Source organism: Trachemys scripta, chromosome 1, assembly GCF_013100865.1.
Source record: "Trachemys scripta elegans isolate TJP31775 chromosome 1, CAS_Tse_1.0, whole genome shotgun sequence".
NCBI lineage: Eukaryota > Metazoa > Chordata > Testudines > Emydidae > Trachemys > Trachemys scripta.
The window spans coordinates 224,403,183-224,475,271 of NC_048298.1; the positions used below are offsets into that span (position 1 = coordinate 224,403,183).

The 72,089-nt window shown below is 44.2% G+C and overlaps 1 protein-coding gene across 4 annotated transcripts; it reads left to right on the plus strand.

Moving 5' to 3' along the window:
• The first annotated feature begins 6,774 nt into the window (after positions 1-6,774).
• Positions 6,775-56,330, plus strand: LOC117870421 (P2Y purinoceptor 8-like). Of its 4 annotated transcripts, none has more exons than XM_034757581.1 (2): positions 6,775-6,850; positions 54,767-56,330. In XM_034757581.1, exon 2 carries the CDS (start codon positions 54,871-54,873, stop codon positions 55,870-55,872), a length of 1,002 nt encoding a protein of 333 aa, XP_034613472.1. In that variant the 5' UTR covers positions 6,775-6,850; positions 54,767-54,870; the 3' UTR covers positions 55,873-56,330. The 4 variants fall into 4 exon arrangements, with proteins under 4 accessions (XP_034613472.1, XP_034613463.1, XP_034613455.1 ...); XM_034757572.1 differs by lacking the exon at positions 6,775-6,850 and adding an exon at positions 6,865-7,012; XM_034757564.1 differs by lacking the exon at positions 6,775-6,850 and adding an exon at positions 36,598-36,937.
• The last annotated feature ends 15,759 nt before the right edge of the window (positions 56,331-72,089 follow it).

The following is a 72,089-nucleotide window of genomic DNA, read 5'->3' on the forward strand; positions in this document are numbered from 1 at the left end:
TATTCACACCTTATACACTATTGTAATAATCTTTGTACAAAATATGTCTTCTGAAGTATCATTTGAAAACTAATAACTTACTGGTCAGTAGTGTATGGTAGAATGTATGTAGTAACATTATATATAAAGTTATGAATTCCTTTAAATGACGTTGGTAGCGCATGTTTGAACCCATGTAGCCCCTATTAGGGAGGACTTGTCAAGCAGGCCTTACACAACAGGAGTGTGTTTACATCAGTTTACAGATAAATTGTAAACAGTGTCTTCAGACAGTGAGAGGGGGGAAATAGAAGACAAGGAAAATCAGCAAACTTCATCATGCAACTCTTCACCACTAGACACCATGTCACCGCCTTTACTTTTTGAATAAACATTGCTCTGAGGCAGAGATGGGCAAACTACAGCCCACAGGCCACATCCGGCCCGCGGGACCATCCTGCCCAGCCCTTGAGCTCCCAGCCAGGCAGGCTAGCTCCCGGCCCCTCCCCTGCTGTCCCCCCTTCCCCACAGCCTCAGCTCGCTGTGCCACCAGCGCTATGGGTGGCGGGGCTGCAAGCGCCTGCCTGGCAGTGTGGTGGCATGGCTGGCTCCGGAAAAGCGGCATGGTAAGGGGGTGGGGGAGCTGGATAAGGGGCAGAGGGTCCCAGGTGGCTGTCAGGAGACAGGGAGCAGAGGGCGGTTGGATGGGGCAGAGGTTCTGGGGGAGGGCGGTCAGGGAACAGTGGGGTTGGATAGGCATGGGAGTCCCGGGGGGCCTGTCAAGGGGCAAGGATGTGGATAGGTGTCGGGGCAGTCAGGAGACAAGGAGCAGGGGGCGTTGGATAGGGGGTGGGATCCCGGCGGGGCAGTTAGGGGTGGGGGGGTCCCAGGAGGGGATGGTCAATGGACAAGGAGGGGGGTTGGAGGGGTTAGTGGTTCTGAGGGAGGCAGTCAGGGGGCGGGAAGTGGGAGGGGCAGAGGCCAGGCTGTTTGGGGAGGCACAGCCTTCCCTACCCAGCCCTCCATACAGTTTTGGAACCCCGATGTGGCCCTCAGGCCAAAAAGTTTGCCCACCCCTCCTCTGAGGGGTAACCTTCAGGAAAATGCAGCTCCAAGGGGGACTGGACTATAAAAGTGAGGGGCAAAACCAGCCCACGTTATCTGTCCCTATCCATCTCTCCCTTTTTCACCTAAGAAGAAAAAGAAACAGCCTATGGACTTTGGGAGCAAATCCTGATGTGAAAAAACCTGGTCAGTAATATTACTGGAAACCTGTCGAAAGACCTTCACGTTAAACCAAGTCTATCTTGTTAAGTTTAGAAAGTGATTTATTTTTATTTATTTATTTTTGTAACCATTTTTGACTTTCATGCCTCATACTTGTAACCACTTAACATCTCTCTCTTTGTAAGTAACTAAACTTGTTTTATTCTTTAATTAAAACTAATCCAATTGGATTAGGAATTGTTTGGCTAATTCCATTTAAAGTAGCAGACTGTTGTATATTGAACTCCTGAGAGGAGCAATGGGCCTAATATATCTGGACTGTTCAGGAGAGGGCTGGACAATACAGAACACACATTTTGGGGGGGAAATCCAGGACTGGAGTGTGTTGGGGTCACCCTGCAAGTAATAACCAAGACTTCTAGAAGCCATAGGATGGCTGGTGTTTGCTGACAGGCTGCTGGGGTCAAAGCTGTTGGACCAGGGCTGTGGCTATACCCACAGACACTCAGGGCATTACCTGCATGCTGTTTGGGAGAATCCCAGGTTGGGAGCTACAGCAGCAAAGCATTGTGAGGAACCTCAGGGTGCATGGCTAGTGTTGACACAACTCCTCACTGGCTTGAATTACACCCTGGAATGTCCCATCACATGATCATATTCAGTCTGAGAACGGTAAAGCTGACTTCAAGCAATTACATGGCAAACAGTAGAATTTTCTCATGTGATTTTTATTCCTTTTTATATAGGACATGAGTTATAAACAGCAGGTGTGAAGGTTGTGTTAATACTTGAACACATGTGTAGCACAGATAATTCTGCATTTTGTGTGATATTTGTGACATGTGGCCCAGCCACTAGGAATCTTGCATAGAGAGAGGTCTTCTTACAACTCTCAGCCCCTGCTCAGAACCCTGACAGGTCACATGGCTTAGTACTGGAAGTCACCATGACTGGTAGATGGGAAGGGGGAAATGAGATATTTTGTCCTCTTTTATAGAGGATGTGGAATTAGTTGCAGAGCAGCACAATATGCATTAAACATTTTCATAGAATTGGGCAGCCTTGGACTCCTTACATTACTTTTCCAAAGACTATTCCTTTTCCAAAGAACCAGAGCATGCAAGGGGCTTGATAAGGCAAGGTACAAAATCCCTTAACCCCCATTGAAGTTTTGGTCTGATTTAGGTAGGTCTGAGATTAGAATTAGGCCTGTTATCTCTTTTCTCTTCCTTTCCCAAAGTCCAAGAGCAGCCAGTAGAACTAGGCAATAGAGCATGACTAGGGATGTAGGAACTGCCATGTCAGATCAGACGAGTGCTGTTCTAGTCCATTATCCTGTCTGTAATGGGGGCATACTCACCTCTCACAAGTGCCTGCCCTTGGCCGAGTGCCTGGGCCTGCATTCTCTCTCTCTCTGTTTGTCCCTGCTCCAGAATAGAGCACTGCCACAGAGCTCCCTCCCTGGAGACAATGTCTCCTTGAGCCCTTTCTGGTCACAGCTCTCCAGCTGGGCTGCCACAGTTCAGTTCCCTCTCTGAGGTGCCTCAATGTCCAGGCCACTTCTCCCAGTGACTAATAGGGAGAGAGGGGGGAAAAGAGAGGCAAGGGGGATCCAGGCCCACCCCTACTCCAGGTCCTAACCTAGGGACCCTGTAGAAAACAGCCATCCACTGTGGTCCTTTTTTATATGTCACACAGCTTCTCTAATTCCCTGGTCTGCTTCCCCAAGGCTCTGTACCATCTTCATCCTTACCTCAGGGCCTTGTCCTAATGGAGTCCCAGCAACCAACTCAGGACACCTTCTCACCCTCCCCGACTTCTAGCAGCACCACCCTTTCAGAGATTCTGCAGCTCTGCCTGCCTGCCACACAATATCCATGCTCCCCCAGCTCCAGCAAGGAACTACAACTTACTCTGGCCCTGCTGCAGCTCTTATAAAGACCCGCTGGACCCTGATTGGCTGTGTCCCACACAGCCACTCGAGGCAGCTTGGAGGACCCTCGCCACTGCCCTTTTCTGGGGTGGGGTGTGGCAGGGCCACAAGGCCTCCAGCAAGGGGTCTCAGAGGATTTGATATACCCCATCACAATAATAGTGGTGGTATTCTTCAGAGAAAGGTGCAATAAGCCCTGTAGTGGACAATCATGGGAACATCTGCCAGCATATTTCTTCCTAACCCCCATTAGCTATTGATTAGCTTCTGCCTGAAATATGAGGATGTGTTTTATTTAAATTTTGCAAATATCTATATAGCTATAGTTGCAGAGCAGCACAATATGCATTAACATTTTCATAGAATTGGGCAGCATTGGACTCCTTACATTACTCAATTTTATAACTGACTTAATTTCACCCCTCTCTCATGTCCCTGCCTCAGATAGCAGGTGCACCAGACACATTGTACCAGATGGTGCCTGTTGAGTCAGTAACTCACTTCCTGCCCCAGGAGGTGGGGTTGGGGCAGAAACTAACTTCAGTCAGTTTCTGTCCAGTCCTTTCTTTTGACTATTTCTTTTCCAAAGAACCAGAGCATGCAAGCTATACATAGCTATAGCTAGCTAGCTAGCTAAATGGGCAGAGACTAATTTGTATGTATACATGTTTTTTCTGAATCCTACTAAGCTCTTGATCTTAAAGGTGTCTTTTGGCAATAAATTAAATATGTACTATATTAAAAAAACCCTATGCTTGTTTTTATCATCTATCTACATCTACCTTTAATTATTGTTTCACCCAGTTTACCAAGAAGTAAGGCTACTATCTTGTAGACAATAGAATCATAGAAATGTAGGACTGGAAGGAATCTGGATAGGTCATCTAGTCCAGCCCGCTGCACTGATGCTGGACTAAGTATCCTCTAGACCAGTGGTTTTCAAACTTTTTTTCATTTGAGGGCCCCTGAAGAATTTCTAATGGAGGAGCGGACCCCTTTGTAAATCTTAGTCATAGTCTGCAGACCCCCAGGGGCCTGCGGACCCTAGGTTGAAAACCATTGCTCTAGACCATCCCTGATAGGTGTTTCTCTAACGTGTTCTTAAAAACCTTATTATGGAGATTCCACAACCTCCCTAGGTAATTTGTTCTAGTGCTTAACTACCCTTACAGTTAGGAAATGTTTCTTAATGTCTAACCTAAAGTTCCCATAATTAAGTCCACTGTTTCTTGTCCTGTTGTCAGTGGATAAGGAGAACAATTTATCACTTTCTTCTTTATAACAATCTTTTACATACTTGAAGATTATCATGCCCTGCTTAGTCTTCTTTTTTCCAGACTAAATAAACACAGGTTTTTTCAATCTTTCCTTATTAGTCATGTTTACTAGACCTTTAATCACTTTTTGTTGGTCTCCTCTGGATTTTATCCAATTTGTCCACATCTTTCCTAAAGTGTGGTGCCCACAACTGGACACAGTACTCCAGTTGATGCCTTATTAGTGCTGAGTAGAGTGGAAGAATTATTTCTTAGGTTTTGTTTACAACACTCATGCTAATACATCCCAGAGTGTTGTTTGCAATAGTATTACATTGCTGACTCATATTTAGTGTTCATTATAACCCCCAGATCCTTTTCTGCAGTACTCCTTCCTAGGCAATCATTTCCCATTTTGTATGTGTGCAATTGATTATTCTATCCTAAGTGCAGAACTTTGCATTTGTCCTTATTGAATTTCATCCTGTTTATTTCAGACCATGTCTCCATTTGGTCAAGATCATTTTGAATTTTAATCCTGTCCTCCAAAGTGTTTGCAACCCCTCCCAGCTTGCTATTGTCTGCAAACTTTGTAAGTTTGCTCTCTATACCAGTCATTTATGAAGTTATTGACTAGAACCAGACCCGACAACAACATTTGCTGCCCCCCCGTTCTCTAGTATAGTAGCTGATTTCAGTGAGACTTTTTTCCTATTTCCAGTTCACCCACTTCATTCTTTAGTTCTTACACACACATACACACAAAACTGATTGACTAAATAATTCACCATGCCAGTCTATTTTATATGGAAGGTGCTCAGATACTAAAGAGGTTTGCAACAGTACAAAATCCTAAAATACATAGATTTCACCACAACTGAAATTTGAGTTGCAAATTGGTTTTCACCTAGCTCCACAGATGGTTTCTACTAACAAATGGAAACCAGCGTTCTAAAGTAGGCATCTGTAGATAGGAATATGCCATGCAGAATACAGTTTATTTCCTATGGGCTCTTTTGCTTTTTGGCAATGAGAAGTTTTATTTGTTTTCATCAGGCCTTTTATTAACATTCTGCTAGATATATTTATCTAATTGCACATTCTATGTCAGTAAATATGGCAGGTACAATGGGAAATTATGGATATGCAGGAAGATCTACTGATAGGAGTAAGGGTGTGGCCTGTGTATGTGCAAATTTCATTTTATTGGCTGCACTCTGTGAGGCAGATCCCCAGCGGGTGTAAGTTGTTGTAACTCTGTGGAGTAAATGGAACTATGATGGTTTAGACCAGCTGCGGATCTCCCCCTGTCCCTAATCCATTCTTAAATCTGTGGGTTCAGCTTGTTAGCACAACCTGCTATGGGTCCTTGGGCCATTACTAATAAGGGTATCACACTTCACACACTATGCTTTTTGCCACCTTCAATACATTGTCCATTAGTTACCCACTTCTGCTTTCTGCTTGTTGGGATGAATATATCTTTCTTACCACTTGCAGCTGAATATAGTTATGAACTGTCTGGCTGAAGTATATAGTACACTTCATCCCATAAAACAACAACATTAGAATTAAAGTACAAGCAGTCACTGTGTTAGACTCTTTAGCAAAATTTATGTTTTCAAAAGTTCTACTATTAGGAAGTCAAACATCATAGAGTAATTATCTTCATTCTTACACAAAGACTGACTTAAAATATTTTTATATACACTATTACTTCAGACTTCTGTGGCTATAGCTTCAATTATATGACTCTATTCATTTAGTGGAATATAGTCAGTTATGGATCACAGCAAGTGTTTTCTTTTGTACTAAATATTACATTTTATTTCAGTTAATAAAAAATTATACTTATGTAGCACTTTTTATCCCAGAGGGTTTTTTTTTTTTAAGCAATTTATAAACTAATATGCAGGAAACATTCATACATCCTGAAATGCAGCCACTTCTGGAGTGGAATATGACAACAGTTTAACAGCTCATTGTAACACTGTACAACAATTCAGAAAAGGAAGACGATAATATAATATATTCAGTAATACCACAACCAGCTGAAACTATGAATGTGTTATGCAGGAGGTCAGAGTAGATGAACTTCTGAAATTAAAATTTTTGAATCTGCAAGAGAGTTTTAGGTAGGCAAAATTCCCACTAGAAATTTGGCCAGGACACTAAGGTAAATATTCCTTCTCTTTCATATAATCTATAATAACCACAAACAGTTCAGTGGATCTAAATGGCCAGGACATCAGTTTCATGTTGCAGCAAAAAGACACACCCTCCAGCAGCAAAGTTTCCTAACACTGTGCAAGAACATTGGTTCAATACAGACTTTCAGGAAAGAGGACTACCAAGTGAATCAACAATATTTCCTGTAGAATGCTATTTTTCTTCCGATGGTCCCTGTCCTTCCGCATTTCCCAGAGGTCCACATCAGCTTAGCTTGTGAAATCTGGTAAGATAGTGCAACTATCCCTCTGAAGTCTATGTGATACTTTATTTATGAACATAGGAGCTTTTAAGGAAACTTTATAGCTTTACCATTGTGAAGAGCAGCAGCTAACAGAGTTTCAGAGGGCACTGTTGCAGACTCTGTGCATGAAGATAGCTGGACTTGGTGAGTGGTGCATTTGATCCATCTGTGGGTTGCTTGTTTAAATGTTTGTTCTCTATCTATGAGCAGTAGCTGGGCTGTGGTCCCCACAGTAAGCAGCTGAGACAGGTCTGTTTTTTGGTGCCTTGGTAGGGGCCTCAAGGCTCATACCCTTGGAACTTTTATCTGCTCTGCCATTTGAAGCCTCTGAATGGTTAATTGCTTCCTGGTGGTGAGGTTTGAACCAGGCAAAGGGTGTGGGTGTCAAAGCCCAGACTCCAGTCTGAACGGGAACGTCTATACTGCCTGTTTTTAGCCTGGTAGTGTGAGCCCCGCAAGCCTGAGTCAGTTGACCCAGGTTCTGAGACACACTGCTATGGGGGTTTTATTGCAGTATAAATATTCCCTCAGAAAACTTTCCACCAGTTATGTCTATGACAAGGAAATGCTTTTCCATCTGATCATTGCCATCTTTCCATTGCCTTTATTCTGGACTACCCACTTCAGCCAATATTGAGCTGGAGGAATATTAAATAAGAGAGAATACAGTAATGGAGAAAGCAACCGCAGAGATTAGGGGAATGGATATCAAGAAGAAAGATAGTGCCAATACCAATTACACTAACGGGTAGGCAATACTGGCACTAGAATGACTGTACCTAATCGGGTGAGGAATCTGGGCATAGACAAGCAGAAACAACTAAGATGTTTGTACACCAATGCAAGGAGCCTGGGTAACAAAATGGAGGAACTAGAACTAATGGTGCAGGAAGTGAATCCAGATATTATAGGGATAATAGAAACATAGTTGAATTGTAGTCATGACTGGAGTACAGGGATTGAAGGGAATGTGCTGTTCAGGAGAGACAGAAATAAAGATAAAGATGGTGAAGTAGCATTGAATATTATGAATGAGATAGACTGTAAAGAAATTAGAAGTGATGGAATGGATAAGACAATCTGTTTGGGGCATAATCACTTTGGGGAAGAAAGCTCCCAGAGGCTCCCCTGGGATAGCGCTAGGGCTATGTTACACACTCCCAGGATCTGATGTGGATATGAATAGAGACCTCTTTAACATTTTTAATGAAATAAATATTACTGAGAATTCTGTGATTACGAGATACTTTAATTTAATGGAGAATATATGCTACTAATAATGGTAGGGCCCACGTTTTCCTGGATGTGAAAGCTGGCACCTTACTTCACCAAAGAGTCACCAAACAAACAAGAGGTGATTTCATTTTAGATTTAGTGCTGCGAGGACCTCACAGAAGAATTGGTTGTAGGGGACAACCTTGGTTCGAGTGATCATGAGCTAATTCAATTTAAACTAAATGGAAGGATTAACAAAAATCGGTCCACAGCTAGGGTTCATAGATTCTAGGACTGGAAGGGACCTCAAGAGGTCATCGAATTCAGTCCCCTGCCCGCATGGCAGGACCAAATACTGTCTAGACCATCCCTGATAGACATTTATCTAACCTACTCTTAAATATCTCCAGAGATGAGATTCCACAACCTCCCTAGGCAATTTATTCCAGCGTTTAACCACCCTGACAGTTAGGAACTTTTTCCTTAGGTCCAACCTAGACCTTCCTTGATGCAGTTTAAGCCCATTGCTTCTTGTTCTATCCTTAGAGGCTAAGGTGAACAAGTTCTCTCCCTCCTCCTTATGACACCCTTTTAGATACCTGAAAACTGCTATCATGTCCCCTCTCAGTCTTCTCTTTTCCAAACTAAACAAACCCAATTCTTTCAGCCTTGCTTCATAGGTCATGTTCTCAAGACCTTTAATCATTCTTGTTGCTCTTCTCTGGACCCTTTCCAATTTCTCCACATCTTTCTTGAAATGCGGTGCCCAGAACTGGACACAATACTCCAGCTGAGGCCTAACCAGAGCAGAGTAGAGCAGAAGAATGACTTCGTGTCTTGCTCACAACACACCTGTTAATACATCCCAGAATCATGTTTGCTTTTTTTGCAACAGCATCACACTGTTGACTCATATTTAGCTTGTGGTCCACTATAACCCCTAGATCCCTTTCTGCCGTACTCCTTCCTAGACAGTCTCTTCCCATTCTGTATGTGTGAAACTGATTTTTTCTTCCTAAGTGGAGCACTTTGCATTTGTCTTTGTTAAACTTCATCCTGTTTAACTCAGACCATTTCTCTGGTTTGTCCAGATCATTTTGAATTATGACCCTGTCCTCCAAAGCAGTTGCAATCCCTCCCAGTTTGGTATCATCCGCAAACTTAATAAGCGTACTTTCTATGCCAATATCTAAGTCGTTGATGAAGATATTGAACAGAGCCGGTCTCAAAAAAGACTTCTGCGGAACCCCACTCGTTACTCCTTTCCAGCAGGATTGGGAACCATTAATAACAACTCTCTAAGTACAGTTATCCATCCAGTTATGCATCCACCTTATAGTAGCCCCATCTAAATTGTATTTGCCTAGTTTATTGATAAGAATATTATGCAAGATCGTATCAAATGCCTTACTAAAGTCTAGGTATACCACATCCACAGCTTCTCCCTTATCCACAAGACTCGTTATCCTATCAAAGAAAGCTATCAGATTGGTTTGACATGATTTATTCTTTACAAATCCATGCTGGCTGTTCCCTGTCACCTTACCACCTTCCAAGTGTTTGCAGATGATTTCCTTAATTACTTGCTCCATTATCTTCCCTGGCACAGAAGTTAAACTAACTGGTCTGTAGTTTCCTGGGTTGTTTTTATTTCCCTTTTTATAGATGGGCACTATATTTGCCCTTTTCCAGTCTTCTGGAATCTCTCCTGTCTCCCATGATTTTCCAAAGATAATAGCTAGAGGCTCAGATACCTCCTCTATTAGCTCCTTGAGTATTCTAGGATGCATTTCATCAGGCCCTGGTGACTTGCAGGCATCTAACTTTTCTAAGTGATTTTTAACTTGTTCTTTTTTTGTTTTATCTGCTAAACCTACCCCCTTTCCATTAGCATTCACTATATTAGGCATTCCTTCAGACTTCTCAGTGAAGACCGAAACAAAGAAGTCATTAAGCATCTCTGCCATTTCCAACTTTCCTGTTACTGTTTCTCCCTCTTAAGTAAGCAGTGGGCCTACCCGGTCTTTGGTCTTCCTCTTGCTTCTAATGTATTGATAAAAAGTCTTCTTGTTTCCCTTTATTCCTGTAGCTAGTTTGAGCTCATTTTGTGCCTTTGCCTTTCTAATCTTGTGTTGTTTGCCTATATTCATCCTTTGTAAGGGTCCTTCATTTCAAAAGGGCAGACTTAAAAAAATTAAGAGAATTAGTTAGGGAAGTGCACTGGACTGAAGAACTCAAGGATCTGAATGTGGAGGAGGCTTGGAAATACTTTAAATCAAAGTTGCAGAAGCTACCTGAAGCCTGCATCCCAAGCAAGGGTGGGGGTGGGGGATTATAGGAAAGAGTTGCAGACCAAACTGGATGAGCAAGCATCTCAAAGGGATTATTAAGTAAAAGCAGGAAGACTACAAGGAATAGAAGATGGGATGGATCAGGAAGGAAAGCTACTTCTTGAAGGGAAGAAAATGTGGGGGCGGGGGGGAGTGAGAACTGCCAAAATTCAAGCAGATTTGGACATTGCAAAGGAAATTAAAACCCATAGTAAAATGTTCTATAGCCATATAAATAAAAAGAAAACAAGGAAAAAAGAAGTGGGACCACTGAGGATGGGGGAGATTAAAGATAATCTAGGCATTGCCCAACACCTACATGAATAATTTGCCTCAGTTTTTAATAAGGCTAATGAAGAGCTTAGTGGCAGTGAAAGAGTGGCTAATGGAAATGAGGATCTGGAAGTAGAAATTACCACAACCGAGATGGAAGTCAAACTCAACATCTTAAAGGGACCAAATTGAGGGGTCCAGATAATCTCTATCCAAGAATATTAAAGGAACTGGCAAATTGCAAGCCCAATAGCAAGGATTTTTAATGAATCCATAAATTCAGAGGTCCTACCCTATGACTGGAGAATTGCCAAGAAACTACAGGCCTGTTAGTTTGACCTCAATTGTATGCAAGATCTTGGAACAAATTTTGAAAGAGAAAGTAGTTCAAGACATAGAGGTAAACGGTAATTGGGATAAAATACAACATAGTTTTACAGACCAACTTGATATCTTTCTTAACTGATGTTTTAGACAAAGGAAACAAAGTAGATCTAATTTACCTGGATTTCAGTAAGCCGTTTGATAGAGTTCCACATGGGAAATTATTAGTTAAACTGGAGAAGATGGAGATTAATAAAAGGATTGAAAGATGGATAAGAAACTGGTTAAAGAGGAGACTACAAAGGATCATACTGAAATGTGAACTGTCAGGCTGGAGAGAGGTTACTAGTGGAGTTCCTCAGGGATTGGTCTTGGGACCAACCTTAATTAACATTTTTATTACTGACCTTGGCACAAAAAGTGGGAGTGTGCTAATAACATTTGTAGCTGACATAAAGTTGGGAGGTATTGCCAATACGGAGGAGGACCAGAATATCATATAAGAAGATCTGGATGACCTTGTAAACTGGAGTAATGGAAATGGGATGAAATTGAATAGTGTAAAGTGCAAGGTCATGCATTTAGGGACTAAGAACATTTTTTTTTTACCATAACCTGGGGATTTATCAGTTGGAAGCTACAGAGCAGGAGAAAGACCGGTGTGTATTGGTTGATCCCAGGATGATTATGAACCACCAATGTGATGCGGCTGTGAAAAAAGGCTAATGCAATCCTAGGATGCATCAGGTGAGGTATTACCAGTAGAGATAGAGAAGTGTTAGTACCATTATACAAGGCACTGGTGAGACCTGATCTGGAATGCTGTGTGTAATTCCGGTCTCCCGTGTTTAAGAAAGATGAATTCAAACTGGAACAAGGGCAAAGAAGGGCTACTAGATGATCAGAGGAACGGAAAACCTGTCTTATGAGAAGAGACTCAAAGAGCTTGGCTTGTTTAGCCCAACCAAATGAAGGCTGAGGGGAGATAGGATTGCTCTCTATAAATACATCAGAGGGATAAGTACCAGGGAGGGAGAGGAGTTATTTAAGTTAAGCACCAATGTTAACACAAGAACAAATGGGTATAAACTGGCCATCAACAAGTTTATGTTTGAAATTAGGTGAAGGTTTCTAACCATCAGAGGAGAGAAGTTCTGAAACAGCCATCCAAGGGAAGCAGTGGGGGGGAAAAAATCTAACTGGCTTCAAGACTGATCTTGATAACTTTACAGAGGAGATGGTATGATGAGACTGCGTACAATGGCATGGAGCCAATCTGCAACTGCTAGCAGCAAATATGTTCAACAATTAGTGATGGGACACTAGATGGGGAGGGCTCTGACTTACTACAGATAATTCTTTCCCAGGTGTCTGGCTGGTGGGTCTTGTCCACATGCTCAGGGTTCACCTGGATAGCCATATTTGGGGTCAGGAATGAATTGCTCCCCAGGTCAGATTGACAGAGATACTGGGGGTTTTCACCTTCCTCTGCAGCATGAGGCACAGGTCACTTGAAGATTTAAACTAGTGTAAATGGTGGATTCTGTTGAAATCTTTAAATCATGATTTAAGGACTTCAGTAACTCAGCCAAAGGTTAGGAGTTTATTACAGAAGTGCAATGTGCAGGAGGTCAGACTAGATGATCATGATGGTCCCTTCTGGCCTTAAAGTCTATGAGTCTATAAGTCAGTGAGCTCAAAAATTCCAGTCTTTCCCACATCCCTATACAATTGCACCTGGCTGTTATTTTGACCTCTCACTCACCAGGCGGGACTCTGTGTTCTCTCATCCTACAGAAATGAGATATTGAAAAGGCATAATTCACATTTTTCCCTGCTCAGAAGCCTTCCTTGAATATGTCAACTTGATAGAATCACTACCTGAACTGTTTTCTGAATGCTTTTTCCACCATCTCTCATTGAAGGCTGCATTCCTAGTGCTGATCACATCAGCTCAGAAATGTTATATTGTTCCACAGTGTAGCACGGCGAAAATCTCACCGGCATGGCGCCTCCTGCTGGTCATCCTGGGAATTAGCTCTTCCAGCTCGGAACACCCTCTGCAGGCCAGTGTCTCACCTGCCGCTGGCCCCCCATGTCCCTCCCAGACCCCTTTACCTTGGGTGCTGCCCCCTGGCAGTACCCCCACTCTCTGGGTCTCCCCACCCAGGGGAACCCCCAACTCTCTACCCCACCTCACCTCAGTGGCTACTGCCAGTCACCATTTAGCCCCCGCTCACTGGGGCAGACTGCAGTCTATACCACTCATCATCGGCAAGGGGGGTTTGGACCTGCTGCCTTTGCATACCCTGGGCTGCACCTCTGCAACCCAGTACCCTTCCTGGCCTTTGCCAAGGCCTGCAGCCTGGGGGTTTTCCAGGCTGGAGCTCCCCAGTTCCTCTGGCCTTTCCCCAGCCCTGCTCCATTCCAGGTACCCTGCTGATCTCCCAAGCAGCCAGGCCCTTCTCTCTCCACAGCTAGAGATAGACTGCCTGAGTTCCTGGCCTACAGCCTTTTATAGGGCCAGCTATGGCCTGATTGGGGCATGGCCTCACCTGTGGCTGCTTCTCCCAATCAGCCTTGCTGGTGGCTCCCTGGGGCAGCCCTTTCCCAGGGCTGTTTTAACCCCTTCAGGGCTGGAACAAGTGACCACCCCACTACACATAGCAATAAGATGATTCTCACTGTGATGGATTGTATCCCCTGGGATGCAGTCTGGGAGCTGCTGGAACCACTGTGCCACCTAACAATTCTGGGTTAGCTAGGTTGGCCTCTCTCACACTGCTCTGATGGTGACTTACAGCTAGGCTCTCCATGCCCTGTTATCACCCAACATGACAACAGGTAGCACCACACACCCAACTGAGTTACCTGAGTGCTTTACCTAAGCCACTCAAGGATCAACTATGCAAGTACCAGCCAGTTTTCCAGCTCCCCAGCCTTGCACCCCTACTGGAATATAAGCCCAGAATTGTTATACCATCTTGTACTGCACAGGGATCTGTATGGTGCAAGCTCATTAATTAATTAGCTCCCCTCTCAGTGTGGGGAAGCTATGCAACAAGCCTGTGTTAACCAAGCTGAGATTTTCTCAAACCTTCACTCAAAAACACAATGGTTAAGATAAAACATAAAATGAGTTTATTAACTACAGAAAGATAGATTTTAAGTGATTATTAGTGATAGCAAACAGATCAAACCAGATTACCTAGCAAATAAACAAAACCACAAAGTAACCCTAATATGCTAGGTGGATAGAATCTGAATTAGCAATATCTCACCCTGACTGATGATATAAGCAGTTCACCAAGCTTCCATACACAGGCTAGAAATCCCTTTGGCCTGGGACCAGCACTTCCCCCAGTTCAGTCTTTGTTCCTCAGGAGTTTCCAGGTTTTCTCTTGTGTGGGGAGTGAGGCCAAGAGATGATGTCACTCCCCACATAATATAGTTTATCCAAATGGCAGGAACCCTTTGTTCCAAGCTAAGTTCGCAGCCCAGTTTGTGGAAAAATACAGGTACCAAAATGGAGTTCAGTGTCAGGTGGTCTGGTCACATGCCCTGGCATGCCTTGCTGAGTCATAGCAGCCATTATCCATAGTTTGGCTGAAGCATTCCCAGGAAGGCTCACATGGTGGGGGATAAGCTTCTCCTAAGGCCTATCGTTTCCCTTAATGGCCCTTTACCTTGAATAGGCCCTTCACAATCAGCTGTCTAGGCTGGAAGCATCTTGCCTAGTGAGTGTCACCCAGATGCAACCACAAATACAGATACATAGTCAGTATTCATAACTCCAGATACAAATATGATACATGCACACAAATAGGATAATCGTATCCAGCAAATCATAACTTTTCCAATGACACCTCAGATGACACATTCTGTACAAAGTGCATCATAATTACATCATAATTACATTATAATAATACCACTATGGTGAATATGGGGTGCAGAGCATCAGAGGGGTAGCTGTGTTAGTCTGAATCTGTAAAAAGCGACAAAGAGTCCTGTGGCACCTTATAGACTAACAGACGTATTGGAGCATAAGCTTTTGTGGGTGAATACCCACTTCGTCGGATGCATGCAGAGTGTCACACTTACCCCAGATTCTTATTAAAGGTGATCTCTGGTTTACATCTAAACCAACCAATCCACTTACCAATGTTTCCCCTGCTGTCTCCCAAGAGCTATTCACTTCTAGACAGACTAGCCTGCATCATTTAGATGTGAAAAAGGCACTTAGTTGCTATCTAAACAGAATTAAGATGTTTTCTAATTCATCTAGGTTGTTCATTGCACATGGGGATAATATTAGGGGGACAGTCAATTTCCATCCAGAGCTTATCCAGATGAATTAGGCTAGGTCTACACTCGGGGGGGGGGGGGGGAATCGATTTAAGATACGCAAATTCAGCTACGCAAATAGCATAGCTGAATTCGACGTATCCGAGCCGACTTACCCCGCTGTGAGGACAGCGGCAAATCGACAGCGCTTAATCCTACCTGGGCTGGTGGAGTACGCGCGTCGATTCGGGGATCGATTGTTGCGTCCCGACGAGACGCGATAATTCGATCCCTGAGAGATTGATTTCTACCCGCCGATCCAGGCGGGTATTGAAGACAAGCCCTTAGACTCTCTTGCTAGGCGTGATTGGAGATTTCAATACCATCACTGGAGCACATTCCACAAGATACAAAGCAACCTTTACTGCCTGTCTCAGAAATGTTTCCGTCACAGCAATATATGCAGGGTGCAAGCTAGAGTTCTCTCCATACTTCATCATGCAGCATTACTCCCTGGATTTAGCTTCTTGAACAGTCACTCAGTTCAGGAGAGCAATCCAGCAATGATTGTTCAATTCAGACTCCTGGAGCCTACCTCCTTTGGTTTCAGAGACTGCCGTCACATGCTGGTGAATGTGACCCTAGGAGTGTGGGTCTATGAAGGCAATATACAAAGAAGTAAGGATAATAAATCTGCTGCTAGGCAGCGACTGCCTTCCCAAATATTTTTGAATTTTTACATTAGATTAGTGGAAGGAACTGGGTGGCCACTGGGGCTTTGTCCCCATATATATTTTCAGAATAGGGCACAGAGAGATAACTAGAGGGTGCATATCGTCCCATTTGACATCGCTAGCAAGAAAATTCCAAGCTCATGTGCTGAGGGTGTGCATGTCACCTAAACTCTAATCTTGTCCCATTGACATCAATGGCAACACTCCCACTGGCTTCACTGATAAAAGATCAGGCCCCTAAAGCATGGGTCCAATGCAGGGAATGATCTGTTAGTATGGTAAGTAATTTTTTTCCCCTTTATTAAGAGTATCTTTTTATACAGTTCACAACAGTCAGCGTAAACTAACTCTCTGCTAATAGGGGAAGTGACTAATGCTATGCCCTGGAAGTCTTCTTGCATATTTTTTACGTTTATAATGGGTGTATTTCTTCACATGAACTTGTCAGCATTTCCCTTTGTCAATTAAAAATGTGGCCAATATTGCGATGAAGGTTTTGAATAGAAGTGTTGCAACTTTGGTCTTCAAGCTCAATCTCTTACACAAGAACTCAGCAAATTATGAAAATAATTCATAGCATGGCCATAACCAGCCGTTTCTGAAGTTTTTCAATATTGGCCCATATTTCTTCTTATCCTGAAACAAAAGAAATAAATTATTGTTTCACTAAAAAGAGTGGAATAATGCAAAACCAGCAGCAGACTATTATATTGAAACATCATATCAGCCACTGGAAAAAACTGTCCCAGGACACCAAAGAATGCCACCAAAGCACTCCAAGAATAAATGTTACAGCTTAGTGGGACATTGAATTGACTTTGGTTTCAACAAGAAAGATTCCAGTATTCCTCTTTCTGGATTAATTCTTCAGGCGGGTGTGACAGCTTTGCTTAGGAATTTATAGATCTGTATTGTCAGTACTGGTGAAGCATTTCAAGTAATACATGGCACAGTATATATTCATTACAAGCTATTTACAACAGGTTGACTATAGATGCTGCTGTAAATCATGGGCCCAATTCTACCACGTTTATGCATGTGGAGTGGCATTTAGGTGAAAATTCCAAGGGTCTGCAGAGAAGACTAACACTGAATATCATTTTAACATATTTTTCTGATTCCACTCTTACACCTAGTCCTATTCTCTCTTCAGCCTTAGCTTATTTTCTTCTAGAAAGCAGAATCATCTTCAGTTCCTTTTCTAAATCTTCAAACTTCTTTCCCTCTTTCTATGGCTGATCCTTAATCAAGAACAGGAAAAAGTGTCTCATCTATCAACCTCACGTAAAAGATGCCCAGTAAGTTTACAGAGAAGACCTCATTTAACATACTTAAAATCTGCCAGAACTTCTTAATAAATCCCCATTTTCAGGGTCTTATAACTTAGGAAGTAAAAATTCCTTAGTGCTGAAGCATAGCCCATAAATATTGCTGAAGGCCAAGAGCTGATTTCTTAATTATCCTTAGCTGGATCTAGGGCAGGGGAGGGCAAACTACGGCCCGTGGGCCAGATCCGACCCATCAAGGCTTTCAATTGGGCCCATGGGATTGCCAGCCCCATGGCACAGAGGGGCTAAAGCATGCGCCCTGCCTGTCCTGGCCCCGTGCCGCTCCCAGAAGCGGCCAGCACCACGCCCCTACGGCCCCTGGGGGCAGGGGCAGAGGGCTCCTTGCGCTGCCCTCACCTGCAGGCACCGCCCCCCGCAGCTCCCATTGGCCAGGAACGGGGAACCGCGGCCAATGGGAGCATCAGGGGAGGTACCCGCAGGCGAGGGCAGCGCGCAGCAGAGTCGCCTGCTCCCCCTTCCCCCTCCCCCCACCAGGAGCCACTACCGGCCACTTCCAGGAGTAGCACAGGGAAGTAGCACAAGGAACCTGCCTTACCCTTCCTGGGTGATGTTGCCACCCCAGAGCAGCATCGGGCCGGAGCCCGCATCCCGAACCCCTCCTGCACCCTGCACCTCAACCTCCTGTCTTGAGCCCCCTGCCACACCCCTCCTGCACCCCAACCCCCTGCCCTGAACCCCCTCCTGCACTCCACACCCCCTCCTGCACCCTAACCCTCTGCCCTGAGCCCCCTCCTGCACCCCTCCTGCATCCTAATCCCTTGCTCCAAGCCCCTTCCTGCACACCGCACCCCCTCCCATACCCCAAACTCCCTCCCACATCCCAACCTCCTGCCCCAGCCCTACATTCATGGCGCTGAATGCAATTTTCCCACTTAGATGTGGCCCTCGGGCCAAAAAGTTTGCCCACCCCTGATCTAGGGTGACAAGATAGCTCATGTGAAAATTTGGGATGGGGGTAGGGCAGTAATAGGGTCTTATGTAAGACAAAGCCCCTAATATCAGGACAGTCCCTATAAAATCAGTACATCTGGTCACCCTAGCTGGATCATACTTTCAGTTTCTTCTGTTACTACTTCTGATTCAAGCCTTTTCAATATTCAGTGATGACTGATACATAGGAGCTGCATTGTAATGTACATTCACATTCTTGTGGTTAAAGCACTAGAATGGGTCCTAGTCTTGACCCTATCACAGATTTCCTTTCTGATCTTGGGCAAATTATCTAACCCAGTCGTTCTCAAACTTGGGCTGCCACTTGTTCAGGGAAAGCCTCTGGTGGGCCGGGCCAGTTTGTTTAACTGCCACGTCTGCAGGTTGGGCCAATCACGGCTCCTACTGGCTGCGGTTTGCCGCTCCAGGCCAATGAGGGCTGCAGGAAGGGCTGTCGCTCGGCCCGCGCCACTTCCCGTGGCCCCCATTGGCTTGGAGCGGCGAACCGCGGCCAGTGGGAGCCACGATCAGCCGAACCTGCGGACGCAGCAGGTAAACAAACCGACCCGGCCCGCCAGGGGCTTTCCCTGAACAAGTGGCGGCCCTAGTTTGAGAACCACTGATCTAACCAGTCTGTACCTCCATTGTCCTGTTTGCAAAGAAGTCACATAATACTTGCTTTCTTCTCAGGAATGTGGCAAAGTATTATTTTTTAAAGTAGTCAGAGAACCTCAGAAAAAAGGCACTATATGTAATGCAAAGAATTGTTATTATAGAAAGTTCTAAAAAAGGAAGTTAATGTTATATTTGGGTCATACAATCTGAATATTCACCTAACATCTCAAGAGCTCAGTGTACAGAGTTTTGTTTTCACTTATGATCTTTCGCTTGCTGTAGGGTCAAATTCTGTTTCCAGCCATTCTTTGTCTCCTTGCAAAACCTAATAAAACAACAAAGGAGCAAAAATTAATTTAGTTCCTCCCCATACCCAAACAAATATGTGCTTTATTATCTTGCATTACATTCTGCTGATATAACTAAAATTCCTTTGATGGTAAAGTCATTGCAAGTACTTCACCTGGATTGTGGTTTTATACCTTGTGTAAATAATTTCAGTCAGCAATAACTAAGATTAATTCAGCTTCACCAGCAAAGACTCATTGGGCCAATATCTACTGCTTTTCTATGAACCAAAGGCATTTAATGATACAGCTGGAAACTAAGGCAAAGAACTAAGTAAGTTAGTATTTGTGTAAGGTGAGATGGGAGATACTTGCAGATTAGTGGAGGCTACTATCTGCAGATAAAACAATTTTTCCCCCAGCCTCATTTGTGTGGGGGCACTGCAAAGTAGTAGTAGGCATAGGTGTATGGTTTATTTCAAAACAAATAAAATTTATTGTCCATATCCTCGGGAGAAAGCAAAGCAAATCCAGGTGGCAGAGTGAGATCTAGCCTGTTCAGCACAGAATCACACTCGATGAAGTACAAAGGAAACCAATGGCTGTGCATAACGATACTTATTTCTGCAGCAGAGAGGAACCTTCTGAAAACCACAGAACCAGTGACTTTATTAGATCTGATATGAGCCAGGAAGAGAGACAAGATTGTGCTGTGAGAACAAGCCTGAACAGAGAACAACACATTGCTGTGGGCATGTGACGGAAAAGACAGAGCCATGGGAAAATTAGGGTAATAATTGACTTGCACCAGGGGAAAAAGCTGACCTTTTCTGAAGTCAGATCTCCCCTCTGAGCCAATCCTAGGGCACATTTTCCCTGCTACCACTTGGAGGCCCACATAAGCCCTGGCCCTTAGTGGTATTCATGCTGAAAAACCTGTAGCATCACTGGAAGATCTGATTTTTCCTAGTCAAGGGTTTCAATTGTCTGAAGTTGCATGTTTGGAATGGAACTTATCCTATTTCTCTCTGTCATGACAATGCCCTGAACATGTAGTACATACCTTATGCCAAGGAATGAGACTAATCATTTAAGTTAGTACAAGGGGACATAACTATGAGCAATGGACATAATTCAGAAAGGGAGAAAACTGGGCTGAGTATCAGAAAAAAACTTCAAGTCAGCAAGATCCCTTGGACTGGAACAGTCTCTCCCAAGGGAAGTAATGGATACCACATTGCTTGAACCAATTAACGCTAGATTGGATGAAACAATAACCAAAATGTATTGTGGGGACCAAAGCTGAACTGGCAGGGGAATCCTACGTAAAGCTGGTTTGGAATGTCTTGACAAAATGCTTTCTCATCAGAAGAGTTTCTCAGTTCCAGATTAGAACTTCTGGTGAGATGAAAGAGAAGAGAGAGATACCAGAATAGCCAATACTCCAAAGATTAGGGCACTCTGCCTGATTCAGAACAGAGACCCTACAGCCTATATGAGCACCCTAACTACCAGGCTATCGGCTATTCTAGAGTAGGTCACTCACTCACTCTGCCTTGTGGCTTTTTTTCCCCCCACAAAATATTTCTAAAGGTCTCATTCTAAAACCTCAAAATGTTTCCAAACATAATTCTTGGTTTCTGGACAGCCCTGCTTATTAGGTCTATTCTGTCTGTGATTTCTATTGTTCCATGAGAGCTTACGCAGATAAATGGAGATGGTATGTAACATGTTGAAAAGTTAGCCCTTAATATCTCTATTAGCTTTTGGTGAGCTCTCCTTGGCTTCACATACTCAGTAGGCTTTATATCTCTTTTTTTAAAAGGTGCTTGCGCGCCAAGAAGATTTATTTTTCGTATTTACTTCATTGTGATAATTTATTAATGTCTTCAGGAGTATAGCTCCAGAGTAGCTACAGATACTTTTGTCTATATAGTGGAACTGCTGTGTAGTCTGAGGCAAGACAACTGAGGTGCTACAACTCTTCACAAATTGTTATAGTTAAGTTCTCTGACTCACCCCCTGATGGTTCTATGGTCTACTAGTTCTCTTCTGGAAGGACAGACATTATTCCAATGGATTCACTAAAACATCAGGGGGCATATTGTCTGGCTTGCAAGCTGTGCTGAGCACAAGCCCAGTGGATGAGGGAGAAGGGGTGGCTTTAGGCAATCATTGTAGTGCCCCTGAGCATCAGTCAGATCATCACAGGCTATACTCCCCAGATAGTTTAGAGCAGCATGAGGGTTGTCTCTATGGTGCCAGCAACTAGTGGCTCTCAGGCGCCATTCCAGTAACTGGGGATTCCTATGGCATTGGGCTGCCCTGCCCATACCTGTTTTCCCCTAGATATACTTGGAGGCCAGGAGGGGAGAGGGTGCAGGAACTACTACAAAGGTCGATTGCCACCAGAGAATTCCACTGTGTGGAGAAAATGCTCCACTGACTGCAGCTGCAGGCTTTGGGGATGCTTTGTTTGGGAGATCAGCACAAAGCTGCCTTAACAGCCCAGAAAATCTGACCCCTGATATATTGTAAATAGCAGACATTGCAAAATAATTTGCTTATGGTGAAAAAAGAGATGGTAGGTTTCTTCTCAATCCTTACTTTAAAATCCTATATACTGAAGCTTTCAACTTTTTTGACTCCATCAATGGGTTTTACCCTCTAATACACTCAGAGAAACCACCACTAAACTTTTCTATTCATTTAGTGACCACCTCCAGTTACAAGAATATGCTAAGTCAATCCATGCATATATGTCATTACCATGCCTAGTGAATACGTCCACTCATCACATAAAGATCAATGGAGTTCAGCCTAAAACAGAGGTTAAAGTATGGGCTATTGTATCCACTGCCTCGGTTCTGCATAGCAAAGACTGGAACATATGCACAGAGATCCTTTCATCAATCTAAATCAGCTACACTAGATCATTTATCCAGGTACTAGATATATTCATTGATAAAATAATTATGGGTAAAGACAGTAATATATCTCTCCCTAAAGGATACATTTAAATAGGCACTCGAATACCAACATGATAAGTGCCGTAGAATAACCTAGATAGATAGAAAGAAAATTGAACTTGTGTGAGCTCAGAGTTGTTATGCGTGCAGCATTCAAAGTTCAGATGAGCAAAAACAACATCTGTTATGTGCCTCTTAACACCTTCTGTCTGTGTGAATTATTTTCTTCTTATTAAATTTAGCTTGCGGTGTACCTTGTAGCCAAACGTTACTTAGCTAAACAGGTGATGAACACAGTATATATGAGCCAGACAACTTTATTTTGGTAATGTTAGTTTGTAACTGGAAAGTGTGATCTTTTGTGACCTTTAATACTATTGTGGGCAAAGTGAGAAAAGGGGAAAAAAACACACCAAAATTTATGAAACTAAATGAACTGCTTATATTCTTGGCTCACCTATAAAAAAACCCTTCATAGCTGTTGGACCGCCTAAGTTCTGTAGTCTTCCTAGGCTCTATCAGTATTAAGCTGAGGCTGGTACAAGGGGGCATAATTGCGTAATGTGATGATTTCAGAGAATCACCTCATTCTTCAGCACTCCTGGAATATTTAATAAGGCAATGTGTGCTGCACCCTCTTTGAAAATGAACTTCTTGATTCCTACCTTTGTGAATATCTCAGAGGGCAAACTCATGCATAACAACTTTGCAAGATTGTGTGAGCATGTCAGAAAATAAATCACATTGCATTAAGAAGTCATTACCCTGAAACACAAGTTCATAGTGTGATAGACTCCAAGAGTCATTCCTGGGTCCAGGAATCTCCTATTAGCATTGGTTGAGTATGAAAGATCACATCATTACAAGAATATCCAGGATGGCAGGCAACACTAAAGCCTTGAGATTAATAATGGAGATGTCTCTGAGTTTTCTCACTGACTGCCTGAGAGCAAGGTTGGGCCCTTGTAGAAATACGTTATGCAGGAATTTCCAATTTGGTACACTCTGATGCACCCCAGAACAGCCATCACAAAACACAGGGACATTGAAGCAAGACACGCAGATAGATGGAATCAACACATGTAACAACCATGAACCAGTTAAGTCAGCAACGGTCTGAACAAAACATCATCACAGTCCAAATGGCAGGTGTGTAGCAGCAGGTCCTGACTAACTGCACACACCCAGCGCTATGGGCACATACACACAGGAACTGGAACTCTGAGTTCAGGGAGCAGGGCCCAGGAAACGAACAGGGAGCAGGAAGCAATAAGCAGGGGAAGCAGGACGGCAACACTCCCCCGCCCCCCCATCATCACAACTTCTTTCTCTTTTCCCCAAAAGTTCAGCTGTATTTTACTGGGGGCACCTGGTGATCCTGGGACTGTCGGTTACGTCTCTGATTCAGATCAGGGGGTGGATGACGTTGCTGTAGCGCAACGCTCCCTATTAGCCACATGACATCACCATATGCAGAAAGAGTGTCCTCTTCCTTCCCTGTTCCCCTCCCAGTAGGCAAGATATCTCGCTGGCTAACAACACATTCTCCACATGGTACTCGCATTCGCCACACTCCAGACCCTAACATATCACTAGCAAGATTTGAAGATAGGAAACTGCAGCCCAACACAGCTGCAGCTTTTTCAGAATCAGCAGCCCTTGTCTCACTGGTTACTTTCTTGTACTGTGGTAAGAAGCAAGAACCTCTGGATAAATGTGTGCTATGAGTCATTTGCCAAGAAGAACAAAACAAGTGAGAAACTGCAACCAACAATGGCCTCCTTCAGGCAGCTCCTGAAACATGCAAATTATCAGTCACCCATATGGACTCATGCAACAGGCCAGTATCTTTAAATACCCTCTGCCAGCAATGGATGGGTGATAGGACAGCTTGTTCCTAAAACAATGTTGCTGTCACCTGCTCCAGAAGCCATCCTCACATTTGTGCTGTGTGGCTGCGAGTGTACCTGTGCAACAAAGAGATTCAAATGCCACAGGGAAGATTTGGCGTGTTGTGATGCATGCAACTGTGACAGTCAGGAGTGTAGCAACAGCGTATTGAACAAATTCTGAGGGGGAGTAGAAATGTTTCAACTATCTGCTAATTACTGTGACTGTTTTTCTGCAATATAGCTCAAAGGAGAGCTGCATTAGAAATTCAGTAATTCATAGTTATATTTTGGGGTTACATGAGAGTACGTGGCTGTACTTTGTTATTCACATGATATATTCATACAAGACATTCTACGGCCCTCCTACTAGGAGTCATTACTGTTATAAATACCTTACATGTATTGTCACCATATTCAGTGATAGTAAGAAGATATTTCCAGTTGTGTGAAGTGTGCTTAGACTTATGTCTTCCGCTGAGCAGATAACATAAAAAATGGTTTATAATTAGGGGTAGGCAGCCTTGTTATCTGCATGACTTCATACAAATAGCAGATAGAAAAACTTTTTTTAAATCAGTCCATTCTACAAATAATGACAAACACACTGATGTATTACATGGTACTAACAAGCTCATACTATTGTGTGACTACAGACTTTTGCTTTAACTGAAGACAACACACACCAGTCATCACACAATTAAAGGGCGAAAAAGCTCCCTACACCACTGCATTCCACACAATAGAAGGCTCTGCCACATCCAGTAGTTAGGGTGCTAGTTTGAGACCCATGTTCGAGTCCCTACTCTGCCAAAGACTTCCCATGTGACCTTGAGCAAGATACTAAGTCTCTCTGTGCCTCAGTTCCCTGTCTGCAAAATGGGGATAGTAATACTTCTCTGTCTTAGGAGGGTGTTGTGAGGATGAATATATTAAAGATTGTAAGGTGCTCAGCTACTTTTGTAATGGGAAGAATGCCTTTGTTAGATATTTGTTTTATGCTGTTCACTTTTTATTGTTTTGTCTTTTTACCCAAGTACATTATAAAGTACCTTGATGCCTCGGTTTCCCCATCTATAAAATGAGGATAGTGATACTTACCTCCTTTGTAAAAGGCTTTGAGATCTGCTGATGAAAAGTACTGTGTAAGAGTGAGGAATTATTATTACTATTGATTAAGTGCTTTAAATGTATAGTTATTGTGAATGCATAATGTGCTCTCAATATATATATTTTATAGTATACAACAAAAAATCTCAGCTGTACACTATTTTGCGGCACACCAAAATGGAGACCCCTAACTGGAATCATAGAATCATAGAATATCAGGAGGTCATCTAGTCTAACCCCCTGCTCAAAGCAGGACCAATTCCCAACTAAATCATCCCAGCCAGGGCTTTGTCAAACCTGACCTTAAAAACCTCTAAGGAAGGAGATTCCACCACCTTCCTAGGTAACTCATTCCAGTGCTTCACCACCCTCCTAGTGAAAAAGTTTTTCCTAATATCCAACCTAAACCTCCCCACAGATATACAGTGTCTGATTTTCATGGTGCTGAGTACCACAGCTTCTAGCGATTTTGATTGGAATTGCGTGTTCTCAGTTCCTCTGAAAAATCAATCCCCAGGTGTCTTGACTTAGGCATCCAAAATTAGAGGCAACATTAAAAAAATTGACTTATATGTCTGTAACATCATGTGCAAAGCTCTTTAAAGACTAACGAAGTACTTCGCTGTAGTAGTGGTCAGACATGTGACCATTATAGAAAACATTCTGGATCAGGCTGCGCCTATTTCTACATGGTTGCACAGGGCAGGACAGGACACAAAAAGGCTCTTCCCCCTCCTCAGATCCTTGCTTAGAAGGAGAGCATACACTAGGTATGTGTACACTGCAATTAGACACCTGTGACTGGCCTGTGCCAGCTGACTCAGGTACAAGGGATTCAGACTCAGGGGCTGTTTAATTGTGGTGTAGGCCTTGGCCACACTTGCGAGTTACAGCACTGTAAAGGCTCCCCTAGCGCTGTAACTCACTCCCCGTCCACACTGGCAAGGCATTTGCAGCGCTGCATGTATTCCACCTCTCCAAGAGGAATAGCAAGTATTGCACTGCCGCTGCAGCGCTGCGGCACCAGTGTGGCCGTCCAATACGCTGTGAATGGCCTCCAGAATTCTTCGGCAGTATCCCACAATGCATGTTCTAGCCACTCTGGTCATCAATTCAAACTCTACTGCCCTGGCCTCAGGTAACCAACCATGTGACCGACCCTTTACATTCCCCGGGAATTTTAAAAATCCCCTTCCTGTTTGCTCAGCCCAGTGTGGCGTGGAGTGGAGTGCTATCAGCGAATCTTTCCAGGTGACCATGCCTCCACGCGCCAAGCGAGCCCCAGCGTGGAGCAATGGCGAGTTGCTGGACCTCATCAGTGTTTGGGGGGAGGAAGCTGTACAGTCCCAGCTGCGCTCCAGCCGTAGGAATTATGATACCTTCGGGAAGGTATCAAAGGACATGATGGAAAGGGGCCATGACCGGGACGCCCTGCAGTGCAGGATTAAAGTGAAGGAGCTGCGGAGTGCCTACCGCAAAGCCCGCGACGCAAACGGCCGCTCGGGTGCTCCTCCCGCGACCTGCTGATTCTACAAAGAGCTGGATGCAATACTTGGGGTTAACCCCACCTCCACTCCGAGCACCACCATGGACACTTCAGAGCCAGTGGGGGGGGGGGAGGAGGAGGAGGAGGAGGAAAACAGGAGGGATGGTGGTGGGCCAGATGGAGCCACCCCGGAATCCCTGGAGCCATGNTTGGGGGTAGCCCCACCTCCCCTCCGAGCACCACCATGGACACTTCAGAGCCGGGGGGGGGGGGGGAGGAGGAGGAGGAGGAGGAAAACAGGAGTGATGGTGGTGGGCCAGATGGAGACACCTCGGAATCCCTTGAGCCATGCAGCCAGGAGCTCTTCTCGAGCCAAGAGGAAGGTAGCCAGTCGCAGCGGCCGGTACTTGGTGGAGGACAAACAGAAGAGCAGGTTCCTGGTAAGCGGTTGGTTTTTTTTGGGAAAGGAATTTTTTCGGTGCGGGCTCTTTGGGAGAAGAGGGTTAGGCATGCATGCCTAGATGCGGAATAGTGCATTGATGTGGTTTATCACATCGCGGTACTCGGCCTCGGTAATCTCCTCGAATGTCTCATCCAGAACGTGTGCAATGCGCTTGCGCAGGTTTATCAGGAGAGCCACTGTGGTCCTTGTCCCAGCCAGGCTAACGTGTCCGCGCCACTGTGCCGCGAGGGGACCATTGCTGCACACAGGCAAGCTGCATATGGGCCAGGGCGGAAGCCGCATTGCAGTAGAAGACCCTCCCTTGCTTCCCAGGTCACTCTCAGCAGCGAGATATCGTCCAGGACGAACTCCTGTGGAAAATGTTGGGACAGTGTTCAGTGTAGGTGCCCCCTGAAGCTGTTGCCTCTCCCCAAGGCACAGAAACCCAGAGGACAGTGCAGCCCTGAAACAATCAGTCCCCCTTACTCACCATTTTGAGGCTCCCGTGGGATATGTGTGCTCTGTTTCTGACGGGAAAATTATGCTATTGTGTAGACCCTGTGTGTTTTCTACTCCTTAAGTGCGGGGGAATCATTACTCTGTCTGGTATAAACAATGCTGCCTCTGTTAAATGTTGCATTTTGCCTATACAGCTGCATCAATCTTGAGACCTCAGCCGTCCCTCTTATCGCCTGCTCAGAAACTGCAAAGACTCAGGAAGAGACCGCGAAAAAGCAAAGAAGACATGCTGCAAGAAGTGATGCGGCAATCTATTAAAGAGAATGAGAAAGCACAGGACTGGAGGGAGAGAGAAAGCAGGATCCGCCAGGAAAACGCAGCGCACCAGCGGCAAAGCATCACGCACTGGCAGCAAAGCACTGATAGGCTCATAAGCATCCTGGAGCGCCAAGCAGATGCTATCCAGGAGCTGGTAGCCATGCAGAAAGAGGAGCAGTACCGCAAATGCCACCCCCCCCCACAGCCCTTGTCCCAAAACTCTTTCTGTTGTGCCCCACTGTCACCTCCAACCCACTTTCCCCAACTTCCGTGTTCTTCATGCCACCCGCTGCCTCCAACACCAGTATCTTCACCACCTAGCCCTGAAAACCATGACCCTTACCCTCTGCACTCAACCCCCATCACCATGCAGTATAGCTGTCCTGAAGTGCAGCACTCACTGCACAGCACACCAGACAGGACACACGCGAATCTGTGATTGTACCGTTCCCCACTCCACCCCCTTGTTTCTTTTCAATAATTTTTTTTTCTTTTCAATAAATGGATTCTTTGGCTTTGAAAACATTCTTTATTATTGCATAAAGTAAAAGACCCCTTAGCCCAGGAAATAAACAGGCACTGCAAGTCTGCTTGTCTGCTAAGCAGACACTGATTCCTAAAGATCGGAACTACTGCACTTCACTCCCATGCAGGGCACCAGCTATCACTGCTGGTTTTCAGCCTCAAATTGCTCCCTCAAGACATCCCTAATCCTTGCAGCCCCGCGCTGGGACCCTGTAATAGCCCTGCTCTCTGGCTGTGCAAATTCAGCCTCCAGGTGTTGAACCTCGGAGGTCCATGCCCGTGTGAAGCTTTCACCCTTCCTTTCACAAATATTATGGAGGGCACAACATGCGGATATAACCGCGGGGATGCTGTTTTCGGCCAAGTCCAGCTTCCCATACAGAGATCACCAGTGGCCCTTTAAACAGCCAAAGGCACACTCCACAGTCATTCGGCACCGGCTCAGCCTGTAGTTGAACCGTTCCTTGCTTGTCAAGGCTTTCTGTGTAGGGTTTCATGAGCCACAGATTAACGGGTAAGCGGGATCTCCAAGGATCACAATGGGCATTTCAACTTCTCCTACCGTGATCTTCTGCTCTGGGAAAAAAGTCCTGGCCTGCATCTTCCTGAACAGCCAAGTGTTCCGAAAGATGCGTGCGTCATGCACCTTTCTGGACCAGCTTGTGTTAATGTCAATGAAACGCTCACGGTGATCCACAAGCGCCTGGAGAACCATAGAGAAATACCCCTTCCGATTAACGTACTCGGATCCTAGGTGGAGTGGTGCCAGAATAGGAATGTGCGTCCCATCTATCGCCCCTCCACAGTTAGGGAACCCCATTTGTGCAAAGCCATCCACTATTTCCTGCACGTTACCCAGAGTCACAGTTCTTCTGAGTAGGATGCGATTAATGGCCTTGCAAACTTGCATCAACACGATTCCAACGGTCGACTTTCCTACTCCAAACTGATTTGCGATCAACCGGTAGCTGTCTGGAGTTGCCAGCTTCCAGATTGCAATAGCCACCCGCTTCTCCACTGGCAGGGCAGCTCTCAATCTCGTGTCCTTGTGCCGCAGGGTGGGGGCGAGCTCCTCACACAGTCCCATGAAAGTGGCTTTTCTCATCCGAAAGTTCTGCAGCCACTGCTAGTCATCCCAGACTTCCATGACGATGTGATTCCACCACTCGGTGCTTGTTTCCCAAGCCCAAAAGCGGCGTTCCATGGTGCTGAGCATGTCCGTGAATGCCACAAGCAATTTCGTGTCGTACGCGTTACGTGGCTCGATAGAATCGTCGGACTCCTCACCCTCACTCTCACTGTCACTTTGGATCTTAAGGAATAGTTCGACAGCCAAACGTGACATGCTGGCGAGACTCGTCAGCATACGCCTCAGCAGTTCGGACTCCATTTCCCGCAGACAGACCGCACTGCACAGAAACCGTTGAAAGATGGCGCCAAAGGTGGATGGAAACAAAGGGATTTCTGGGATGTGAAGTGATGCATCACGGGGCATTGGGAATCCCCTGCACCCACGCCTCCTTCCCACAACCCACGGCACCAGAATGGGAAAAGGTGCTCTGTGGGATAGCTGCCCATAATGCACTGCTCCCAATAGCGCTGCCATTGCCGCAAATGTGGCCAAGACAGTGCGCTGGGCAGCTGTCAGTGTGGACAGACTGCAGTGCTTTCCCTACTCAGCTGCACGAAGTCAGGTTTAACTCAAACTGTACATCTGCAAGTGTAGCCAAGGCCGTAGATGTTACGGGTTGGGTTGAAGCCTGGAGGACCCTGTGAGGTGGGAAGGTCCCAGAGCATGGGCTCCAGTCTGTGCCTGAATGTCTATACTGCAATTAACAGCCCCACAGCCTGAGCCCTGCAAGCCTGAGTCAGGTGCACAGGCCATACACAGGTGTCTAATTGCAGTGTAGACATACCCCCTAGAGTCCTTGTTCTCAGAATGCAAAGTCCCAGCCAGGCTAGGGCTTCTGCTGTTTATAGCTTCTTCAGAGGGAGCAGCTAAAGGCGGGGCTATGCTTCACAATGACCTGTCTGGGTGCAGACTATATCTTCTCTGAGAGAGGCTCAGCAGCCACACTCCCAGGAGAGTTTGAAGGTATTATGTTTGCTTGAGGTACAACGCATCCTGGAGACCTAGTTGACAGCATGCATTTTCACATACACACACCCAATGTGGTCTGATGGCAATAGGCCACAATCAGTTCCTCTCTGTTTTCTCTGTGCTGATTGCATCTTTCATCCAGAGGTCTCTTAGCACCTATTTCTTTTAGAAGGTTGTTGTTTCTTTTTAGAAACGTATCCCCCTCATCTCATCAAGACAGTGAATTGTTATGGGGCAAATATATGGATCAGAATTTTTGTTTCAGATGTTCTTAAAAATAATAACCTGGATGGGCAACAGCTATTAATAGGCAACATTTTGCTTTTAGATCCACACAGCAGATCTCATTGCTCATGCTCTGCCCTTCCAAGGGGACAGCAATATATGTAGTAAGGGAACATTTTGAAGCCCATTATCCACCACACTTACGTGACATACAAATTCCACTTGTATCGCAAACAATGACTACTGAGAGTGTGACTCCCCATAAATGGCTTCCCGTGTGTATTCTGAGTACAGCTGAGTTTTCCTTATATACTGACATTGGGACCAAAACTAATTAATTCTTCCCCTTAAGTATCTCAGATCAGTGGTTTATCTCTTGCTATCTCTTGTAGCAATGCTGATTTTTCTCCTGATTTTCCTTTTATGGAATTATATAACCATTTTAAACAAGCCCTTACAGACTCAGGGCCCCCTTTCTTCTGCTTCTACAAACTTATTTCCTTCTGTTTCTTGAGAGGAAGAGTCTTTAATGAGCTAGAACAAACACAATTTAAAAAACCAACAATGCCAAATACTTATGTAGGGAGAAAAATGCTTACATTTAAATAAGCACACACAGAGGTATGTGACAAGCTGTCAAAAAGTTAAGGTTACCCCTCTGTTTTCGAGAAGAGTGAATATGATCAAATTAAAACTGAAGACGTATTTGGAGCTTCAACCGAAGGTAGGAAATAGAGGCTACTCAGTTTCACCCACCAGTGAAAATTATCCAAAACTAGAATGATGATTCACAGAATGGTTGTATCAGTACTGGTTTTCTCTCATACATGACCACCGCAGGGACAGTACAAATGCTGTTCCATCTCTAAGCCCTACCAGTACACATATTTTAAATAATCAAATTTGATACCTGGCTTTTTTTTTACTAACCAAAACTCTCCAGTCTGAGGCATATAGAACAAAAAATAAATGACATGGAGTAATTTTCATGAAAAGCATCCTCCAAGTACCGTACTTACTAATAGAAAGCATGAGAATGGAACTGAGTACAAAGAATAAAATCATAAACAGGGAAACAAGTCACTGCTCATTGCAGGACCTGCCTATACAAAAACTTGAGAACTGTTAGGCTGGTCGTGTGCTGAGACCACCACCTGACCAATATGGTCTCATTGTTTCCTTGTCCTCCCTCATCTGTCTGTATCCATCTGTGGTCTCTTGTTTTATAGTCAGATTATAAAGTCTTGGGGGCAGTGGCTGTCTTTTTTGTTTAGTGTTTGTACAGTGCCTAGCACAACTGGGTCCTGGTCCATGACTAGAGTTCCTAGATGCTAACATAATAAAAATAATAACTAATGAGTCAGATTCATTTGTTGCTAGCTGCAAAAATCTATCATTTGGACTAATGTAACTAGTTCTGCTTCTCAGAGACATTAATTGGGTTCTGCATAGCAGACATGTTGTGGTATTTACTGCTGTTCAAACTAACAAGTATGATGGGCAAAGGAAAAAGGGTTTTGCATCTGATTGGCCCGTTCTACTGCAAGCTGACTGCTGCATAGAACCTTTCCTAGCCAGTTCTACAGAGACTCCATGCTGAAGACAATAGAGCAAGAAGAGCCATTACTAATGTCTTTCTAAAAGATGTGCTCTAGCTCATCCAGAAGTTATGGACTCAAAGCAGGAATTACTGCATAAAATTCTATGAGCTGTGTTATACAGGAGGTCAGGCAACATCATAAAGGTTCCATCTGGCCTTCAGCTATGAATCTATAATGCTCTGACCTCTCCCTGCACATCACTAAATCCTGTTCTTTGTTATTAAAATGCTGTTTTTATAAGACAGCAGGAAGTACTTGATCTTTTACAGGAGGAATTGCTTTCAGCATAGCTCAGTTTAATCTGTTATTTTGACACTTGGTCACTCTAGGCAAAGGTGTGTGGAATAGGTAGGCTAAGAAACAAACAACTTACGTAGCTCTTCCGTGAAGTTAAAGTTAGCAACTGCTGGAACAGAACTTCCTGCAAAGATGAATAATGAATATGGGGTGGAGGGGAAGTCAGATAAACAGTCTCTCTTTTGATGTTTTTCTGGGGTTTCTCTGGCATAGTCTACTTTTTAAAAAGTTCACCAGTTTAACTAAATGGATTTTATGTCGGCCAGTAATGCAAACCCCTAATACAGACACACTTAAGCAAAGTTAAACATGCACTTCAACCAACTTAAACCAGTGTAACTTGCATCGGTAAATTACCAACTTAAGCAAATTGATTTAAGCAAGGTTTAAATGGTTTAAGTGCATCTACATTAGAGGAGTCCATCAGTTTAACTAGATCAATTTAGTTAGTCTGTTATAATTTTTCTAATATAGGCAAAGCCTCTGGCTTAACCAGACAGAGAAATGGGTAAATATTAGCTTCCCATGCCATCCCTCACTTCATTGAAATCCCTCCTGAAACCCACTTCTTCTACAACCTTTAACCTATATCAATATAACTCTATCACCACTCCATACTATAGTCTTAAAAAGTTATCCTTAGAGCCAGTCAAAAGCCAAAATTTTCTTCAACAACAAATTCCAAAATTCTGGAAAAAAAAAGTTGTTAAAAAAAAAAGTTGAATTATCAAAACTTCCAAGGAAGGGAAAAATCTGGAAAAAAAATAAAGGTGTGTATGTGTTAGAAATAATAGAAATGTTTTGTTTCTGGCAGCCAAAGCACTGAGGCCTCCTGGCTCAGCTGTGGCTCCCAGGGTTTTCAGGCTCCCACCTCTGTGGTAGGGAAGTCCCCAGAGATTTTAGCTTAAGCTGGGATTCTTAGGGATTCCGTTTCCTGCTGCAGAACCGGGAGTGAGCTGCTCTGCTCCCCGTTTAGGCTTCTCCTCCAGCTTGTACATGCCTGGCACTTGTGGTGGGGTGGAGAGGCATGGGCCCAGAGCATCTGCTTAATCCCTTCCTCTGCTGTGTGAGGTTTGTACACTCTATGACAGAAGGTAAAAGGTACCATCCCTGAGACAAAGGCCGCCCCCGGCCAAATTTCAAGTCCATACTCCACAGCAGGGGTCAGCAACGTTCGGCATGCGGCTCGCCAGGGTAAGCACCCTGGCGGGCCGGGCCGGGCCAGTTTATTTACCTGCTGACGCGGCAGGTTCAGCCAATCGTGGCCCCCACTGGCCGCGGTTCGCCATCCTGGGCCAATGGGGGCGGCGGGAAGCGGCGCGGGCCGAGGGATGTGCTGGTCACAGCTTCCCGCCGCCCCCATTGGCCCAGCCCGAACCACGGCCAGTGGGGGCTGCGTCAGCAGTTAAATAAACTGGCTCGGCCCGCCAGGGTGCTTACCCTGGCAAGCTGCATGCCAAACGTTGCCGACCCCTGCTCCACAGCATGGGGGGTGCTAGAGCTTCTCAAAGAATAAGTTGCCAGAGAGTATTTAACATGAGGAAAACAATGTATTTTTCCCTACCCTCATTCTCAGAAATTGCTGAATTCTTTTGACTGAAATTAAAACACACACTACAAACCCAAACAAAATAATCAGCCTGAGGCAGACACCCAATATGGAAAACTTCAGTCCAAATGATTAAAATTTGGCAAAGTTATACCCAACAGAAAACAGGGTCTCGTAATGTGAAGTGTCACACAATCTGAATAATATGTGGTATATATTAATTCACACATACAGATAATCTCTTGTTCATGCAGACTTCCTGTCTGACCTTAGGCAAATCACATAATCTCCCGGTGCCTCCGTTCATCTGTTCAACAGAGAAAATACTTTCCTACTTAACAGGGGAGTTGTGAAGATAAAATTCAGTAATGATTATGACATGCTCAGAAGTTATCATAAAGAAGGGCATAGAAGTGCCTATAAAGATATTCAAATCACCAACAGGAAGATAACACATTATGGCACAGTGCTGCTGGGGATACCAATCTTTCTCTACACCAAACTCTGCTGTGTAGGAGTTAGAGAAAATGTTATAGACTATCTATAGCTTCCATCAACTTTCTCATGAATATTGGAATTACTACTCTGTGACAATTCTCTGCCTTTTACAGTAACAGCATCTAGAAAAAGAAGAGATGTATGTGTTGGCAGTAAGAGGGGTGAGTTAATCTAGAAACATTACACGCAGTTTGGAGATCTGAAGTGGAACATGCATTCTTTCTTGCACGCTCAGTTGGAGGTTGTAGAGTGCCAGGCTCTTTTGGGACAGCTGTATTAGTGTGGTGGTTTGTTTACCATGTCAGCTGATTGCACCTCACAATGTATGGCAGACTTGAACATGACTGGTTTAAATGAGATTGAATTTCTTCCCCAGTTGTACCCCCTAGCTCCAGCTGTTTGAGTCTGGACAGGTTCTTTATCCAGCCCTTGTTGTCAGTAAGATTCTTTAGGCTGGTTTGTGGAAAGATAAAGAGGCTATAGGAAAAACAAAGCAGACCAATGTGAAATGAGTTTTAGACAAAATTAAAATATTTGACATTTATGTCGATCCTTTCATTATAGAGGTTCAAAAGCACTTTACAACACATATATATATACTCTAAAGAGGAGATTTCCAAAGGTACAAAAAACAGGTGCCTAACTCCCACTGACTCTAAAATAATAGTAATACCTAGCTCTCATATAACACTTTTTCATCAGTAGATCTCAAAATGCTCTACCAAGGAGGTCAGTATCATTATCCCCATTTTACAGATGAGGGAATTTAGGCATGGGAGATGAAATGACAGATCTAAAGTCTGCCAGCAGGCCAGTGATTAAAGTGTGATTAGAACCCAGATCTCCTGAGTTAAAACCAATGTGTTAGCCACCAAGACAAAATGCAGCCAGCCAGAGGGCAGCAGACAACTTGTACACAGACTACCACACAGCTATGGGAGTATGGGACGTTTTTAGCCAAGGACATAAAAGAAACCCCTTATCTCATAAAACAATGGCATCATTAGGGCAAGATTATGATTTATGGGCACTGTTCTGCATTAGGGGCAGAGTGAAAGCTTTAATGCCTCAGCAGTAGCTCCTGGAGGAATTGTACCCCACAACAATCCCCAGATCAATATATCACACCAAGGGAGCACATGTTGCCCCATCCTTTAAGAGAAAACAGTGAAGCAAATCAGTTTCCTAATTAGAGCTAGTCAAAAATATTCCACTGGAATGTTTTTCCAGGAGGAAACACTGTTTGACTGAAATCAAAAATGTCTGAGGGAATGTATCAATTTTGGCAAAGTTTTGTTTTTAAAAAATCGAAACCAGATGTCCCATTTTGAGGTTATTGGAGCAGCAGATTTCAATTTTTCATTTTGAAATGACTTTTTGGTAATTTGAAAAATATATATCTTATAAAGTAAAAATTAGAACAAAAACTTTCAGTTTTATCAAAACAAAATATTCTGATTGAAACAAAACCACATTTTAGAAAATTCTGTTTTGTAGAAAAAAATGAATTTTTTTGGTTTTGTTCTGATTTGAATGAAAAAAAATCAAAATCTTGGCATATTTTGAAGAACAGAAATTCCATTTTCCAACCAGCTCTACATATAACAAGCACAATACTTAGTGCTCCACTTGCCTAGTTGTTGTCAGTTGCTATTGCTTTGTGTGTACTGTAGTAAAAATGAGTCTTGAGGAACAATTTGAAGGAGAAGATGGTAGCAACTTTGCAGATTTTTTCATGGAGTTTTTCACCGCACAAAAAGGCCAGTTTAGGAGAATGATAGAAACATATCTGAACACAGAAAGATATTTCAAAAGCAGAAATATGTGGTTCCTTTTCTGATTTGACTACACCCAGTACACTAAAACCTCTTCACAGTTCACAGGTTTCATACAAGATAAAAAAACAATGGGAGAACCTCGGTATTACAAAATCCACAGAGTAGAAAGATATCTTTCACAATGAATCAAGCATTTCTCATACACCAGGGCTAGTATTGGCATCCCACTGCACCATAAAGTAATGAATATATTTACTTTAGAAAAAAGATTTTTCACTTTATGTCTGAGGAGAAAACAATTTTTATCCTTTTAGGACATATTATTGAGTTGTTGTGATCTATGGGTCAAAAAGTCAAAAATATGAAGAAGGAAGTAGGTGTTGCAATACAGTGTGCACGTTTACTATTGAACCACTTGCAGAAAATTTGTGGTCAGTCAGACGGCACAGCTTCAGATTATCGGATGTGGATGAGGAATCAGGTAAGATATATAAATCTTTTGGCTATAAGTCACTTGAAGAAGAAGTTCCTACAAGAGTCAAACAACAAATCCCTAGAACAGCTGAGTTGCGGAGATATATTGTAACCATTCAGAATACTGCTTTGTTATGTGCTTTATTTTTAATTATGCAAGGCTAAAACCTGGGGTTTGTGCCCAGTTTTTACTCAGTCCTTGATCAGGCAAACTGCCCTCAAAGTCAGTGGAAGTTTGCTTGAGTAAACACTTATTAAGGATGTTGGACCTTCGCATTTGGTCCATTGAATTTAAGGGAGTTGTTTTTACTCTTCTAATATAATTCTTGTAAATGCACATGCTTGATTTTACATTGAGTATTGTAACATGGGCATAAGTACTCACAGTATTTTAAGTGATAGATGGCGCATTATGATTCTGTTGGCGGTCTAAGGTTTTTTTGTTAACTTTACAGATCAGAGGGTCTATTTTGTTGTATAGGTCTGCAAAGAATTCCCATTTGTTCTGAGTTATGTGCATGCATGAAAGGTGGGATTTATGCTAAAAAAAAAAAAAGCAAAACCTTTGGTTCTTTTCTATTTCTAACTGAACAAATCATTGGGGAAACAACATGATTTCACTCACCCAGTTAATTACAAAATACATGTTATTTCTGAGAAATGTACATAACTCTGCTGCAATATTACCCCATTATGCATGTCCATGCTTTGATTGGTCAGTATTAATTTATTAATAACTATTTTACAGTGCCCAAAAGTGACATAAATCCTTTATATATACATTTAGATACACATTGTTTTAAAAGACATGAGGTAGAATTAACAAGAAACCTTATGTTACTTAGGTGTTAAAGTCACTTAAACACTTTAAAAAAAATTACTCCTAGTCCCTCTCCAAAGGCCTTCTGACCTAAAATTTAGACAAGATACAAGTGATAGGAACAAACAATAGGGTGAGGACTAGAACCTACAAAGGAAGGTCAAACTGTTACTTAGATTTGTTATGTGTTATGTCATTGTTGACTGTAGGAGTGAGAAAAGAGGGGGGGTAAAGCTGTGCAAATAACAGATTTTTCAATTCTCTGGCAATTTTGAAAAATCCCAAACTGTTTGTTTTTTAATGTTTTAAAATGTGTATTTTTTCATGTTTTAAACTACTTTAAATACAATTAAAGAAAACTTTGAAATGAAAATTCATTACATTTCTTTTCAAGACCATCAAAACAAAACATTTTAGATGGTCTTTTTGAATTTGATTTTTTTTTCAAAACAAATGGATTAAATTGATGCGAATTCGTGAAAATGTTCAGTGTCATCAAATCTGTGTTTTTTGCCAAAAAAAAAAAAAAAAGTTTTGGTTAAAAATTATGTCCAGCTCTAGATGGGAGTATTAGAAGTAGGAGGAAGGGGGAGGTGATGAGGCGGAGAGTAGTGGCATAGGGACATAGCAGGAGGGAAAGGGGAAAGACTAGGCATTAACTCCATGTTATGGGTTACACTCCACCTCACGTCCTGTGGCATTAATCCTGCCTTGAGCACAATGGGCCTAGGTTGCAGATGGATGTTAATTTGGCTCAGTATAGTTCCACTTAAAGTTATTGCAAGAATAATGCTGCTATTATCTCAAACATTGTAGAGTTTCTCTTGGCTTTCCAGCCTCTTTGGAGCTTTGTCAGGGAGTTTGAGCAGCTCTGCTTGTTGGCCTACTTCAGAAAACCTAGTGACACAAAGCTTATTAGAACCTGAGAAAGTATAACACTAGGGCCTGATCCTGTTCTCAGTGACACTGATTGATGGAAAAAATCCTATTGACTGGCAGGGGCGGCTCTATGTTTTTTGCCGCCCCAAGCACGGCAGTCAGGCGGCTTTCGGCAGCACACCTGCGGGCGGTCCGCTGGTCATGCAGATTCGGCAGCATGCCTGCGGGAGGTCAGCCGGTGCCGCACCTTCAGTGTCCCCTCTGCCGAATTGCCAAAGCCGCGGGATCGGTGGACCTCCCGCAGGCATGCTGCCGAAGGCAGTCTTACTGCTGCCCTCACAGCAACTGGCAGGCCACCACCCATGGCTTGCTGCCCCAGGCACGTGCTTGCTGCGCTGGTGCCTGAAGCCACCCCTGTTGACTGGATCGGGAGCAGGATCAGACAGCTCATTTCTGATTGGCACTGGGTCACTTCTCCCCGTTCCTTTAGAAAGTGATGTCTTTTTCTGTTACATTTAAAAACAAGTTAGTTTTAGGGCATATTGTATGACTTTGAATTTAATCATTTTTAAAGATACAGGGGGAAATACTTTATTTTCTTTTGGCCTACTGTGGTTTACTCTAAATTAGACCATAATTCCCCATACGGGAAAACAGCGCAAGAAGGCCAGAAAACAGATTCACACACTATCTGGTCTGCTCATTTATAACAGTTTCTTACCCTATAGAATCATGTATTCTGCTTAAGGATAATTGGCGAGCTCTATCTGATGTAGCTGTATTTGTGTCGGTCGCAGGGTATGAAAGAAACTAGGTGAATAAGATAATATCTATTGGACCAACTTCTGCTGGTGAGAGAGAGAGAGAGGCAAGCTTTCTACCACACAGAGCTCTTCTTCCTGTCTGGGAAAGAAACTCCCAGCCTCACAGCAAAATGCAAGGTGGAACAGATTGTTTAGCATAAGTAGTGAGCATATATTGTAAAGGACCATTCAAGATAGAGGGGGCTGTTAACATTCCTGCAGTTATAGGACAAAAAGAGGGGGTTAGTGGGTTACAGATTGTTGCAATGATAAGCCATAGATCCAGTGTCTCAGTTCAGTCCATGATTTGTAGGTATATTACAACAATCTGTAACCCACTAACCTTGAATGGTCCCTTTCAGTTTGTGCTAATTACTTATGCTAAACAATCTGTTCCACCTTGCATTTTGCTGTGAGGCTGGGAGTTCCTTTCCCAGACCTGAGGGAGAGCTCCATGTGGCTCGAAAGCTTCTCTCTCTCACCAACAGAAGTTGGTCTAATAACATTTTTATTAAAGTTAATGTTAAAAAAATTATACAATACAGAGGTTGGGAAAAGAGTGTCTGTACATCTGGGTATAGTGCTTAGATTATTCACAAATACAAAGTTTATTTTTAAAGTCATATGACACATAGAGTACATAATCAGCAATAACCCAAATTTAGGTGAATAGATTTAACAATACAGTTTAGATATTAGAATTTAAATACTTGGGTACATCACTCATGAAAAGTTGTACAGAGATTTGGTTGTGGAAAGCAAAATATATCAATGAATGGAGATTGTCCCTCAGGGCATGTCTTCACCGGCAGCGCTTTAACGTGGCTTGTGTAGTCGTGGCACCAGCGCTGGGAGAGAGAAATTCTTTCTCTCAGATGTAAATGACTATTCACAGCAGTGGAGAATCTAGCCCCTAGTCTTTCAGGAAATGCTGAAGAGTTTGCAGCAGCTTTCTCCACATGGTACATTGGGTTGTGCAGAGTTCCTTGGTTCCTACTGAATCCCTGGAAACCCCTTCCTTGCTAAACAGGGGAGAAAGTGTGTTTGAGTGTAGAGCCAGTATGTGACGTTGAGCAGAACAGAAATAATGTGCACGATGACTCCAAAATGGGTTGTTATGTAGCTCACTTGGAGTCTAGAATTCACTTTAACTCCAACCCCAGTTGTGTTATTACTGATGGGTGACTGAAGTCAGGGGATGAAACATACTAGTCTACATGTCCCAGGTCAAAGGGCAGGACTGAGGCCCCAGAGTGGGTGCCCGGAATCTATCTGAATCATGCTGTTTTGTTTTTAAAATGAAAAAAAGGTTTCACTTCAGTTAAGTCACTTTGAGATACAGGCTGTTCTCCTGGGGTTTTGGGAAATGCCTTTTCTGTGGCTGAACTTGGCTGGACAGACATATTGACATTTTGCATCACCAAAACCACAGAAGTAGGATTTTCATAAGAGAAAGAAGAGGAACAGCAGCTGAAATGAATTTAGAAATGGACAGGTTGTAATGACATATATTAATGATATTACCTATTTTCGTTTATTTCAGAGACTCTCATACACTCTGGAGATATTGCTATCCATATGGAACACATTCTGGGTTCTGACAAAAGCAGTGAAGTTTGTCCCTATAAGGGCACATTTTAGACCAATACAAATGTTATTTTATAATATTATGATTACATCTGTAGTTAGGCATGGCATCCTAATATCCTGTACACTTTGTTCAGTGTGCTGAATAGCTTTATAACCCATTACAGATACTGCACTGTGCTGCTAAACTTTGTGTAGCTTATTCAAAGATAAAAATGTCTCTGCAGGTAATTTTAGGGGAAGAATTCTAGACATTCAGGCTATGTCATCAGTGCAAAAAAGGTGTGTTTTTACCTAGGTAGTTAACTCCTAGGTATCGCGATGTAAAATCCCAGTGGATACAAGGCACTGTAGTTTTTATCTCAATGTAACAAGTCGAAGTCAACCCCTAGTGGGAGGTATAGGGTTGACCTCAACTAGCTATATCCAACTAAAAACTATTAGTGCCTTATGCCACACAGCCCTAGCTGGATACTCACCGGGCTGCTGTGTTTGAGTCCCAATACACAAGACCCATGTACTCTTAAGCTTCCCTTGCTCTAAGTGCCCTGTCTCTCTCCCCTTGGCCTGCCTGGCATAGTTTCTAGGTATAGACTCCCTGTCTGTTACTCCTTCATGGAAATGGGACTGCAGGACCAGTGCTGACATCCAAACTCCCCAGTAGCTTAATCATACCCTTACCAGAGCTCTAACCTTGTGGGTGCTCTGGGTTTACAGTTCATCTCTTCAGGGACACTTGATAGTGGAAGCACATAACAGACACATAGGTTTTGTAAGGGCTCCTCCAAACCAGTCCCTTTTTACATTGGCTAGCATAAGAAATACACAGATCCAGATAAAACAATAACACCTGTAGGCATTTCCCTGCCTCATTTTCTTTACTGCTCTTGAGCATTCTTGGGGCTTAAGTCAGAGTCCTCTAAGGGTTCCAGGATCCCACCTCCTGCACATGATTTCTGCACATGAAAGCATGCCCCTCTGTTCCTCTCTTCTGCCTTCCTGCACATGGCTTCTCCTCTGGAACATCAAATCTTTCTGGTCACTTCTCCCTGTATTTCTGTCTAAAATAGCTGGTGACAGAGCCTTTCTTTTATAACCTCCTGACCTCTTTGTCAGGTGACTCACAGATCAGCCCCGGCAGGTGATCAGAGTCCCCCACCAAATGTTCTCTTGCTTAATTGCCATCCCCTAATAGTTCAGACTTGAAAAACTGGTTTGCCCTGGACAATAGCCATCTCTTTATCCAAGTGGGCTCTATTTGAATGGACAGTCATCAAAATTTAACAACCCTATTCTGTTAGTTCTGTGCCAGGTGGAAGAATTTATCCTGGCCCCTCCTGTGGGTTTTATCTCAATATGGAGACAAAAGACAGCAGAGAAGGTAACCAAGTCTCATATTCAAAATGGAATTTGTAGTCGGACACAGACACATTTCCAGAGTTCCCAGGATCACCCTGAATTCGTAAATTGTACATAAATTCCCCTAATCATCACACCTTGTTTCCACTCAGATTTTATGTTGCGAAACCACACCTCTTTGTCAGTGAAGACATAGCCTCAACTGTGGGTTGAAGAGGTGGGGTTTGACTCATACCACAGTATGGAAGTGAATGGACCTGATTTTCCATCACCTCACATCTTACCCAGTTATTTACATCTGACACATGGGGTGAAAATGCTACCACTGTGCTGTAGTGATGTGTGACATCCACTTCACACTGGTGTGAGAGACTTGTCTATACTAGAAAAGTAGAACTGATTTAACAAAATTGATTTCAAATTGATCTAGTCAAACTGCTGCAAACCTCTAATGTGAGACATACTTAAACCTGTTTAATCATTATTGAAATAGTTCAACCCAAGCCAAACTAGTTTGGGGGTGGCTGTGTTAGGGGCTGACACCAGTTTAAATTGTTCAGTTTTAAATATTTTAGATGACTAGTTGAAGTCCATCTACAGTTGGCCTGATTATGACCAAGATAGGACTAAAGCTTATTTAGTAGACCCAGGCATACAGACCAGGCTCTGTGCTGGTGTAATAGCTGTGCTATGATCTGTTTTTAGCCTTCTCTTCCCTTATTTCTTCCTCCGTGTTTTAAGGAGAAATATTCTCTTACAATCAATGGTCTATTTGATGAGCAGTAATTGAGAAGTCTGTTTGCTTTATTTGATGGTTGCTATTAGTTAAGATGTAGGGACATTTTTACTGAGCTCGTTGTGTCTGTTTTTGCCTGACTGCTAATTACTGAAGAAATTTTGTTGCAGTATTAAAACCTAATATCGCTAAACATCTTAAAATTAAATGTATAAAATACACCTGTCATGAACATATCTTTAAAATGATACACAAACCTTTGCCAATATTCTTGCCTGATTGTAACACAAAGCTTTTCGCACAGCAGATCAGGTGAAAGAGAAAAGAAACCTCTGTAGCCTAGAAGAACTGACATCCTCCCTCTGACTAGTGCTGCCCCCAGCAGATGGGCAACTGCTTTGTGCAACAGGTCTTCCGTAGAGCACACTGCATTCATTCATTCAAAGAGTCACAAAGGCATAGGGAGTAGGGTCAGTATCCCAGGAAAACAGTCACAGTCATTTTACAGAGACAGAAAAAAAACCAAAGCATGTGGTCATTAGCACCAGCTGGGAATCCAGAAGCAGCTGGGGGGGGATGAAAATCACTCTTACTTTGAGACCTTCATCTATAAAGGGGGAAAGACCGAAGAATGGGAGAGACAACACCCGCAACGTAACTTCAAGATGTTTCCACCAACCTATCTGCAGCCCCTCTCTCATCAGGATTGAGAAGTGTGTTATTAAAATGTGGTGTTAATCCCTAGCTCCACATTTACATGGTGGGAAGTTTTGAATAATGGGGGGCTTTTATTTTAAGAAAAAACATTGCTTTTTAAATTTTTATTCCCTGCTAGTTGGCCCTACTTCCACACTTCAAACCACTCATGCTGTCGATGTAGGAGTGAGATCCTTTCAGGACAAGAAGTGGGAGGGAACAGCCCTGCTGTTGGGGATACCAAGATGATTTCCCACCTCCTTTTAGGAGGGGGTTCCAGGCCCTGGAGGTAGCTGACAGAGTGGTGGAGAGGAGGGGATGAATCTGTTTTGGGGGGGCAGGTAGTGCAATGAAGAGATGGGGGGAGGATGTTCTTGTAATAAAGGGTATTTTGCAATAAACTTGTTCCCCCTTTTCACTATCTTACGCAGGCAATGTACACAGAGAAAAGACATTTCCTAACTCCTTGATGTCAGAATCAGGTGGTACAAAGCAGAACCACCATGCTCTTGCCAACAAGGAACACGTGCAAAGGGAGACCGATTACACTCTTTGCCCTGCATTTCCCCACATGCAGTGAGCAATGTTTCCCCTAATTTTTCCCATGCATGTGCAGAATGAATTTTGCTACTTGCACCCATATGGAGGTGATGTGTGGTGGGGGTGGAGCTGAGAAGTTCAGAGTGCGGGAGGGGGCTCAGGGCTGGGGCAGAGGGTTGGGGTGCCGGGGGGGTGGGGGCTCTGGTTGGGGGTGAGAGCTCTGGCATGGGGCAGGTGATCAGGGGTTCAGGGTGTGGAAGGGGGCTCAGGGCTGGGGCAGAGGGTTGGGGTGGGGCTGGAGATGAGGGGTTTGGGGTGCAGGCTGCCCCTGGGCTCCCCCCTGCGCTCCCTCCCCGCAGCAGCTCTGGGCCAGGCTGGCACCATGGGAGAGGCACCTCTCCCCACCGCAGCCCTGAGCACCTGCGCAGCTCTTGATAGGCTGCTGCGCTTAAAGGGAACTGAGGCAGTGAGTTAAGGTTTGAACATAGGATCAGCATAAAATCATGGACATTAAATATCAAAAGCCCTATCACATGTGGGTTCCATCTAGCCCGTTTCCTAGGGTTATTCCACGGCTATTCCGTACAGTGTATTTTCTAGTGCTTTGTTATTGACCCATTTTAGTAAACCCATGGGTAGGGCTATGACTATTTTTCTATTAAAAGCCCAATTTTGACCAGAGGGTTGCACCCAGCAGGTTAACTGCAAACAAATGTCTGGGGATTTCCAGCAGACATCACTCCATTAGTCCTATGAGTCCAAAGCAGATTCAGCCCAGTCTCTCATTCATGACACTACCAGCCCTAGGCAGAAGTCTTCTCAATTCAGGCTGGCGTGTTTCTCCCTGGAGCCTATATCCCCAAACATTTCCTTTTAAAGGTCTCTTTCTACAGAAGACTGACTTGTCAGCACCAACCTGTAGGCCTGACAGATTGTAAACTTCCTGCATTGCACAGCAGTTTTTTTCCCCTCGTGTATAAGGAAACCCCGTAATCCTTTACTGATCTTTCTAGAGGCAGGGTACATACACCTCATCACAGGCACTTCCTACCCTTGATCCACCCCTGACTTCTAAAAAACAAAACTTGTTTTCTGTCTAACCTTCCTCTAACCAGAGATTAGGTACACACGTTGTTTTGGAAGATCTAAAAGTTACTCAGTCTGAGTTTTTAACATAACACTTCAAAAATGGCTTGGTCTGAAAACTCTACATTTGTTTCATTCCATTGTCCATTGATTTCATTTAGCCCAGGGGTTCTCAAATTTCATTGCACCGCGACCCCCTTCTGACAACAAAAATTACGACACGACCCCAAGATGGGGGACAGAAGCCTGAGCTTGCCTGAGCCCCTGCACCCCAGGCAGGGGACCAAAACCCAAAGGCTTCAGCCCCAGGCAGGGGGCCTGTAACCTGAGCCCTTCCACTCAGGGCTGAAGCCCTGGGGATTCTGTTTCAGCCCCGAGCAGTGGGGTTCGGGCTTCAGCCCTGGGCCCCAGCAAGTCTAAGTCAGCCCTAGTGAACCCATTAAAATGGGGTTGCGATCCAATTTGGGGTCTCGACCCACAGTTTGAGACCCGCTGATTTAGCCCTTTTCATTGCCCAGATATCCTTGAAAGTCATCACTAGGACAGAAAGTTCCTCACAAATATCCCCCTCCCCCCCCAAAAAAAAAGATGCCTAGGTGTTGAGAATCCTCCCCAACATTCCGCTTTTTACCTTTGTCCTGCTCCCAAAAGCTGCTGGGTTCCCTAGCCACTGGCAAGTTCTCATAAACACACCCCTCATCTGGACAGAAATGCAGATGGGCTCTAACTGCCCAGGGCAGAGAGTCATTGGGTATCAGACAGCTTGGGAAGGGCGAGCAAGAGCAAAAATGAAGGAAGAGAGGCTGAGTGCTCAGGATAAACTGGTAGAGTGACCAGACTAGGGGAAAGAGCCTGGAAGGAAAAGGAGCAGAGATGAGTTTCTTTTCAATTAATCATGGCCCAAAAAGGAAACTAGCAGTGGAGGTGCTGGGATATTACAAAATGGCTGAGTTCATGCCCCATCTCACTCTCCTTCCCATTCATGACCCAGCTGGTGTAAACTTTTCTGTCCTACAGTGCATGCAACTATCCGCCTCATCCTCTAGCCCAGGGGTCGGCAACCTCTGGCATGCGGCTCACCAGGGTAAGCACCCTGACGGTCCGGACCAGTTTGTTTACCTGCCACCTCTGCAGGTTCGGCCGACTGCGGCTCCCACTGGCCGCAGTTCACCTCTTTGGGCCAATGGGGGCGGAGGGAAGCCGTGGCCAGCACATCCCTCAGCCCGCACTGCTTACCCTGGCGAGCCGCGTGCCAGAGGTAGCCGACCTCTGGGCTAGACAAAACTTGTAATCCTTTCATTGCCAAAACACATCCACCTACTGTTCCAATAGGTGTAACCCATTCAGTACCGGAGTGCAAACAATACTTCCATCTCAACACTGAGGGCGAGAGAGCAAGTGCGAGACATATTCAAGGGCTTATTAAGCTATTAAATGGTTAACTCAGAAAGACATATTAATTATCTCAAAAGCCCTTCTTGAAAAATAGTACAATGCTCCAAAGGGAAATGCAGCAAAAGAGAAACTGGAGGATGCACCCTGCAGAGCTGGTTTCCTCCTTCCTTCTGCCTTTACTACAAAAAGAACAGAACTAGGCTTATATCAGGAGAGGTTTGGGCTTGTTATGGGTTTTCTCTGCAACCAGTAGAAGCTAGTAGTATTTGCCAGGTATGCTATACTTACATTCATAGCACCACCTGGTTTTAGAAATGCAGCATTACAGATACCCATTGATAAGAATGGAAAAATCACCAAACACTAATTTGGTTGTTCTAATTTTTGCATGATGGCATTTCCTAAATTTGAGTGTTTCACTTTGCAAACGCAATGTTCTTTTAGCACAGTTTTTAATGTAATTTTATATATAATGGACTCCTGACCTCTTTCTTTTCTCTTCCTGCTGAATTTAAACAAGTTAGTTGGTGGCCCACAATTCTGTGCCACCTCTGTAGAGTGACATCCTCCCAAGAAGGTTTCATACATAACATACACCACCTCAGTGCACTCACTCTGAAGCCAGTGTAACTGTTTGAGGATCTGCCATCTTATTACTTATTTCAGAGTAGCAGCCGTGTTAGTCTGTATCTGCAAAAAGAAGAACAGGAGTACTTGTGGCACCTTAGAGACTAACAAATTTATTAGAGCATAAGCTTTCGTGGACTACAGCCCACTTCTTCGGATGCATATAGAATGGAACATATATTGAGGAGATATATATACACACATACAGAGAGCATAAACAGGTGGGAGTTGTCTTACCAACTCTGAGAGGCCAATTAATTAAGAGAAAAAAAAACTTTTGAAGTGATAATCAAGATAGCCCAGTACAGACAGTTTGATAAGAAGTGTGAGCATCCTTACAAGGGGAGATAGATTCAATGTTTGTAATGGCTCAGCCATTCCCAGTCCTTATTCAAACCGGAGTTGATTGTGTCTAGTTTGCATATCAATTCCAGCTCAGCAGTCTCTCGTTGGAGTCTGTTTTTGAAGTTTTTCTGTTGTAATATAGCCACCCGCAGGTCTGTCACTGAATGACCAGACAGGTTAAAGTGTTCTCCCACTGGTTTTTGAGTATTTTGATTCCTGATGTCAGATTTGTGTCCATTAATTCTTTTGCGTAGAGACTGTCCGGTTTGGCCAATGTACAGGGCAGAGGGGCATTGCTGGCACATGATGGCATATATCACATTGGTAGATGTGCAGGTGAACGAGCCCCTGATGGTATGGCTGATGTGATTAGGTCCTATGATGATGTCACTTGAATAGATATGTGGACAGAGTTGGCATCGGGGTTTGTTACAAGGATAGGTTCCTGGGTTAGTGGTTTTGTTCAGTGATGTGTGGTTGCTGGTGAGTATTTGCTTTAGGTTGGGGGGTTGTCTGTAAGCGAGGACAGGTCTGTCTCCCAAGATCTGTGAGAGTAAAGGATCATCTTTCAGGATAGGTTGTAGATCTCTGATGATGCGCTGGAGAGGTTTTAGTTGGGGGCTGAAGGTGACAGCTAGTGGTGTTCTGTTATTTTCTTTGTTGGGCCTGTCTTGTAGGAGGTGACTTCTGGATACTCGTCTGGCTCTGTCAATCTGTTTTTTCACTTCAGCAGGTGGGTATTGTAGTTTTAAGAATGCTTGATAGAGATCTTGTAGGTGCTTGTCTCTATCCGAGGGATTGGAGCAAATGCGGTTATATCTTAGAGCTTGGCTGTAGACAATGGATCGTGTGGTGAAACCTACTGACCGCTACACTTACCTACATGCCTCCAGCTTCCATCCAGGACACACCACACGTCCTTGGCAAACTGACGTGGGGTAATCCTGAGTGCAGATCCCTTGAGATAAATGTTGCAGTGAAGACAAGCCCATGGAGACACACCTCTGAACACTTCCAAGTAAAATTCCCCCTTGTCCCTTGGAGCAGTAGTAAATCTACTGCTTTGATATACCTAGACTCTGGCCAATGGTGGAGGGGAGGCATGTGTGTGGAGACACATTATCACCCATTATCTGTCCATTATCACACGTTTCCATTCCCTTGTTCAGGTGGGTAACCTCATTTACTCAAAGTCTGGGTAGGGCAGGTAGGGGCTTAAGGAGCCCCTCTCTTGCTCCCCACATGAGCGTGTAGTCCAAGTCATAGTCTCACCACTCTTAACCCCTGTGTGCATCATTTTCTCATCTGTAGAATGGGATAATATTATCACAGCAGTGTTATGAGGATCTATTTGTTAGGGCTGCATTCGTCATTGTACAGAGCTTGAATGCAGTGAGGGGGTGAAGGAAGGGAAGGATAGGGAGCCAGTTGCAGTTCCCTGAGTCAGCTTACCGATTTTGCTCTAAAGAAAAGCTGCAGGGGGGCAGCTTTAATTTATACAGACTTGGAAGGATTAGATTTGTATTGGTAAATGTCCATAAACATCAATTTTACTGTACACACACAATCCAAAGAAAAATATTTCCTTCAATAATAATCAACATTTACAGATAGAGTAAGAAAAATGTCACATGAGAACTTAATAGAGTCAAACTCAGAGTGATTTAGACCTCTGAATTAGGCTGGTTACAAATGGACTAGCAAATGAATAGTAAAAACAGGTGTGATTTGTTGACTGAGGTATATTATTTTGTATATTTTGACACATAAACAATTTGTGTTTTAATGGTTTATACAGCTTTAACATTTTGAATCTGAAAATCTACTGTCATTCAATAATTGTCTGACATCCCTTCCCTCCATAATTTCATGCAACTGTGAACATTTAAATCAATAAAAACAGAAAAAATGCTTAAAAATAAACATTGGTATTATCCATCAAAATTATTTTAAAAATCGAATTCTGCCAGGTATAAATTTATACCAGCAGAGAATGCAACAAAGTGAACTAAGTAGACTGAGGATCCACCCCATTAAATGTTTGTGAGGTGCTCAGACACTGTGGTTATTGGAACCACAAAAGTAACTAGATAGAGCTACTATGTATTTACCATCAATATACTAGAAATGTAGCAATTTTTGCTCTGCTAATCTAGAAACATCCGGTGGTCTCACTTTATTTCTCAACAAATAATAAAGAGCATAGTACTATAAGGAGGGGGCATATTATTAAATCTTCCTTACTTGTACACTTATCCACAGAAACTTTGTTAATATATTATGAAGAATTAAAACTGAACTGCACTTGTCAACGTAAGAATATAAGAACGGCCATACTGGGTCAGACCAAAGGTCCATCTAGCCCAGTATCCTGTCTTCCAACAGTGGCCAATGCCAGGTGCTCCAGAGGGAATGAACAGAACAGGCAATCCTCAAGTGATCCATCCCCTGTCACCCATTCCTAGCCTCTGGCAAACAGAGGCTAGGGGCACCACATAAGTGAACAAGGTACATTCGGTGACGTATTAGCCTTGATTTTAAAAAATTCATGTTTGTTAAAATGCTTATTCACAAACCCTTAATGGGTCTCCACTCATGCCAGGTAGAGAGGTTCTAACTTTTTGTTATTAGTGGGAAGGGAAAATTGCTGCTTTAGCAAACGTGATTTTTTGTATGCCATTGTATCTGTATATTGGTTCATATGCTATCTATTTAATTTAGTAGAAACCATCACAGTGAGTAAAAAACTACAGCACATACATCTTACCATTTCCATTTCCTTCCAAAGTGGGATTAATTAAAAAGTCAGCTTTTAACTTTTGATTTATTTTTCTAAAGTCAGAAGTTCCTGCCCAGCTTATTGCATTACAATAAGTGTGAAACTGTCACACCCTCTCCACATTCTGTGTGGGCTTAGGGTTGCCACCTGTCTGGATTTTACCCAGACAGTCCAGTTTTTGGCTTCTGTGTCTAGGTGCCATTTAGGGTTCCAGGTGTCCAGTTTTCAATGGGAAAGTCTGGGCAAAAATGGCACCCAAACCAAAATGGCACCCAAACCAAAAGTCTGGTTACGGTGGGGCCAGGGAAGGTGTCAGGTCATTAACTTACACCAGCCTCTGCTTAGCCAGGGCCACCTCGTACCTGCAGGCAAACTCCTTGAGACACCAGCGAGTAATGGGGGGTGGAAGGGAGAGCAGCAAGTGATGAGGAGAGAGCCTTGGGTGGGAGAGACAGAGCAGGAGCAGGGCCTTGGGGGAAGAGGCAGAAAAAGGGGCAAGGCCTGTGGGAATAGCTGGAGAAGGGGTGGGGCCTCGAGGGAAGAGGTGGAGCAGGGATGGGGAAGAGGCAAGGCAGGGGGCAGAGCCTCAGGGGTCTAGTTACCAGCAATTAGAAAGGTGGCAACCCTATGTGGGCTACCTATATCCAGCTATCCACAACACCCCCTCCTGCGCTGGTGCATGGGGAATGGGCAGACAGGGGTAGGAACTCTGCCCTCCCAATGTTCTAGCCAGCACAGCGAGCTGGCATAAAGGGGAAAGTAATCTGTGCCAGATACAGGGCTGATGCAAATGATTCCCCACCCTGGGAAGAGGGGAAACCATGAACCAGCTTGTTCCTCTCTGATTCACAATATGGTCCCTGGTCTGTTCTGGGTAATACAACTATTCAGAGAACATAGGAACTTCCAAACTGGATCAGACCTAAGATCCATCTAGTCCAGCAACCTGTCTCAGAAAGTGGTTACTACTAGATGCCTCAGAGGAAGGTATGGGAACCCCACAGAAGACAGATGTGGAATAACCTGCTCCCCACATAGGTCTTATGCTGGTATCTAATAGTTATTAACTGGTTTAAGCCCTAAAGCACTAGGCTTAATATCCCTTTCAAAAACTGTATTGACATTAAGTGTGATAATATTTTTATACTAGATAAATATCCAAACCCTTTTGGAATCTTGTGTGGAAAAGGATTTCTTGTATTGGTTTACAATTTCCCACCTTTTAATTTCACTGAGTGTCTCCTGAGGGCTTGTGGCCCTCATTGCTTTGGTTTTGTTCAAATAACGGTAGTAGTTAACATTAGGAAAGAAGACAGAACTGAAGGCTGCCTAACCAGAGTAGCATTGAGAAAGATACAATGCTATACAAAGCTGTGGTTAATTCAGAAGTTATTTTAGCAATCGGGTAAACATAACAAGGAAAAATACAAAATACATTTTATGTGGGTGTACTTAGAAAAATACTCCAGGCTAGGTGTAAAATACTTAAGAATATGAGGAAATTCAGAAGCCTCCTCACCTACATACAAACATGAACATCATGATTTCCAAGGTTATCACTTTTAGAAATACCATTCCAAAATCACCTCCTGGTAACAACAGAGTGGTTAACTGAAACACTGATAGGCTGACTTCTGTGCCATCAGTTTAGGAAGCAGTACTTCCTAGACTAAATCAAAAGTACAAAATCTTCACTTGACTTGGGGTCCTGTGAAGAAATCCATTTATTATTCATTATTATTAATAATATTTGGCTATCAGTATTTTTTCATTCCATCCCATTTTCATTCAATATTGTCTTAGTCACTTTTATTCAATAAGCACCAAGATCCTGCATTTGATGCATTGCACATAATTTGGTCGGTGTCAATCAACAAAACAGATTTGTAGTATTGAGCCTTGTTGTTCCTCCATCAATGTGCTCTGTTCTGTTCTAATTCAATCCATGTCATTTGGAAGAAGAATGGGACCCAAAAAGAACCAAAGGAAAATCCTCATCTGATGTAAACTGTGAAAGCTTCAATGATTTCACTGGAGCTATAATAATATACACTCACAGAGGATCTTTTCCCAAATCTTTTGACATTCATTTGCTTACTCATTCTTGCATTTTATTAAGGATATATTAAGCACTATAACTTTCAGTCAGTCTGTTCCCAGATTCCAAAATATCAAGAGTTCTATATACAATACCTGTTCCTGCTTCCACTGACTTTAGTAGGAGCAGAATTATTAATTAATCATATTGTCATTTGAACGCTGAAGCCTGGCCTACAACATTTGAGGATAATTGCATAGGAGTCACATGACAATTGCAACAGCCTTTAGAAGCTGTTAATTGCTCAAAACTCTATATTTACTAAAAAGATATCTGAGATCCAGCTTAGTATTGAAAAAATCACCAGGTGGTGCTGTTACACAACCTCACAAATTATTTTATATAACATTGGACCATGTTATATAATTCTGTTATATAATTATACATTGATGGGGAGGGCTAGCTCAGTGGTTTGCACATTGGCTTGCTAAACCCAGCATTGTGAGTTCAATCCTTGAGGGGGCCATCTGGGGCAAAAATCACTACTTGGTTCTGTTAGTAAAGGCAGGGGGCTGGACTCAGTGACCTTTCAAGGTCCCTTCCAGTTCTATGAGATAGGTATATCTCCATATATTAGCATGGTTCAGTCTTTGAAGAAATGTTTTTATTGTGTTACTTTAGTGATGTAGTTTCTTTATGCGGGATCTGTGGTGAATGGCAAGGAAATTTTCTTTCTCCCTTAATCTCTCTAATCAGGGTCAATTCTTGAGGCACAGTTGCTCCCTGGAAACAAGGAATTGGTTTTTGTCCTAAGATTCCTAAAAGAGGAGATTATTTGCATGCTGTTTGTCCACCTCCATTCCAAGACAAGTGTAGCTAGTGTTAAATAAATAAGCTGCACTAAGAATATGTGTCACTGATTTGTTTTCCAACCGGAAGTTGACCTGCAAGGCTCTAGAATATGTTACCACTAGGCAGAGGGGCTACAGAGGGGCCTGACCCTGCAAGGTGCTGAGCAGTTTCAAACCCATTGACTTCAATATGACTTGAGGATACGTACCACCTCTCTGGATCACGCCCGCATTCATGTTTCTACAAGAACAGGGCAAATTTTACTTTACACCATGGGACACAGATATTATAAGTAGGATTAATAAACGCAGCATCCTAGAAGCATTCCATAACTGTAAACCAGGGATCGGCAACCTTTGGCACGCGGCCCATCAGGGAAATCTGCTGGCGGGCCAGGCCAGTTTGTTTACCTGCAGTGTCTGCAGCTCCCACTTGCTGCAGTTCACCACTACAGGCCAATGGGAGCTGCGGGAAGCAGCGCAGGCCAAGGGATGTGCTGGCCGCTGCTTCCCGCAGCCCCCATTGGCCTGGAATAGTGAACCACGGCCAGTGGGAGCTGTGATCGGCCAAATCTGCAGACGCTGCAGGTAAACAAACCGGCCCAGCCTGCCAGCAGGTTCGGCCGATCGCGACTCCCACTGGCCACAGTTCACCGCTCCAGGCCAATGGGGACTGCGGGAAGGGCAGCCAGCACATCCCTCGGCCCACGCTGCTTCCAGCAGCACCCATTGGCCTGGAATAGCGAACCGCGGCCAGTGGGAGCTGCGATCGGCCAAACCTGCGGATGCGGCAGGTAAACAAACTGGCCCGGCCCATCAGGGTGCTTACCCTGGTAAGCCGCATGCCAGAGGTTGCCGACCCCTGAGCTAGCACCTTGTCTGCCACCGTCACACCTCCCTCTAAAAATGTTAACTATTAACCCAATTGAAAGGGCCTGAATAAAGGGAAGGGGAGAGGTGGAGTGGAGAAGGAGGAGGAGGTGGAGAAGATAATAAATGGATCACAAATGGGCATACTAAAACATCTTTGGAGGAAAAAGCTTTAAGCCTATTTAAGATACAGCATCCATTCTTGGTGATGTATGCTCAGGTGGTTGGATCTTACATCTTGCTATTGCAACTATAAACAAAACTCATTAAGCACTTTAGAAAATAGCTAAAAACTATTCTTTGGTCCAAAGGGCAGAGTGAATATGATTTAATGTGGTGGGAATGAACAAACTAAGAGTTTTATCATGTGTTAGATTAACTTGCTCTTAAAAAAAAATTCACCAAAACATACATTTTTTAACCAGGTCTAATCTCTACCATCTCAAGATTCTTCTTTTGTGAGAAAAGGTACCTGAAGCTTTTCCATTTGTCCCAGCCCAGAAGAAACCACTGAATCTATCTCACTATCATGGGAAAACTGCCAAACAGCACCATAGAGATGCTTAAGAACCAAATGCTGCAGACCACTTTGCCTGTCCTCTACTTGTTCATCTTCACCATCAGCATTCCCCTCAATTCTATCTCTTTGTGGTTCCTTTGCCGTCACTCAAGGCCTTGGACTCCCACCATTGTGTTTTCAATTAACCTGACACTCACGGACTTGCTCTACAGCATGCTCCTCCCTTTTCAAGTTGTCTACCACTTACGGGGAAATGACTGGCCCTTTGGACAGGTTCTGTGCCGCATCGTAACGGTTCTATTCTATGCAAACATGCACTGTTCTGTTTTAACCATGACGAGCATCTGCATAGAGCGCTACCTGAGAATTGTTCACCCGCTGAAGCACAGGACCATAAGACCCATTAGAACAGCTCTCCTGACATGCATCATCATTTGGATATTTGTTTTACTGCTGCACTTCCCACTCATGAAGACAAACCTAACCTTCCATGTAGAGGAGCTGCAGATAACCACTTGTTTTGATATATTGCCCAAAGCTATGTTTCCTTCAAGAAATCATTTCATTGCCTATTTTGGCTCTCAAGTTCTTCTGTGCTTTCTCCTACCTTTGCTAATAATGGCATTCTGCTACACCTTAGTCATTCGGACTCTTCTCAATTCCCCTCCCACACAACTAAGGGAAATTAAGAAGCAGACAATGTATTTGATAATAGTGTTGCTTATAGTCTTTGTAGTATGTTACGTGCCCAATATTGTGATATCAATCATCCATTTTGTCTATACTACCCAAAATAAGACTGCTTATGTGGAATATAAGCTGTCTCTGGCTTTGAATAGCCTTAATTGCTGCTTCGATCCACTTGTTTATTATTTTGGTTCCAAAGAGTTTCGACAAAAGATACAGAAGAAGCTCTGCAAATGCATGCTTGATATATTCAGTGAAACGGTCAACACCTTTTCGGAACAAGATGTGCCAATAACATGCAGAGAACACGCGCCAAATAATTAAAAAATGTATTTGATCTGGAACAGATTATATTAGTCATTGCACCGAATCATCATCCAGAGATTTTAGAAGTTGTTCTATTTTAAAACACAGACTGTCAAGAGATACAGAAAAGTACACCAGGCAATATATTGCCACAACTTATTCTGGAAACAAACCAGGTACTCAGGAAGGCTCAACGTCCATGGAAAAAGGCACATCTCTTAACTTGCCAAGAACAATGCATTATGGGACATAAATTACTATAAATTAGCAACACAAGAAATGTGTCAGTGCCAGGCAGGGGCGGCTCCAGGCACCAGCGCAGCAAGCGAATGCCTGGGGCAGCAAGACACAGGGGGCGGCCTGCCGGTCACTGTGAGGGCGGCAGGCAGGCGGCTTTCAGCGGCACACCTGCCGGAGGTCCGCCGGTCCCACGGCTTTGGCGACAATTCGGTGGCAGGGACGCCGATGGTGCGGCACTGGCGCGCCGCTGAATCCACATGACCAGCGGACCGCCTGCAGGCGCACCGCTGAAAGCTACCTGCCTGCCATGCTTGGGGCGGCAAAAAACATAGAGCTGCCCCTGGTGCCAGGTACCTGCATTCCCTTGGAATGTGTTTCTGGAACATTTTCTAAAACCTGTTTCCCAGTTCAGCATTTCTAAAATAAATAATTGACAGCAATAAAATAAACACCACGTTTGTGAGGGGCAGAGGAATAGCTGAGCCTAAAATGATTCACATCCCTTGACTTAGGAGTAAGCAAAGACTGGTGATTAGCATCTGTAATGGGGAAAAGCCAAAAGACATGCAGACAAGGTTTAATCTGGTCATGCAAATTTTATTTCCTCCTTATCAGTATTTACTTGACTGGCATATTCAGTCTGAAAGCATAAAGTTTATGCTCCTTTTTCACTGACACTGCTTTGACAGGCCATTTATAGACAAGGCCCGTTTTACTATGCAATGTATTATACCTCACTTATGTGGCAAGACCCAGCAAAGAAGAGAACCCACCAGCAGCAGCCTACTGGTCCAAACCTTTCTGGTTTCAGAGACTGGTCTAGTGCAGCCTAACCCAAACCCATAGTGCTCATGGATTGGCTCTAAGGGTATGTCTACACTGCAGTTAGACCCCTGTGACTGGCCTATGCCAGCTGATTCAGGTTCACTGGGCTCAGGCTAAGGGGCTATTTAATTGTGGTATAGACATTCCGGCTCAGGTTGCAACCCAGACTCCAGGACCCTGTGAGGTTGGATGGTCCCAGAGCGTGGGCTGCAGCTTGAGCCTGAACATCACCACCACATTTAAACAGCCCCTTAGTCTGAGCCCTGTAGCCTGAGTAACAGGCCAACTATGGATTTTTAATTGCAGTGTAGTCATATCCTAAATTCCCCCTCCCTTGGTGTTATGCTGCAGAAACAACAGCAGCTCAGGGTCGGTGTGGGGAAGGTCTCTTGTCAGGCAGAGCTTGGTCTCAGGGGAGTTCTGAGCAGTGGTCTGCAGCTGAAGTGCTGTTAAAATTCAAAGGAAGCAGATTTGCAAGTGCGACTTCTCTCCTTAGAAGCTCTGCAGCTGAGGAAGGCACCTGTCATGCAGGGTTCCCGAACTCTTCCTATGCAGCCTGTCTGCCCTGAAAGGTTGAGTGCCTCCTGCTCCGACCACTTCTCCATATATTTTATTTTATCTACTCAGCTATTTTCTGCCCCTCCCCACCACTATTCCATCAGGCTCACTGGCTGTCCATATAAATTGTACAAAAAGGAAATTATGCAGCAGTGTAGTCCTGTAGGCTAATGCACTGTCCCGTGCACCAAAGAATACTTTCCATTCACAGGATTTTGGTCCTTTTTTTCTCCTGGGGTATGGTTTTATTTCTTCAAAAATAAAGCTGTTTAACGAACGTTCAACATATCAGTTGTGTCTTTTCCCTGTCCCAGTGTCCTCTTCAGAAGCCTATCTGTTCCCCTCAGCTCTTATGCTCATTCCTAGCCTGATTCCTGCAGAATTTACACTCCACAGGCCATCAACTTGGAAGCTGCATATGAACTAGGTTCTCACTGATTAGACATCTAACTATCTGATTGGTAAGTGCACATTTAGAATTTTGCATGTACACTTGCGCACATAAGCTTATAGATCCAAACACATTTCGAGACCGAGAGCCAAGTGTTGCTCTCATTTACATTGCAGTAAATATGGAATAATTCCACAAACTTCAAAGGTATTATTCTAGTTTTACACCAGCATAACCAAGAGCAGAATTCAGCCACAGGTTGAGACCCCTTTGACATCAAATCCAGTTACTTTATGATCTCAGGGAATAGTTATAAGAAAAGGAACTGTAGCCTAGTGTTTAGAGTATGCAACTGGGAACAAGGATTCTAATCCAAGTGCATTAATATTATCAGGCAAATCACCTAACCTCTCTGACTCAATTTCTCCGTCAGTAAAATGAGGATAATAAATTTTCGGTACCCATGAAGGGTGTTGAAAAGGTTAATCAATAAATATGTTTTTCAGCACTTTGAAAAAAATCAAAACCTTTATTGTATATATGTGCTAAAATTAACATTCTGTACATTTTTTTTTAACAAAACCACTTGCAATTTAACTGTGCTAATGACACCTTTAAGAGATGGAGCACGATAGTCTGAGACTGGGTGGGGTACTTCCTTCCTGACACACTTTCTCAATAAATGAGTAGTAAGAAACAAGTAGGTTGTTTATTGAAAAGGGGGAGGGGAAAACCTTTTCAAAAGAAATGTATAAAATCTGACACCCAAGCTATGTCCTCGAGTCACAACATTTGATCAGTCTGTGGATGATCAGGAGTACTCAGATACTACAACAAGGAGCATCACAGATTTAAAAATAGCTAGGGCTGCGTACAACTGAATGGTTGTGGTCATATATACAAGGAGCGGGTATGACATGAAAGTGTGAAAGCTGTGAATCCCAACACCACGGCCTTTGCCGAGCTCAGGTGCTTGTCAGAGACAAGGCAGCCAGTTTGAGTCACAAGACATTGAGCCTGGGGAGCCTGTCTGGTTTTCATTGAAAGTTCTGACAGAATTGACACATTCCCATGAAATATTTCAATTCCCTCAAATCGTCATTTTCCAATAGAAAACTTTCATTGGAAAAATGTTAACCAGCTGTACTTCATATTAGATAGCACTTCACATTGCCTTCATTTGCCGCTGTGAGCACTCAGACGTTCAGCAAATCGGACCCCAGGTGTCTGAAGAAAATGAGGAATATGATTAGTGGCCATCTGTGAAAAGTCCGGTCCTTGGATTACTGCTGCAGAGACACCTTATCACAAGCACACGTGAGAGCACGTGCTCCCTCGGACTCTTCCCCACCACTCTGTTTGCATTGGGTTGGTGAGCCTCCTCCTCCTTGTCCATTCCCCCCCTGTATGCATGGTCACCCTTCCCCTTGCAGTTCGCTGCTCCCTGACCATCCGGCGTGGTCCTCCTCTCCTAGCATTTTGCTACCCCATCCCTCAGTTTTGTTACCTGCCTTTTCTGCCCTGCCCAGAGCTCCTCCTCACTTTGCTGTTTGATAAATTCACCGCCCTGCCCCCCCCCCCCCCACACACTGTTTGGTACTCTCCTTCCCTGCCCAGCCCAGGTCTCCCCCTTCCCTGTTTGTTTCGTGTCTAGGCCCCTGTCTATTACTGTTTGTTCCCTGCATCCATTGCCCCACTCATTCCAGGCACCTGCACATTCACAGCACTTGTGATTCCCTCCCTCCACTGCACCCTCTCACACCTACATCTGCCCCTCACTCCCAGAGCAGCTGGTATTCCCCAAACTGCCTTCTATGACCCCTATCTTCTTTGTTTGTTTAATTCACCCCCTCCCACTCCTCATTTTCTGATTACACCCTCTCCCACACACATGTAGGCTAATGGGTAGGAGGAGTCACCCTCCATTTTCCCTACCTCTACCTTTCCCTTTATCATTTCTAGCCTCCCCTCAGGTATCTGTCCCATCACCTGCCCTCAATGGCAGAGCCCAACTTGGCCACACACAAGGCTTCTGCTCTTGCGGCTTCATCCGTGGATGGAAGGTGGCAGACCAAGGGAGAGGAACCTTTGTTGCCCCACCTCAGTTTTCTTCCCCAACCCCACTTCTGGCACCAACAGCACCCCTACTGGTGCGGCAGCAGGCACAGGCAGGGACTTCACTGCCAAGCTCCTACCACCACCACCACCACAGAAACCCCCTTTGGTTGGCAAAAAGAGCCCAGGGTAGGAAAAAGGGCAAGACCCCCATGTAGAAGGCTCTTTCCATGGTGGCAGCTATCACTGGCATAGCCCAGCCAGCGGCCATGGCTCCCCCTGCCCTCCCTTCCACCAGCTCCAAGGACGCTCACTCCTCAGCCCCCAAAGCGTAAGCTCAGGTGGCTGCGACCCCACCTGCCGCCCCGTCATCATCTGTCACACCCCTCTGCCCACTTCCCCACTGTGGAATTGGCTCAATCTAGCGGCCAGGGTGTCTGACCAGTTGTGGAGGTGGACGGGGCTGCTATAGCCCCTTTCCCCATGGGTAGGGTGACCAGATGTCCTGATAAAATAGGGACTGTCCCGATACTTAGGCGTTTGTCCCGCGTCCTGACCTATGTTTGGCTGGGATGCAATTTGTCCTGATATTTTGCACTTCTGTTTTTTTGGCGGTTTTTTTCCGCACCACCAGCAGGACTCTGCTTTTTTTTTTCCCCCCTCCCCCCTCCCCCCCATGTGTCCCGATGTTTTCTTCATCCCATCTGGTCACCCTACCCATGGGGGAGGGTGTTGATTATCAACCAACTAATCCTGTCTGTGTTCTGGCACCAGTTCAACTTCCTGAGCTCTCCCCCAGGGACCCTGGCCAGCCTCCTTGTGTCTTCCCCTGGGGGACAGTGAACAGGTCTAGTATGCATCCAGAGCCAGGCCCCTGCCTTCCACCTTCAGGCCCTGCAGAAACTCCTTCACAGTGTAGGTAGTCTGCTATGGAGCATGCTGGCACATGCCTTCCTCTGCCGGGACTCATACAACTGGCAGCTCTTTTACCTGCATCAAAGAGGTCTCTCATGAGACCCCTCTGTGCTGCTGGTCTTTTACCAGGACCTATTCAGAACCCAGAATCTAGTTTCCGTAAACAGGTCTGTAGTGGCCGCCAATGGGGAGGCCCTCCTGACAGAACCCTCATACTTAATTCACATCTTTATGTGCAGGTGGTAGAGTTCCTCTTGGTGCACCAGAGGAGGGTCCTGGCTGGTGCCACAAGAACTGGAGACCTCCTGGACTGCGATCAGAGTGATTGGGTGGACTCTGCAATGCTCAGCTAGCTCATGGGGCTGCCCATCCTGTGTGTTCCCTGTCACACGCTCCAGGAGGTGAAGGCCTTGCCTCCTGCTTCTCCCACTTTTCTTGAGCAGGTCCCTCACCTTGGCCCATAGGCACCAACTCCATGGGTGCTCTGGGGCTGGAGCACCCACAGGGAAAAATTGGTGAGTGCTCAACACCCAATGGCAGCTCCCCGCCCCCCTGCCCAGCTCACCTCTGCCACCACTCCACCTCCGCCTCCTCCCCTGAGCCCGCCACATGCCCACTTCCCCCCCCCCCAGTTCCCAGCTCTTGCACCTATTTCGTGTGGCTGGGAGGGAGGGGGAAGGAAGGGGAAGAGGCGGGGCCAGGGCAGGGATTTGGGGAGAGGTTCCTATAGGGGCAGGGAGGGGGCAGAGACTTTGGGGAATGAGTTGGAATGGGGGCGGGGCGGGGAAAGGGTGGAGTCAGGGCAGGGGCGGGGGGGGCAAGCATCCACCAGTGCCGGGGAAAGTTGGCGCCTATGCCTGGCCCCCGTCATCAGGCTCCTACCCCACAAGCCTCCCTGGCCACCCCAACATGCCACCTGGGCCAATTGCATGATATCCAGCCCAGTCCGCCTCTGAACCAGGATCAAAGAACATCATATCCACTTCCATGCCCTCATGTCCCATCCTGACACCATGTGGCGGGACCTGTTGCCACCTGTAGAGCCTGAGGAACCCCAGTGAGACAGTCTGTACTCTTGTTCCAGGGATATTAGTTGGCAGTTCCTCCAGGGAGCCAGGAGCACAGGTTTGTATCTGGTTTGGTTCACAAACTTCACCAACACTTCTGCGGCAAGAGGAAAGCCCTGCTTCACCCTACATAGATGTGCACCAGGTTGCAATGGCTCTTCCAGTTCCTCCCGAATCTCTTATTGAGGTTCTGGCTACATTTCTCCCCCTGCTTCCTGATCAATGCACATCCTATCACTGGCCCCACAAAGTGATGGAACCTCCTCCTGGCACCAGCCAAGATGGCTATCCATCACTCCAGGAGGAGGAAGCTGGAGGAGGAGGATACTCACCTATTTCTCATCCCTTATCCAATCATGCTTCCAGGCAGAGTTCCTCTGAGCAGTGTTCACTGCCTTTTAGGAGCAGGGGCGCTGTCCAGATTTTCTGCTCAGTGTCCCTTTTTGGCTCCCTCATTTTTAACCTTTGACCTCTCTCCCATTCCTGTTTTCTCCTTCATTGTCCCACATACTCAACTGTGGCCTGGGCTTAACGGTTTCTCCCCCTTAGCTGAGGGCAGGGTTGTGGGGACACTTTAGTCTAGTGCAGACCTAGACATGCCTGTCCCAGTCCTACAAATAGCACAGAGCTTCCAACTTCTGCAACAAATGAGGCAGGGGGCCTACAGACAACAGTCTCCATTATTACACAGCCCTGACTCATGCCCAAAGCAAGTTCATTCTGTGCCCTGAATGAGATAAATAGGATCTGATCAGGTCATTAAAGATTTATCATAATACAGATACACAAATGGACCAAATTAAGATTGCAGAGGCAGAAGGCAGCTCAGTCTAGAAAAACAGGTGTTGTTCTGCTTGGGCAGAAAGCCCCGGGCTCCTCTGTAACCAATGGGAAATTTTAAAGCCAGCATCCCCTGGCATAAATCCCTGAGGATGTGATGGCAATGCTGCCTGTCCTCCTCTGGGAGTGCATCCCCCTTAGAGTGCAACAATCCCCAGAGCTCAGGGAAGTGCAATTTTGAACTCCTTACAATGGGCAGGCTCATTATGTCCATCACCTAGGACTTGTTGCTTTTTCTGCAGAGTACAGTGTCTCTAGGGTGGAGCTTAAATAGCCCCTTCCCTGAGAACTGTACATTATTATGGACAAAGCCTCTACAAAGTTAAACATAAAGGGAGACATTTTGAGCCCCATTTTATTACATTTATGTCCACTGAATGGCTCCCTTACACTGCCAGAGTAGTGTAAAGAGGTCTCAGTGTAAATGAGAATCAGCCCCATAAAATGTACACTTCCAAATAAGGGCAAAGAAAGATGCTGTTAAAGCTTCCAATTGCACGTCAGAATTATCAAACTGAAATCTACTTAGCACTAGTTACCCAAGCTAGCAATTACTCAGCAAAAGACATCAGCTCTTAAAAACAACTTCAAAAGCAGTTGAGTATACTGATGTTTAGGCAATGCAAACTAGGAGTCTAATCGGTAAGTATTCTCAGACTTCTTATCAAACTGTCTGTACTGAGCTATATTGATTATCATCACTTCAAAAGTTTTTTTTCCTCTTACTTAATTGGCCTCTCAGAGTTGGTAAGACAACTCCCACCTGTTCATGCTCTCTGTATGTGTGTATATATATCTCCTCAATATATGTTCCATTCTATGCATCTGAAGAAGTGGGCTGTAGTCCACGAAAGCTTATGCTCTAATATATTTGTTAGTCTCTAAGGTGCCACAAGTACTCTTGTTCTTTTTGCGGATACAGACTAACACGGCTGCTACTCTGAAACCCGTAATTGGTTAGTGTTGTGCAGCTTAAGTGCTAAGTGTTATCTCATTATTAATACATCTTCACTATGTATTCCAATTTAGAGCTTTTCCAAAGCCTATTCAAGTCAGTGGACATATTCCCACTGATTTCAGTGGGCTTTGGATCAGACCTTTCTCTACTAAATGTAAGAAGCTAATCAGAAAGACATTAAGGATGGGAAAGCTGATTTGGCTAAAGTGAGAATCCTTCTAGCCTTTCATCTGAAGCAAATCTAAATAGAAGCAAACATCCTTTGAGGTTCTGAAATGTATACATCTAGTATGAATCTATGAATGTATGAATCTTTGAACTTCTAGTTTCTGGCTGGTTGAAAATGGCATGTGCTCAATTAATTAAGTTATATTCTTCTTCCCCTCCCAGTAACAGTTTTGGGGGTGGGGTCAAACCATGTCCTGCCCCTCCTCTATGACTCAGCTAGCCGGATCCCAGACACCACCTGCCCACAGACCCTGGACTCCTCCTTCCCTGCATACAGAATGCCCTGCCCCCCATCCACACACACCAAAAATCCAGGCTCCTCCATCTACCTTGAGTTTTTTCTGAGATGGGGAAGTCAAGTGCTCTTTGCCCTTTCCTCTCTTTCGTCATGTGGGGACATGTCTACTTGGGACCACTCAGGAAAGTTATGCTGAATCAGCTGAAGATGTGAATTTAAAGTGCACTAGTTAAAGTGCATGAATCCCCTGTGAGGAGGCTCTAATTCAGAAGTAAAATAGCCTTAGATCCCTTTACTTTAAAATGTGACTGGAGCATCCACATGGAGGTTTAGCATGTTTTAAATTCACGTTTTCTGTTAATTCAGCTTAATTGTCCCCATACCTGCTCTGGAACTGGCAGTGAGTTGGCCCTCTCCCTTTCACTCCTGTGGCTCTCTGGGGAATCCAGAACCATTTGAAGACACCCATCTTAGGTTCTCTATAGCATCCCTCATTGTAGTATTTAAGTGGTGCCAATGTAAATTGGCTCTGAATGCAAAGTGAACTTTGTCACGAGTTCTGTTCTTCATTCTTCCATGATTCTAGGAACTACTATAAGATTTTTGGGTTGTTTGAGGATTTGGGTAGGTGTCCTTTTCCAATTTTTTTTTTTATGATGGATTTTTTGTTTTGCTTTTTACACTAAGGGTATTGTGGGAAGGCTTTATCAACTAAACCGGTCTTGCACTCACTCTAAAATTGGTGAGACTTTTAATCAGTCTAATTTCCTCTGGTACCTCATTCTACAAATCAACCTCTCCCACTGAGAATACCTTATCTCCAGCTCTCATGTGCTTTATTTTCACAGTTTAGCAGCTTTGTCCCAACAGTGCACAGCTATCTTGGCAGGTGACAACACAGGGTGATACCACTGAAATTGATGGGAGTTTTTCCATTGACTTCAGTGAAGCCAAGATTTAACCGCTGGCATCTGATGTAGCTGGGTCCTCAACTACTGATGACTTTGAAAATCAGCACCAAGGCTTTGAATTGGCATCTGAAGCAAACTGAGAGGCAGTGGCTAGAGAGGAACACAGGTGTGATGTCCTAGAAGCTTGACTCACTTGAGGAGATGGGTCACTGCTTTCTGCACAAGCTAGAGTCTTAGTGCTGCTTCTACCTTGCACCCTGAGTTCACCATTCCAGCCAGTAAGACTACCAGGGTATCATGGGACTTAATCTAGTCTAGGAAATAGCTTGCTAACATCGTATTTATAGTTCTACACACAATTGAAAGACTCTGTGCTTGGACTTGGTGAGTGGTGCATTTGGTCCATCTGTGGGTTGTGTTTGTTTGTTCTCTGTATGGGCTGAATACCTGGGTCTTGGGTCCCTGAGTAAGTAACTGAGACAAGACTGTTTGTGGATGTCTTGGTAAGGACTATGTGGTACTGACCGTTGGAACTTTGATCAGCCCACTATTTGAGGTCTGAGGTTTGAGGTAAAAGGTAGAGCTGAGCTGAGCTAAGTAGGAAGACTTGCTATTAAAAAAAATCACGTGCTATACAAACCCAAGTGCTATAAAAAAATCACTTGCTAGACAAACCCAAATAGAGGCAGCTAACAGGAGAGTTTCAGAGGGAGTTTAGAGAAGGTGTGTGAAATGCTTTTTTCCAGATTATGCTCTAAGTGCAATTCTACATTGGCCAGTGATGAAATAGTGGTGGTGATCTGCAATGGATGTGCTATGTTTTCTTTCCTGCCTGAAACCAGAAAGGACTTCCTGTGCATGAAATGCAAGTTGATGGCTGTGCTGGAGGAAAAGATTCTTGGATTGGATGGGCAAGTATAGATGCTACTAGAATCAAAGAAGCTGAGGAGTTCCTAGCCAGATTTGGTAAGCATCAGTATCCCAGATTCAAGGAAGAAAGGAGCTGATCACCAAGGAATCAGAGAGCAAGGAAGTTAGAGAGGAGCTTGGCAGCTTGTAACCACTGGAGGCAAGAGGCCCTGGTGGCATTCTATGTGATTGGAGACAGACAAGGATAGGCAGACCAGGGGGAAGAGGACCAGGTAGAGGGCCACATATCTAGAATTTTCCAATTGATATCAGGTCCTCAGAGTGAAAACTGTGGAAGATATCTCTCAAGAACCAGCTGGACCAAGGAACAGAAAGCTGTATGGAACATACACATGGATGGCAGAGCAGCCCAACCTGTAGAAAATCAAACTTGCCCAGAAAGTGTCTGCAACCATCCAAAGAATACAGGGAATCCTTGTTGGGCAGTGAATACTCAGAAGCATCAAAAGAAAATTCTGCAAGGGACAGATGGACAATGGGTTGGTGTGCTGTCTTCCCAGAGTCAAGATACAAGAGGCCATCCTAAAATTGGATAGCTGCTGAACTCAACAAGCGAAGATCCACTGGTGTTGGTTCATATCACTGCTAATGGCATGGTGTTCCAGGATATTTCACAGATAGATTACCTCAAGGAACTTGGAAGCGCTCTGAAGAAGAATATACCAGTGATCTTCTCTGAGATCCTTTCTGCCATGAGAGTGAAGGAGGTCAGAAGGCAGAAGATTTTGGAAATGATTCACTCCACCCTATATCACTTAGGTAACCAGTAGTTCAGTAAGTGATATAGGGTGGAGGGGATCAGTTTCATGGAACAGTTGTCCACCTTCTATAGAGAGAGAGCTGTATAGTTTGGATGATCTCTACCTCAGCAGAAGGGGAACCAATCTCCTCAGGGATAGTTTAATGCCCTCCTGACTACTCTAGTCAGCCTAATAACAAAAGGGGAGGGTAAAAAGAGGGAAGACATGAGAGCTTATTTAGCACATAATCAAGATGTTGAGAACAATATTAGTCAAGGAAGCAAAGGACCTGAAGAGGAGAAATTCTTTAATTGCCTCTATACCAATGGTAGACGCTTGGGCAACAAACATGAGGAATTGGAATTGTTCATTTATGAACATAAATTTGATTTAGTTGGTATTACTGAAAGCTGGTGAGATTATTCACATGATTGGAATGTTAAAATCATTGGTTATCATTTAGGAAGGATTGAGTGTGCAAGAGAGGTGGGGACTCTATGTCAAAAATGGCATTACCTGTTTCAAAGTCACTGATAACTTGGAAGAAAATAGTCTTGAACGCTTATGGATCGATGCCCTAACAGAGAAAGCACAAGATGGGGTATTAGTTGATATCTGCTACAGACAACCAAATCACACTAGGGAACAGGATGACCAGTTCCTTAAGCATCTCCTTGTAATGTGTAGGGAAAAAAACCTGTATTATCATAGGGACTTCAGTTTGAGTGACATACGCTGGAAGTTTCTTGCTGCCAGAACTAAAACATCCGTGGAATTTGTAAACATTATAGATGGCAATTTACTAATTTAAAAAGTGTTGCATCCAACACTATATTACACCTTCTCTTGACACATAAAGAGGAACTCAGCACAGAACTAAAAATTAATGGTATACACACACACACACACACGGAGTTTTAAAGGGGACAATTTCACAAAGCTGAAAATAGTTATGTGCCAAATTTTCTGGGAGGAAGAATTTAATCAGAAAAGTGTGAATGATAATTGGGAATTGTTTCAGAACACTTCACTAGATGCTTGAAAAGTCAAAATCACACAATTGATAAAGAAGGGTGTATTGGTTTTAAAAAAAAACCTGGCTTAGAGGAGAAGGGAAAGCAGCTATAAAAATTAAAATATAATAAATGGAACAAAAGGGGAGTCAACAATAATAAATATAAATCAGAAACTAGGAATTGTAGAAAATTGATAAGGGAAGCAAAGGGACAAGAATTGCTCTATGGCCAGCAAAGTTGAGGACAATAAAAAGGAATTTTAGAGTATATTAGGGAGAAAAAGAACTGTAACAATGGTACTTGTCCATTACTAGATGAAAATGGTAGAATTATCAATAAAAATACAGAGAAAGGCAGAAGTGTTCAATAAATATTTCTGTTCTGTATTTGGGGGAAACAGCTGGTGTAGTTATATCATATGATGATTACTCTTTCTATTCCACCTGTCCTCAGGAGGTTGTTAAAGAGAAACAACTAAAGTTACACATTTTTAAATCAGCAGGTCCAGAAAACTTGCATGCAAGACTTTTAAAAGAGGTGGCTGAGGAGCTCACTACACCATTAATGTTGTTTTTCAATAAGTCTTGGAACACTGGTGAAGTTCCAGAAGAAAGTNCAGAAACTAGGAATTGTAGAAAATTGATAAGGGAAGCAAAGGGACTAGAATTGCTCTATGGCCAGCAAAGTTGAGGACAATAAAAAGGAATTTTAGAGTATATTAGGGAGAAAAAGAACTGTAACAATGGTACTTGTCCATTACTAGATGAAAATGGTAGAATTATCAATAAAAATACAGAGAAAGGCAGAAGTGTTCAATAAATATTTCTGTTCTGTATTTGGGGGAAACAGCTGGTGTAGTTATATCATATGATGATTACTCTTTCTATTCCACCTGTCCTCAGGAGGTTGTTAAAGAGAAACAACTAAAGTTACACATTTTTAAATCAGCAGGTCCAGAAAACTTGCATGCAAGACTTTTAAAAGAGGTGGCTGAGGAGCTCACTACACCATTAATGTTGTTTTTCAATAAGTCTTGGAACACTGGTGAAGTTCCAGAAGAAAGTTAATGTTGTGCCAATATTTTTAAAGGGTAAACAGAATGACGCAGTGTAAGGGAAATACTCACCTCTTGATCACCAATTTGTGACTGGGTGTAGCATTGCAATCCTTTTCCTGCTCCTGGCATTCCCTGCAGGTTGTCGACACGTTGTTGGTAGTTTTTCAGTGGCTTGAGCCTCTGGCCAATTCACAAAGACTGAATGAGCCCCTTCCAGGGTATTAAAGAATCCCACCAATAAGCAGTCTATTTCCCCTCACTAGGGTCTTCAGTCCTGGCTCTGGGCCCTTTAAATTCAGCCCTTTGTTCTTACTACCAAATAAACCCTATCCCCTTCTCAGGGTTTATGCCACTTTACCTGTGGAGGTGGGGGAACCCAGGTCTCCCTGCTACTCCAGGTTCCAACCCAAGGATGCTACCATGCCCTATTTACCTCAGTCCTTCACTACTATTTCCTACCAGGCCCTTTTAAGTCCACCCTTATCTCAGGGCCAACATTCTCAAATTCTTCTCTCTGCTATCCCAGCTGTGTAAGTTCACCAAGCCATGATCTTTCCTGATTGTCAGGCTCCTTTGGCCAGAGAGGAGCACCCTTCTCTGGCTCAGCCCCTGCAGCTCCTTTTATAGGGCCATCAAGGCCTAGATTGGCTGTTGCTGGCCCCTCTAGTACTTGGAGGACCGGTCTTGGTAGTTTTCTCTAGGCAAGCTTGGAGGACCCACCTTTGCTGCTCTTTTCCTGTCAGTTTGCTGCTTCTTGGGTTGAGGTGTAGTAGGACGGGGGACCCCTAGCAGGTAGCTGCAAAGGCCAAATACATCCCATCACACCGGGTAATTAAAGGCCTATCAGTCTGACATAAATCCTGGGCAAAATAATGGAGCAGCTGATATGGGACTCAACTGATAAAGAATTAAGGAGAATAATATAATTAATGCCAATCAACATGGGTTTCTGGGAAAATAGATCCTGTCAAACTAATTTGATACTTTTTTTTTGCTGATATTACAAGTTTGTCTGACAAAGGTAATAGTTCTGATATAATATATACTTAGACTTCTGTAAGGTGCCTGACTTGGTACCACAGAACATTTTGATTAAAAAACTAGGATGATATAAAATTTGCATAGCACATATTAAATAGATTAAAAGCTGGCTAACTGATAGTTCTCAAAAAGTATTAAGCAGGTGTGTTTGTAGTAAGGTCCTGCAGGGATAGGTTCCTGGCCCTATGCTGTTTGACATTTTTATCAATGACCTGGAAGAAAACAAAATCATCATTGATAAAGTTTACAGAGGACACAAAAATTGAGGGAATGGAAAATAAATAAGATGACAAGTTACTGATCTGGATCATGTGGTAAACTGGGTGCAAGCAAAAATATGCATTTTAATTCAGCTAAATGTATACATCTGCAAAAGAATGTAGGGAACTCTATCCTGGGAAGCAGTGACTCTGAAAAGATTTTGAGGTTGTGGTGGATAATCAGCATATAACACTGTGGCCAAATGGGCTAATGCAATCCTTGGATGCACAAATAGGGGAATCTCAAGTTGTAGTAGAGAGGTTATAATATATCACCACTGGCGTGACTACTGCTGGAATACTGTGTCCAGTGTTGGTGCCTACAATTCAAGAAGGATGTTGATAAACTGGAGAGAATTCAGAGAAAACCCAGGAGAATGATTAAAGTATTAAAAAACATGCCTTATAGTGACAGACTCAAGGAGCTTAATCTTAACAAAGAGAAAGTTAAGGGGTGACTTGATTACAGTCTATATGTATCTATATGGGGAACTAATATTCAATAATGGGCTCTTCAAGCGAGTGGAGAAATATATAACATGATCCAATGCCTGGAAGTTGAAGCTAAACAAATTCAGACTGGGAATAAGATATAAATTTTTAACAGTGAGGGTAATTAACCACTGGTACAATTTACCAGTGCAACCACAATTATATTAAGGATGAGGCCTAGGTCCAATGTTCCTACCTTCTCCCCAGTCAGAGCTGAGGTGCCGAGGCAGCTGGTCCAGTCTCTTGGAGTCCCACTTTCACCTCTCTCCCCTCCCCTCCCCATGTGCAGTTTACTGGGAACGACATGTAGGGCCATGGTGGCGGAAACATGACAATATTACCATTGTCAGATCATTAGCACTCGCCATCCCCAATTCTGCCACCACTGGAAACAGTGGCCTCTTGGCATGTCTGAGCCCCGCAGTGAGCAGGAAGTGGGCACCTAAGGGGTCTCCCCAAGAGCCATGAGCCCAGCTGCAGCTGCTGCATGACCGGCTAGCTCCAGCACCACCAGGGCCCAAGCTGGCCAGCTCAAGGAATCATGGCCCTGGGGCTTCCCCTCCCCAGGGGCTCCCGAGCAGCACAGGGCAGGGGGAGCCAGCCTGGGCCCTGCTCAGCCTTCCCCAGCTCCAGGAATGACAGCTCTGGGGCAATCTCTCCCTTGCGGGAGGCTGAGCAGGGACCAGGCCAGCTCTCCTTGCCCCTCAAAGCTAAGGGAGCTCCTGGGGAGACGAAGCACTGGGGCCATGATTCCAGGAGCTGGGTGACTCAGACCCTCGCTGTCTCAGTGGGGTGGAGATTGGCAGGCTCTGCAGTGTCTGCAGTTGAACTTGGGCTCCTGGAGGTCTACTCCACATCCCAGTAGCCAGGCCCACTCCTTGCAGGCTGCCAGGCTCAGACATGCTGAGAGGGATCACCACTTGCAGCTGCTGCCCCTGACATCTATGGGCATGGAGTAGAGGAGGCTGGACCTTGGCCTACTGTATCTCCCTCTTCCCCCACTTTTGCATCCCTGCAATTTGCCCAGGGTTGGGGTGGATTCTCCATCACTGCAAATTTTTCAATCAAGATGGGATGTTTTTGTAAAAGATCTGCGCTAGGAATTATTTCAAGGAAATTTTATGGCCTGTGTTATACAGGAGGTCAGGCTAGATGACCACAATGGTCCTGTCTGGCCTTAGAGTCTATGGAGCTATGAATCAAGGCAATTATCAGACCTGGAATCATTTTGGGAGAGTTCAGCTGTTCTTCAGGACTATCCCACTTATTCTGGTATAGCAGCATTTAAAGTAAAGGGAACTAATCAACTGACTTGGTCAGTCTAAATCAATGAGAACCGTGAGTTTACCAAAATGTGTAACAATAAGGAAAGTGTCACATTATAACCGTATCTTAAATGTGCACAGTAAAATCTATGGAGGATTAATAGTAATCTAGGGTCAACTCCCTAGCCCAGCTCCCAGCTTAGCTGGA

Coding starts and splice junctions, on each gene's coding strand:
- LOC117870421 (XM_034757581.1), top strand. CDS start 54,871: ATGGGAAAACTGCCAAACAGCACCATAGAGATGCTTAAGAACCAAATG.